Below are 63,698 nucleotides of genomic sequence, written 5' to 3'. Positions count from 1 at the left end.
CCAATGCTGAGCCGCTGCTGCCATTTGTGTCCCTATTAGGCCCCTTTCACACATCAGTTTTTTGCCATTGGTTGCAATCCGTCGACTTTTGAAAAAAAACGGATCCTTCAACTGATGCCACTAGATCCGTTTTTTTCTCATAGACTTGTATTAGCGACGGATGGCCTCACGTTTCATCCGTCGTTCGCCGATCCATCTAAAATTGTTTGTCCGGCGGCCGGAGACGACGGACATAGTAACGTTTTTTGTCTACGTCGAAAAAACGGACAGCGACGGATCCATTGCCGTCCTTCGTTTGCTAGAATGGAAGCCTATGGCACCAAATCCGTCAAAAGACGGAATCCGGCGACGGATTCTGTTTTTTTCTTAACTGAGCATGCTCTGATCCAATTAGCCAGATCCACTAGTCAGATCAGTCGAAAAACGAATCTGTCGCATCAGTTTTTCACAATCTGTGATGGATCCGTCAAGCTAACGTGACTGACGGCAAAAACCTGCTGTGTGATTCTCTGTGCCCTCTAAATCCTAAAGCAACTCTCCATAATATTGTAATGCCGGGTGCAAGTGCCCTAGAAAACAGTGCCCATACTTTGTCTCCTAAAAAGTAATATTGCCCTGTGTGCCTCTTTGATTGTCACAGTAACTTGAGTTCCCCTATAACAATAAGTGCCCACTTTACATTTAATAATGTCCCGAGTCTCCCCCATTCAAAGCTCCCCTCTACACAATATGATGCTCTCTTATACAGTCTAATGCCCCCTTACTACATATATATACACTGACCCCTTAGTATCCCCCAAACTGTTTTATAGCTCTAACACTAATCTCCACACTGTATGATGGCCCCCTAGATAGCCTAGATATAGTATAATGCACCAGACAATCCTCAATATACGTAGTATAATGCACTCCACATAGGCAGACTCTCTAGTATAATGCACTCCCCATAGGCAGACTCTATAGTATAATGCACTTCCCATAGGTGCCTCTATAGTGTAATTCAGCCCCTAATATAATGCACCCCCATAAGAAGCCTCTATAGTATAATTTAGCCCCTATTATAATGCACCTCCATAGGCAGCCTCTGTAGTGTAATGCACCCCCATAGGAAGCCTACGTAGTATAATGCACCCCCAGGGGCAGCCTGTATAGTATAATGCATCTCCATAGGCAGCCTGTATAGTATAATGCATCCCCATAGGCAGCCTGTATAGTATTTTGCACCCCCATAGGCAGCCTGTATGGTATAATGCACCCCCATAGGCAGCCTGTATAGTATAATGCACCCCCATTAGGCAGCCTGTATAGTATATTGCACCCCATATGCAACCTGTATAGTATATTGCTCCCCATAAGCAGCCTGTATAGTATAATGCACCCCCATTAGGCCACCTGTATAGTATAATGCACCCCCATATGCAGCCTGCATAGTATATTGCACCCCCATATGCAGCCTGTATACTACACTGCTCCAAAATATAAAGGGAACACTTAAACAACAGAATATAACTCCAAGTAAATCAAACTTCTGTGAAATCAAACTGTCCACTTAGGAAGCAACACTGTTTGACAAACAATTTCACATGCTATTGTGTACATGCTGTTGTACAAATGGAATAGACAACAGATGGAAATTATTGGCAATTATCAAGACACAATAAAGGAGTGGTTCTGCAGGTGGGGACCACAGACCACATCTCAGTACCAATGCTTTCTGGCTGATGTTTTGGTCACTTTTGAATGTTGGTTGTGCTTTCACACTCATGGTAGCATAAGACAGACTGTGCAACCCCCACAAGTGGCTCAGGTAGTGCAGCTCATCCAGGATGGCACATCAATGCGAGCTGTGGTAAGAAGGTTTGCTGTGTCTGTCAGCGTAGTGTCCAGAGGCTGGAGGCGCTAACAGGAGACAGGCCAGTACACCAAGAGACGTGGAGGGGGTCGTAGGAGGGCAACAACCCAGCAGCAGGACAGCTACATTAGCCTTTGTGCAAGGAGGAACAAGAGGAGCACTGGCAGAGCCCTGCAAAATGATCTCCAGCAGGCCACAAATGTGCATGTGTCTGCACAAACTGTTAGAAACCGACTCCATGAGGATGGTCTGAGTGCCCGACGTCCACAGATGGGGGTTGTACTCACAGCCCAACACCATGCAGGATGCTTGACATCTGTCACAGAACACCAGGATTGGCAAATTTGCCACTGGCGCCCTGTGCTCTTCTCCACCTGCTTAGGGGCCCATAGCGGCCAGGCGGCAGTGCAGGGAGATTGATTCTCCCTGCTCTGCCGGAGAAAGTAGCTGTATCGGCGTGCGCAGCTTGCAGTTACAGTAGCATAGCTCCGCGTGGGCCACATCTGAGCGCTGAGCCCAGGGCCACCGCACCCTCTACCCCCCGGTAGCTACGCTACTGACGCTATTAATAGTTATAGCTAATTAATGAATAGTGTTGCTTGGTTTGATAGGTTCCCTTTAATACTATTGTGAAGAGAAGTTTCACATCTCTGCTCACACTCCTTGGCTACATCTTTCAGTGGGAAGGTTTCTTTGTCAGTGACAATATTTAACCTTCATCTCTGTATTAATAAACCTAAAATCCAGAGTACACCATACAGGGCTGTAATGTAGTGATTTTTCGAGCGATCTCATTTTACATTTTTCTGGGTATTTAAGACATACTGCCATAATTCCGTATTTACCCAAAGAAGCTGGTTCTAACAGTAAAACACGTTGAGACTCTTCTTTCCCGTCCTTTTTGGTACTTTTACGCGTGATCCAGGATCTTGCTATACCTTTCTACACATCTTCACTCTGTTGTTAACCCCTTCATGACATATGACTAGAGATGGCCGAACCTGAGCAGTAAATTTTGGGGTCCGTACTGGACACCTATTACCCCACTTGCCAATGCACCAAGGCAAGTGGGAAGAGCCAAGGCTAATGGATGGGACATTTTTGAAACAGCTGAGTGCTGGTGTTTTTAGTCTGAGAGGAGGTCAATATCCATGGCCCTTTCCCAGCCTATTAATATGAGCCCAAAACTGTCTGTTTAGCCTTTGCTGGTTATTAAATATAGAGGGGAACCCATATCATTTTTTTGGTTGGTCCCCGTATTTTTATAATCAGTAAAGGTTATGCAGACAGCTGTGAGCTGATATGGATATTGGCCCCTTCCCAGATTAATAACACTAGCACCCAACTGTCTGCTTTCTCTCAGCTGGTTAGTAAAAACAAGGCGGACCCCAGTCCATTTTTTATTTATTGGTGAATACATGTACAGTAAGCTGCACATGCATTGCACTAATTATCTCACTGTTGCTGACATTACTAACTATGCACAGATGCTGACTGGTGAATGCTCTCATCAGCGTACACCTGCTCTCACTGCTATCAGCGACCAGCCGTACTCTGATGAGAGTAGTATTCATAAGCCGACACCGGAACGGCGGAAACCTTTTAACCGTCAGACACAGCTGCTAGCTCACATGCCATCATCTGTTTGGCAGCATGGAAACTGCAGCACTGTGACAGTGTCAATGTCAGTAAGGTTGCCACCGATCAGAGCTGGTGTTTCCCACTCTGTCACACAGATGACAGCGTGGGAACTTCCAGATGTTCAGGCCCCCATTTATTTGAATGGGGTTCAGGTTTGAGATCAAGTTTGGGTACCGTTCTGCTACCTGAACCAAACTTTTTTTTATTTATAGAGGCGATGGACCCGAACATCCATGGGTCCGTCAAACCCTACATATGACATGCATTTATAGAATATGTTGTGTCCCTGCCTTTGATGCGGGCTTGCATGCCGAGTCAGACGTCATCTGGAATACTGTGTCCAGTTGTGCCCACATTTAAAAAAAAAAAACATTGAAAAACTGGAGCAAGTTCACAGAGGAGCGACCAGGATGGTGCAAAGTATGTCCTACAAGGAACAGTTAAATGATATGGTTAAAGGATCTAGGAATGTTTAGCTTGCAAAAAAGAAGGCTAAGAGGAGACTGAATAGCTGTCTTCAAAAATCTGAAGGCATGTGACAGTGTAGAGGGATCATCCTTATTCTCATTTGCACAAGGAAATACAAGAAGCAATGGAATGAAACTGAAAGGGAGAAGATACAGATTAGATATTAGAAAACACTTTTTCAATGAGTGGAACCTGCTGCCATGAGGGGTGATGAGTTTTCCTTCAATTGAAGTCTTCAAACAGAGGCTGGTCATACATCTATCTGAGATGGTTTAGTGAATCCTGCATTGAGCGGGGACTTGGACACGATGACCCAGGAGGTCCCTTCCAACTCTAAGGCAACTTTCACACATCCGTTTTTTGCCCTCAGGCTCAATCCGGTGGCGCGACGGATGCGGCGTAAATTGTGAAAACCTGATGCGACTGATCCATTTTTACGCCGGATCCGGCAAAAAAACGGATCCATCGCATCAGTTCTTCATCCGTTTCGTCCTGTTTTTATCCTTTTTACAACGGATTACGATGGATCTGGTTTTTAAAACCGCCCCAGAGAGGCTCCCAAACGTGATTGGCTACTGAAAATCTATATACGCAGTGTTCCTACAGCCCATCTTTGACAGGTTGTAGAGGAGCACGTGGTGAAGATGCAAGGCGTGATGGCGAACATTCTGAAGATTTCTGTGAATTTTACTGTTGAGGCTAACCGTTTGAAAGTGACTGTTCTGGAGAAGGAGCGAGAGAGACATGGCATCATGCGTCTGCGCCGACGGTGTTTGTGGATACACCCAATCACAGCACCGAGAATGACGCGTGGGGTGTATTCAACTTTACACATGGAGCTACGAGGAAACCCCGAGAAGTTTTTCAGCTACGTGCGGATGAAAGCGGAGAACTTCGACTTGTTGGTGGAACGGATTGAACACCTAATCGCAAGAAGTGATACATATTGCCGCTTCTCAGTTTCACCGACAGAGCGTCTGATGGGGACTCTTAGGTAAGCCATTTTTATTGTATGTCCTTATAACTGTAATGTTGTTGCTGGTAGTTTTTACACATTATTTTTTATTGTATCTCCTACTGTTAAAGCTGACTTATAGCTGTAATGTTGTTGCTGGTATTTTGTACTAATTTATCCCTTGGGTTTTTTTTTATCACAGATTCCTTGCAACTGGAGAATCCCTTTCGTCACTCCATTTCCAGTTCAGACTTGGGATTTCCACCATCCGTGCATTGTGGGACTCTTTACATGGCGAATTTAAACCACATCCCGCAACGGAGAGTTTGTTGGTAATAGCTGAAAAATTCCAACAAATCTGTCAGTTTCCCAATTGCTTGGGTGCAGTCGATGGGAAACATATCTGCATTGTCAAACCTGCTGGATCTGGATCTGAATATTTTAACTATAAAAAAATATTTCTCCATTGTGCTGATGGCCATCGCAGACGCATAATACAAATTTATAGCGGTCGATATCGGGGCCTATGGCCGCTCCAATGATTCCCAAGTTTTTAAAGTGTCTGCAATGAGGCGTCATCTCTATGGAAACACCTTCAAATTTCCACCACCAAGAACGCTTCCTGAAACCTCTGGAGCACCAATGCCTTTTGTATGTGTTGGAGATGAAGCGTTCCAACTCTCTGAACACCTGCTGAAACCATACTCCAGTAGTGGATTGACAGCAACAAAAAGAATTTTTAATTACCGCCTAACACGAGCACGAAGAATGGTGGAGTGCGCTTTTGGCATTCTAACAGCCAAATGGCGAGTTCTGTTGACTGCTATCAACCTGAAGACTGACACTGTTGACGAGGTGGTGAAATCTTGTGTGGTCCTGCACAATTTTGTTATATGCAAGGAACACATTTCCATTGATGACCACTCTGAAGAAACCACCTTGCATGATTATCAGAACATTACTTTTAGAAGTTCTGTTCAGTTTCCAGAATGAGGGACAAATTTGCAGAGGGTCTGGCTCTGACTGGTTTGAGGGTCCGGCTCTGGCTGGTTTGAGGGTCCGGCTCTGGCTGGCTTGAGGGTCCGGCTCTGGCTGGCAGCAGGTTCAGCTCTGGCTGGCGGCAGATTCAGATCTGGCTGGCTGGAGGGTCCGGCTCTGGCTGGTGGCAGGTTCAGCTCTGGCTGGTGGCAGGTTCAGCTCTGGCTGGTGGCAGGTTCAGCTCTGAATGGCGGCAGGTTCAGCTCTGGCTGGCTGGAGGGTCCAGCTCTGGCTGGCGGCAGGTTCAGATCTGGTGGCAGGTGCTCTCTGTGTCTTGCTGGCTGGTAAATGGATGAGTGAAGTCCTACCTGGCAGGCTTTATACTGTTTCCTAATTGGGGGCTTGCCTATTGTATCGGAGCATGCTCAGTTTAAAAAAATGGAATCCGGCGCTGGAATCCATGATTTGCTGGATTCGGCGCTTTCAGGTGCCCATAGGCTTCCATTCTAGCAAAAAGACGGAAGCAACGGATCCAGTTCTCTCCGTTTTTTTCCTGCAGACAAAAAACGTTAATGTGTACGTTTTTTCCAGATGCCGGAAATTACATTTTTGCAAAAACCGGACAAAATGTAAGGACATCCGGCGCTAATACAAGTCTAGGAGAAAAAAACGGATCGGCTGCATCTTTCACTGGATCCAGTTTTTCCAAAATTTACCGGATTAAGCCTGACGGCAAAAAACGGATGTGTGAAAGTAGCCTAACATTCTATTATAAATTTCCATGATATTTTTATAATTACTTGACCAATTGAGGGTTCTCATTTGCGGCTTTATCACATACTGACATTGATTTGTTTACGCATTTTAAGTGGTTTCAGTTCTTAACTTGTCTTTCCTCATCCGTCTCCTCATGATGTTAATAAACTCAAGTATCGATGTCGCGCGAGACTTTCTGGTGAAAACTATTTACTTTTTTATCCTATATTTATTTTGTCAGCAGCTCTTGTGCCCTTTATTATTTGTATATTGCCCACCGTTCTCAATAATATCATTCACACAAACACATGGATCTGCTCTGCGCACCTCGTACATACACGGCTCTGCTCTGTACACCTTGCACACACGCGGCTCCTCTCCATACACCCCGTACACATGCGGCTCTGCTCCGTACACCTCATACACATGCGGCTCTGCTCCGTACACACGGCTCCGCTCTTTACACCTTGCACACACGCGGTTCCTCTCCATACACCCCGTACACACGCGGCTCCGCTCCGTACACCCAGTACACACGTGGCTCCACTCCATACACCTTGCACACACCTGACTCTGCTCCGTACACCTCGTACACACACGGCTCTGCTACATCCAGCACCATGACAACCAGCACAGCAGAGTCCTGCATACACTGAGGCCCCTGATCATGTGACCCCTGACTCCTCCCCTCCTGTGACCTCATCACAGGTCCTGTGCGCACAGAACAGCCATATATGTGGTGTGCGGCTCTGCAGGTGGAGGTAGGTGCTGGAGATTCCCCATTACTGGGCGGGGGCAGTAACCTCTTCAGCACTGAGACTATGTTTTTTGTGTTGACACTTTCTGACAGTTATAATCCATCACTTCCTACTAACTCCCGTAATCCCTACACCTAGTAATGGCTGGTCATCTCTCCCTCCATCTTCCCCATCCATCTCACCTCCTCCTCAGAATGGTTCCTCAGTAAAAAATTCATTTAAAGGGACACTGTCACCTGAATTTGGAGGGAAAAATCCTCAGCCATGGAGGCGGGGTTTTGGGGTTTTTGATTCACCCTTTCCTTACCCGCTGGCTGCATGCTGGCTGCAATATTGGATTGAAGTTCATTTTCTGTCCTCCATAGTACACGCCTGCGCAAGGCAAGATTGCCTTGTACAGGCATGTACTACGGAGGACAGAGAATGAACTTCAATCCAATATTGCAGCCAGCATGCAGCCAGCGGGTAAGGAAAGGGTGAATCAAAAACCCCGCCTCCATGGCTGAAGATTTTTCCCTCCAAATTCAGGTGACAGTGTCCCTTTAAAGGGAACCTGTCACCCCTTTTTTTTCGATTTGAGATTAAAATATGGTTCAATTGTGCCTTTCATATCCCCCAATTCCCCATCTTTGCTGAGAAAATACCTTAGTAATCTCTCCGTTTTCCTATGTAAATTACCACGGTCCGGTCTGATGGGTGGGGCCTATTCACTGTTTCTCCCCACCTCCTGCCTTGCTCTACGCATTAATTTTTTTTCTTTCCTGCGTTGGCTTTGTTTTCCTGCTCCTTTGCCATTTTACATTACGTTCTGTGCCCCGGAAGTCTTGCCATGCAAGGGGGCATAGAACGTAATGAAAAATGCGGGCACATGCGCAATAGTGATTTTATGCTTTGACCACAGTTGGGCAAAGCATACTGCGCAGGCGCTAGAGGCCAATTCAATGCGCATGCGCAAAAACTGTATGAGATCTGTGCTACTCACAGATCTCATTACGTCAAGCACGCCGAGGAGCGGGGGGAGAGACGGTGAATAGGCCCGGCCCATCGGACTGGGGTAATTTACATAGGAAAACAGAGAAATTATAAATCTATTTTCTCAGCAAAGGTTGGGATATAGGGGTAGCACGGTGGCTCAGTGGATAGCACAGCAGCCTTGCAGCGCTGGAGTCCTGGGTTCGAATCCCACCAAGGACAACATCTGCAAAGAGTTTGTATGTTCTCTCCGTGTTTGCGTGGGTTTCCTCAGGGCACTCCGGTTTCCTCCCACATTCCAAAGACATACTGATAGGGAATTTAGATTGTGAGCCCCATTGGGGACAGCGATGATAATGTCTGTAAAGTGATGGGGAACATGTTAGGGCTATATAAAAATAAAGAGAATGAAGAGATATAAAAGGTACTGATGTAAAGCAGAGCTCATGCACAATTGAACCATATTTTTACCTCAAATCGAAAAAAAGGGGTGACAGACTCCCTTCAAACACAGACAGCCCCCTCATGCCCTCTTCTGCTCCCACCTACTAACACCGTTCATCATTGCTGCCTCCTCACCACATCAACACAGTTACTTCCACCTCATATCCAAAATGTAAAGGAGTGGGCACCACCCAAATAATCTAAATTGGGATCAACCTAATGCATATAAGTACATTAAAAGGGAGAAGGAAAGAATATGCAAAAAATGGTGATCACAAGAGAGTATTATATTTATATACCCAAAAAATGTTTAATCTAACATAATGGACAACACATGGGAGAACAAACCGATTAAAAACATTTAAAAAGGAGAACCAGGTATGGCCTACCAAAACACAGACAAAAACAACCTGGAATGTGACTGTTATGATGGATTGTGGAGCATATGTAATGTATATGTGCAGCGCCCCAGAGACCTGATCGTTGCAGTGGTGTCGCTCTGCCACTAAGGGGAGTGATGGTACGTCTGATGGCACTAAAGGAGTTCATCTGACCAGGTATCACAAGCACACATTACCACATTACACTTCACACTCCGGCCACTAGGGGGAGCAAAAGGTTATATTTATTAGGCCACTCCTCACACTGGTAAAACTAGGGGTTGGATAGGAAGTTAGAGAGAAGCTGACTGGGTTTTGCCCAGGCAACATCCCGTGGCAGGGGGTGTTGCGGGGAGGATTCAGAGGGGTCCCTGTCAGGCGTGGGAACCTGGCAGTGACTTAGCGACAAGGACAGATCGTTACAGAGCCGCACCTGCACTACCTTGCGGCGGCATCTAAAGAAAGGACACGAAGCAAAGGATATTGTGGACAGTGAGAAACGAGATCAAGTACAAAGGAGAGTCTGTAGGAGTCGTGCCCCGAGAACGGCAACATCCTACTGAGGCGCGTAGCCGGTGACCGGAACACCGAGGAAGTAATTGACTTTATGCCTTACTTCAAATACCGCAGGACAGTTAATTATAGGTTGGCTGTCTACCATACATCACCTAAGCAGACATAGTGGGCAAGCGTGGAGAGGGGCGTCTCTAGGGTCCCAGAATAGCTCTGAGCCTTCCCGTCAAACGGGTGCATCCTATCCAGATAAACTTGGGGGACGGAGAGAGAAAGAGAAAGAACGAGAACAGAAACAGAAGTTGTGAGGACTATCCCGAATGCTCAGCAGGGCAGGACTACAACACACAGGCGCTAGTGGTAGGCACTGATTTCCACCTGCAAAGGGAACTCTGGATGTGCCTTCGGACCGGCCGGTCTCAGACAGCCCTGTTGACAGTGCTCTGGATTGAGGATCCCGAAGACTTCAGTAAAAGGTAAAGAGACTGCAACCCTGTGTCCTCGTTATTGACTGCACCTCACACCATCGCCACCTACACTACTGGGAAGCCCTGGGGATATACTTCACCTGTGGGAAGGTATACCATCTAGCTGCCATCACATCACCCCAGTGGACCCCGAGCAGCGTCGGTCGACCTGACCGAATACCACAGGTGGCGTCACGAAATCTTAGCCGACTTTCATCACCCCTTTTATTGGACGCCCCTTAGCATGGTCACGGACCGGGTCCAGCCACCGTGACAACCCCAGAACTGAGACAGAGAGGACCGGTACCGAGTAACCCGCGGCCCTGCGTCTGGGGGCGCTCCATATGTATCTGGGACATAACATATAAACATGGACAAAGGGTGCCATAGTGCTAAATAATGGCCTCCATAAGAAGATTCAGATAAAGCACAGAAAAGGTAAACAATTATAAGCTAAATAAAGCTCACACATAAACGCACATAGTAACTTGTAAGCCGTGTGAATACAAATATGTCTCCTTTCCCATAAGCACACCATGTTAAATGCGCAAAAACCACACGTCCATGCAAAAAAGCAGTTATCTATTCAAAGATTCATAAAGGCCGCCAGAGTGCAAAGTGAAGTTAGTGAGAAAAAAAAAGAACTTTTTTTGAATTTACCAAATGGCTGCAATGAAACAAAGAGTGAAAAACTGAAAGGGGTTTGAATACTTTCCAAACAGACCATATATACACTAATAGCTGGCAAAATAGCAAGTCAGAGAACAGCTATTTAGTAAACAATGCCCAGCACCAAGCGTAGTAAATGTCCCTATGCACACAAAGTGCAATCCATCATGGGTGTGGAATCCCCCCAAAAAAGGGACGTTTAAAGTGCTCCAATAGTGCAGGGTAACCATCACAACCAGGCACACAGAAGGTTAAGTAGACTTAGTATTTACCAGTAACTGTAACAGTTGACCACGCGCAGAGACCCCTTAACGTGCGTTTGGCCATAGCTTACCCTGCACTGTTAGAGCATCTTTAAATGCACTTTTGAATGTCACCTTTTTTTTTCAACAATAAATTTTTATTGAAAATTTGCGATTTACATATGGTGCATTAATAAAGTATCATTACAAAACTGTAAATATAACATATGCACAAATGCACGCAAACGAGTAGTAGACAATCCTATATATTTATATACTAACAACAATGGGGGGTAGGGGGAAGAGGGAGTAAGAAAAGAACGGGCGAAAAGAAAAAATTGGGGGGGGAGGAGAGGAAGGGGGAAAGGGGGGCCCAGGGGTAAAATCACTTTGTGCGTGATAATTGCGGAAAGTCATTCTGAGTCCGATGGTTCAGTGTTAGTTAAGTAAAATGTAGATACGGCAAAGGGAGTGTGATTAGTATATTCTGCCCAGGGAAGCCATACCTTCTCAAATTTACCCACTTTGTCCATAAGAATAGCTGACAGTTTTTCATTGACCATGTACCAGGAGAGGCGTGTTTTAACTGCTTGGAAGTCTATGGTTGTTTTTTTCCAAGCCAAAGCCATAGTTTGCTTGGTAGCTAAAAATATGAATGATATAAGAGCCTGGGTGTGTTTGGGAATGTTGGAGATACGTTTATTGAGTAGGGTTTCCCAAAGGTTTTTTGTGACAGAAAACACTAAATGGTAGATTCTGATCCATAGTCTCTGATAGTTGGGCATAGCCACCAGATATGGAACATGTCTCCAATAGAGTTACAACCTCTAAAGCAGTTTGGAGAGTAGTGGGCAACTGCCCTGTCCACTCTAGCTGGGGTCAGATACCAACGGGTCAGCACTTTATAGTTGGTTTCCAGCATGAGGGTATTTAGTATTCCTCCAGTGGAGGAGGACCAGATTTGGGACCACTCTGAGTCAGAGAGGGTAGACCCAATATCGGACTCCCAGCGAGAGGTGTATTTCAAGCAGTTTCTATGTGAGGGGGAGTTTAATTGTGAGTAAAGGAGAGATATAGTACCTGAGGCGTGGAGGCTTTGACAACACCTTTGTTCGAATGAGGTAAAGGAGTATGGAGGGGTAGAATTTTTCAATAAAGAGTTGACAAAGTTTTTTAGTTGTAAGTATCTAAATATCTCTCCAGGGGGGAAACCGTGTTTTTCTTGAAGGGCCGGAATGGGATAATCCCGTCCACATTGAAGAGATGGTGAACTCTAGTTATCCCCGCTTCAACCCACTTATGGAAGTATCTAAGGGATCTCATACCTGGGGGGAATAGGATGTTGTCCCATAGTGGAGCGAGGGTGAAATTAGCTTTGAAGAATATTTATGCGAGTCCCAGATTGCAAGAGAGTGTTTTATAATGGGGTTCGAGATATGTTTGCGTTGGGTTGGGAGAATCCATAAAATTGTATCTATGGTGTCGGGTTGTAGCTCGGAGGCCTCTAAGGATAGCCATAATGGAGGTTGAGTGTAGACGTGGTATAGGGTCAGTTGGCCCAACTGGGCGGCGCGATAATACTTAGAAAGGTTAGGAACACCCAGGCCCCCTTTCAGGCGGTGGCTGTAGAGGGTGGCTTTATTTACTCTGGGGAGACCTCTCCAGATGAAAGTATCTATTGATCTTTGGGACATTTTAAGGAAGTGTGAAGGGATAGGGATTGGCAGGAAACGGAATAGATAAAGTACCCTGGGGAGAATCGACATCTTCAAGGCACGCACTCGGCCTAGCCATGAGAGGTGCAGTTTCTCCCAAGATTGGAGCAGAAGGCGAAGTTTACAGAGCATAGGTGGATAATTGGCTGTGTAGAGGGAGTCTAAATTAGCCGTCAGTTTTACTCCTAAATAATCCAAATACTTAGTAACCCACTGGAACGGAAAATCTTTTTGGAGTTGTGTTATAGTTGATTGCGGGAGGGATACATTCATTGCGTAAGATTTACAGTATTTATTTGCAGACCGGATATAGATTCAAAATCTTGTAAGGTTTGGAGAAGAGCCGGTAAAGACGTCTGAGGGGACGATAGAAGGAGTAGAATATCATCTGCAAACATAAATAGCTTGTGTGAGACTGTTGCCACTTCTACGCCCTGTATTTTTGAGTTGAGACGCAGCTGGATAGCCAATGGTTCGAGCGCTAGGAGAAACAATAGGGGTGAGAGGGGACAACCCTGTCGGGTACCTCTGCTTATTGGGAAGAGTGTAGAGGAGAAGCCGCTGTAGCGCACGTAGGCGGAAGGGGAACTATAGAGAGCGTGGATCCAGGAGAGGAAGTGGTCCGGAAACTTCCATCTCTGCAGCACCGCAAACAGGTAAGGCCACGACACAGAGTCAAAGGATTTTTTGATGTCTAATGACAGTAACATGCTTGATATGTTGCGGTGCTTACAGAGATGCAGTAAGTGGGAGACCCTCCGTATGTTGTCTGAGGCCTGTCGGCGCGGGACGAAGCCTACCTGATCTTTGTGTATTAATGAACCTAAGCCTGAATTCAACCTTTTGAGATTTGAGGATTTTAGCCAGTATTTTAAGGTCTATGTTAACTAGAGATATTGGACCAAAATAAGTAGTCCGAATTGGGCTTAGGTATCATGGATATTGCAGCCTTTAATGAGGCTGTGCCTGGTTTATTACCATCTCTCAGGGAGTTGAAATAATTAGTGAGGTGTGGGGTCAGTTCCGGGGCATATTTTTTATAGTAAAGGGCCGTAAACCCGTCAGGGTCTGGTTTTTTGTCAATTTTCAAATTTTTAATGGCTATCTCAATTTCATTAGGGGTAATGACTTGGTCAAGAAGTTCGACCATATCAGAACTAAGGGCTGGGAGGGGGACAGAGTCTAAAAAGTTCTCCACGGTATCTATATTTGTGGTAGATGGGGCGTTATACAGTTGTTTTAGTTTTTGCTGGAAAACATGAATAATTTGCTGCGGGTTAGTTGTAACACCTGTGGATGTGCGCAAGCGTATGGGGGTCTAGGTAGAGGGTTGCATTTTAAGCGGCGAGCGAGGTTAGAATTATTTTTATTATTAAGGGCGTAGAAGCGTTGCTGTGACCAACGTATAGCACAGTCGGCGTTCTCGGAGAGGTGAAGGTCTAATTCTGTTCGAGCGTGGAGGAGATCTCGATATGTGGTGGGTGAAGGTGTGGTTTTCAAATGGGACTCCAAAGCTGACATCCTGCTCTCCAAATCAATTATTTTCGCATTTCTAACTTTTTTCTTGCAAGAGGCTTCTTGGATCCAGAGACCTCTAAGTACTGCTTTGTGTGCTTCCCATAAGGAAATTGGCAAAGAGGCTGATTGTTTGTTCAAAGAGAAATATTCATCGATATGATTTTTCAATTTTTGGGCGATTTCAGGATAGGAGAGCAGTGAATCATTAAGGGTCCAGTTGAATGAGCGGGGCCGCGGGTGGAGTGTTGAGCATGTGATTAGATTCGGGGAATGTTCCGACCAGGGCGTAGATTGGATTGAGATATTTGATACATTTGGGATAAAGGAAGGATGAACCAGAATATGATCAATTCTGGTGTATACTAGGTGACGTGCGGAAAAAAAGGTGAAGTCTCTTTCAGTGGGGTGAAGTTCCCTCCATAGGTCTATCCAGTGGTATTGGGAAAGGAGTTTGTTGAGGGTGGCTGAGTCTGCAGAAGGGTATGGTGGATGAGTGGGGGCTTAAGGATTTGTCTAGGCTAGCTTTAAGTACACAGTTGGAATCTCCGCATAAGATTGTAGTGCCTTGGGCATGCTCTGAAATCAATTCTAGTAGTTGAGAGAAGAAGGCGGCTTGGTGGGTATTAGGGGCATAGTAGGAAACAAAGGTCACCAGTTCGTCAGTTATTGTGCCCTTCACCATGATATAGCGACCCTCCTTATCAGCTACTGAAGATTTAAAAACGAACGGGACAGATTTCTTGAAACAGATGGCTACGCCTTTAGTTTTGTTTGGGGCGTTTGCTGTATAAAAAAGCGGGTAAGAAGCGGACAAAAATCTAGGGCAAGATTTAGTTGAGAAGTGCGTTTCTTGAAGACATACCACATCTGCCTGCTGGGATCTATAGTAGCGGAAGGCCTTGGTGCGTTTGTGTGGGGAGTTAAGTCCCCTCACATTCTGCGATATAATTTTGAGTGGCATTTTAGTAAGTTGTGTGATTTGCTTGTGGTTTTCGTTGATTGTGATTTATCAGTAGGAGTAGAGGAGGTATTGCAGAATGAACTGAGCAGGTAGTTTGGGTCCGGGTAAGTGGTTGGGTTGGGAAATAGGATAGATTGAAAGGTGTTTGTAGTTTGGGTAGGGTGAGAAAGCCTGTTGAGGGGGAAGGGGTGACTGTAGCGTTGGCTAAGCACTATGTGCTGAGCGGCAGTGTGTGAGGACACTGTGGGGTCATAAAGGTCTGCCAGGGGCAGCGCAAGAAAAAAAATACTTTATGTGATCGTAACGGAATACGGAAGCGTAGTCAAGTACGTGATAAAGTCAAACTGGGGGCCTGATTCAACTTTCAAGGGGGTGTTCAACGATGTTCTATCTTATCAGCCTATTGTAGTGGCTAATAACTAGAGGGCATAGGTCGGGTTACAAAAGATAACAACTACGCCCAATAGCATAACTAACTGGAGCCGTTATATAACTTTGTGTTGTATTTGAAACATTGTTGTAGAATAAAATGTATGAAACCTGTCACTAGAACTTAACAATCAATAGGCAAAAAAGAGGGAAAAAAACACTATATTAGCTTATGAGTTGAACATATTCACATGTTTGCAGTGAAGATCAAGTCGGGAGGTAGGTTCACTCCAGTCCAGGGTTTCAGTAGACGTAAAAGGCGCAGTAGTATCTGATGAGGGAATGTTAGAGTTGTGCAGTTCAGGAACTTCTGCGAAAATAAACTGAAAAACATATATACCCATGTCATCCTGGAACTGTAGGAGTGTCAGGCAGAGTTGCCTGTATGGTATCAGAGGCCCAGAATAAAGCCAGCGGTTGCATTGCTCATCACGAGGGATCAGGTGGAGCTTGTGGTCGAGATCGGCGACTCTCTGGCCGAGGCTGTGAGGAAACAAGCGGGGGGGTAAAGAGGGATCCATGAGTTGTAGTTTGGCCAAGCAACGGCTCGCTCCTTCGGGGGAGAGAATTGTGTGGGTCATATCAAGGTGGGAGAATATCAGTTTATAGGGGAATCCCCAGCGATATTTGATGTTATTAGATCGTAGAATCTCCAGGTATGGCTTCATAGCTCGTCGCTTGGCGATGGTGGTAGGGGCCAGGTCTGAGAACAGCTCATATGGGTGACCTTGGAATGATAGCGGTGCAGATTTTCTTGCCGCTTGTAGGAGCTGTTCCTTAGTTTTGTAAAAGTGCATTTTAAGGATGATGTCTCGCGGCGGACCATCTGCCTTTCGCCTACTCAAGGCTCTGTGGATGTGGTCCATTTCTAAGCGCTCGATGGAGATCCCCGGTAGTAGTTCTTGAAACAGAGCTGTCGCTGTGGACTGGAGGTCAGTGACCGTTTCTGGTATTCCCCTAATCCTAATATTGCTCCTACGGTCTCGGTTTTCAATGTCGTCTAGCTTGCTGTTTAGGGTGAGGATCTCGTCCTGTAACATTTCGATATCCTTTTCATGGGTTGCAAGATTTACAAGGGTCGAGTCCATTTTATCTTCAAGGTCGGAGGTACGGGAACCAAGTTCTCTGATCTCTTTGGTTAAGTCCTTAGTCAACTTGTCCGACATTTTGAGCAATTCAGAATGTAAGATAGATTGGAACTGTGACAGTAGAGCCGTTTGGTCCGGAGTAGGGGTGTTTGGGGTTTTGGTGGTAGAAGCCGGAATCATCTCAGGGTCTGCTCCGTCAGGCATGGAAGAGTTGGAGGACACCGACTGGGAAAATGGTCCACAAGACATGTCAGCGTCCAAGTCTGTTAATGCGGCAAACCTGTTACTAGGTTGTTTTGAATTGGCTCTATGCGCTTTAGGCATGAGGATGATTAGAATATGGATGGAAGTAGATCCCTGTGATGTATATTCCGTATTATAGAGAGTGAAGTCTAGGATGTGGCATATTGCGCTGTATCCCCTAGCAGTTGTATGAGGGGAAGGTTAGGGCATTGCAACAATTACGGGGTATTTTGTAAGCTGGGTCTTACTAGGCAGGTGTTGCATTAGAGCCAGTGGAGAAGGATTAGCAGACCGGGAGGCCAGTGGCGTGGGGTGCTCTCAGCGGGAGCCAGAGCACTGCAAGAATTCTAGACTCTCACGGGTCGTGTGCGCCTAGCCTGGGGGGATGACAGTTCCCCTGCCTCCAGATCCCACTCCCCTCACAGGTAGTTTAAGCAGGGGGGGGAGGGGGTATAGAAAATGTCTCTCACCTTTGCTAGTAGGTGCTGGCAGGCCTGCCGTCCACTGGGGGGTGCTGGGTCTTCTGTGGCAGAGCTGTTCAGGGCAGCAGCCCCAGGGATCCGGTGTGCTGCGCCCGCAAGTCTGCAGCTAGTGGCTGTGTGTCTCCTGGGGATCCGGCCTCCAGCGTGGGCCACCCGCCTACCAGCGGCAGTAGTGGTCACTGCAGAGCCCACACTTCAGAGGAGAGCGCGTGGGGGAGCGGGCGGCACAGTCCAGCAGGGGCTCCGGGACCGCCGGCGGCAGGTAAGCACCGCCTATGCTCCAGCGGCGCGAGCCGGGGATCCGCGACGTCACCCCCAAGGAGCGGGAGGAGGCCGAGCAGGGCACGGTCCTGCGGCGCCGCCGCGACTCACCGTGCGGCGGGCTCCGGCAGCGTCTAGGCCTCGGCGGCGGGGGTCCCTCCGCTCTGGGCGGCTGGGATGGGCTTCCCAGGGAGGCACAGTCCGAGCAGTTCCAAAGGGGCGGGGAGGCGCCAAAAGCCTCCCGGTCGGAGATGGGCTGCGCCGGCGTCTCTCAGGCCTCACAGGCTTCAGGCCCGGCAGTAGGCCCCAATCCGGCGCCGCAACTCCGGTCCGGTCTCTCACCACCACGGCCCGGTTTTGCTTCTGTGGCCTAGGGGCTGTGTGCTGCTGCTTTTTGCAGCTTGGATGGGCCTCTAAAGTGCCGAAAAAACGGCGGATTGTCACCGCTGCTCAGGGAGCTCAGAGAGGCACGTCCTGCTCCTGAATGTCACCTTTTTTGATGCACCTTAACTAAATCTGAGAGGTATATTTACTTGATTTGATATTTAATTTTGTAGTGCTCGGCACCATCCACAATACACATATTGGACTTTTTTTATCAGGCGTAGGTAGAAACTGCTCGATTATGTTCAAGTGGGATATTATTTGCTAACTTGCCACTAGATGTCAGATTAATAGTTATTTATGAATAATAGGAGCTTTTTCTGAGCAAAACCAAATTTTTGTATGAGTTCTATGTGTTGGGATGAATAAACTCCCCCTTGTCTTCGTCAATAAATAGTCCTTTTAAAATTCTGCACAAGCAGCTATATGACTCTATATAAAAAATAAAAAATATTTGTTATAGCAAAACTTTATTATAGCCTATGTGTAAAGATTTTCTGAAATGTTGTTCATATATTTGATTTGAAGACATAGTACTGTATATGACCTACAAAGTAAACTTACCTTCTATGTAATAAAATAAAACATCCTGTAGAGTATGAATTCATGCCATATCAGTACAAGAGTGTACCATGTGTTCTCTTATCATGTACTACCTTGCAACCCTTATGTTTTTTTTAAATGTTATTATATGTAATAAATAATTTTGGATTGTCGTTTTAAAAATAAGAGTTTTCCCGTTTTTGATAGGATGAGCTGGCTTTCAATATCATCTCTATGCTGATGACACACAGATCTGCCTCTCTGGACCCGATATCACCTCCTTACTAACCAGAATCCCACAATATCTGTCTGCTATTTCATCCTTCTTCTGCTCATTTTCTTAAACTTTAACATGGATAAAGCAGAATTCATCATCTTTCCCCCCTGTAACTCATCCTCCCAACGAACCTATCCATCAAAGTTAGTGACTGCTCACCCTCCCCAGTCCTGCAAGCTACATGTCTTAACTCTGCGCTCTCCTTCAAACACATATCCAAGCCCATTCCTCCTTTTGCCAACTCCAACTGAGAATTCTCCGGATCTGTACATTCCTTAACTAAGAATCTGCAAAAACAGTAGTTCATGCCCTTATCATATCACACCTTGACTATTGCAACATCCTGTTCTGTGGCCTAACTTCTAACACTCTCGCACCCCTCCAATCTATTCTAAACTATGCTGTCATATAATCCACCTGTCCCCCCCCCCCCCCCCGCTATTCCCCATCCTGTCCTCTCTGTTAATTCCTTCATTGGCTCCCCATTGCCCAGAGACTCCAGTTCAAAACTCTAACCTGGACATGCAAGGCCATCCACAGCCTGTCTTCTTACATTCGTGAACTAGTCTCACTGTATTTACCTGCACGCAACCTCCGATCCTCACAAGATCTCCTTCTCTACTCTTCTCTTTTCTCCTCGTCTCATACTTGCATAAAAGATTTCTCCTATGCAGCCCCTTACTCTGCAACTCTCTACCCCAAAATATCAGTCTCTTGCCTACTGCTTACTGTGGAAACCGTGAAAAGGAACCTGAAGACCTTCCTCTTCCGACCAGACTACAACCTGCAATAACCCTCGTTCTACTATACTACTGCTGCACGACCAGCTTTAACCTCACCTACTGTATTCTTACCTATCCTTTTTAGATGTTGAGCCCTTGCGGGTGACTTGTATTGTTCATGATTATTGTACTTGTTTTTTATTATGTATAGTAGTCTCATATGTAAAGCCTCATGGAATAAATGGCGCTATAATAATAATATTATGATGCATATTTCATGGTCCCCACACTGTTTAGTGCCACGACTGTGCCCTTTTACCAAGATATATGATGCACCCACACAAAGTATAATGTTGCCAAAGTACCAGCTTGCCACGATATTGCATCAGCTCCTCTTCTTCCGATTCAGGTCCCTACAATATTGGATCCTCTGAGTGAAGATTTATATAAGAGAATTTTCCTGATTTACCCATCTAGGATGGACAGGGACAAGATAGCGGAGAGGATATTACACCTCACCCTAGAGATCCTCTTCCGGCTTACTGGAGAGGTGAGAGATTCTGATGATGTCACATTACATCATTCTTATCTATTGGAATAACAGGTGGACAGAACTAAAGTAAGGACTCTGGAAATGTCTGTAGTGAGATTTATTAATGTGTCTCTCCATAACCAGGATTACACGGTAGTGAAGAAGATCTCTAGTGAGGGTTGTCAGGACCCGGTATCTGAGGGATGGGGAAGACCCCTGAGCCCAATCACAGGGCCTCCACCTTACCCTCTGATGCATGAGGACATCAATGACCAGAAGATCCTAGAACTCACCTTCAAGATGATTGAGCTGCTGACTGGAGAGGTGACACCGCTGGGACATTGTATAGTAACGCTATGTAGGGAAAAGGGGGATGACGGTATCATTGTATGTGTCAGGTTCCTATAAGGTGTCAGGATGTCGCCGTCTATTTCTCCTTGGAGGAGTGGGAGTATTTAGAAGGGCGCAAAAATCTGTACAAGGATGTCGTGATGGAGGTTCCCCAGCCCCTCACATCACCAGGTAATAGACAGGACTAAATACACACGGCCTATTATCTGTATGTAAAGAGTTAATTCAGTTCCTGTATGTGTTTCCTCCAGTTCTATCCAGTAAGAGGACAACACCAGAGAGATGTCCCTGTCCTCTTCTACCACAGGACTTCAAACAAGAAAATCTCAATGTTCCTCAGGATCACCAGGTAGATGGAGAGAAGGTGTCATGAGATCTCCCCTATGATGTGTAGATGTCTATGAAGGTCTTGTCATGTTTTATCTACTAGTATATGTTTTATGCTTGTGTAATGAGAACGGTGGAGATGGCAGGATTAGAGCTGATCATAGATGGGACTTCTCCATCTGTCTGTGACTTTTACAATATTTGTTTCAGGGTGAAGATCTGACCCATATTAATACTACAGAGACATATGTGAGGGGTGATGAGCGGTGTAAAGAGGAGATTCCTACAGATAACCGCCCAGGTAAATCGTAGCCACTAAATGTAGAGAAGCCACAGAGTCTTCTCAGTCACTGGCTGTGGCTATTTTATTGGTAGTGATGTCCTACCATATCACCATGAAGTGTTCACCATACTGCCACTAGACCACTGCATATTCCTCCACACAAAACAGTCATTATTACTTTGGACACTACTCAGGTTTCATTGTTAACGATCTAACTTGTTGAGGTTGTTTTACTATGTCTCCAATTTCTACAAGTTCGCTATGTACAATATGTTTGAGTGTTGTGTGATTGGCCTGCCTTCCCTAATTGAGACTGAAAACCCAGTGGTCTTTACAGAGGGACTCAAATGTTTTTTCCAAAATGGCAGAGACCCAAATTAGCACACCTTAGCATGGACGTAACAATCGCAGTTGCAAAGGGTGAGACCTGGCCGGTGCGTGAGGTGGGCCTGATGATGCCAGCTTCTATTTCAGCTGGATGTGCGTCTGAGGAGGCACATTTAGTCGAAGTGTATTGCGGCACAGAGGTCCTCCAACTCACTTTATTGCAATACATGCCCCCAGTCAATAAAAGGCTGGAAGCTGACGTTGGCACGCCCATCTTGAGTGTCACATAACAATAACATGTGCTGCCCATCACTCGCACGCCAAAGTCAGCTGCAGACTATAGAAGTGGATGCTGCACGTCATGGGAGCTGAGGGAGGTAAGAATCATTTATTTTCTTTTTAATGTGTTGCAAAAGAGCAGCAGATGGGACATTATACCAGACTAGATGGTAGCCCGATTCTAACGCATCGGGTATTCTAGAATATGTATGTAGTTTATTTATGAAGATTTTAGAATAATACATTGAATACACAGGATTCGGCCGGCACCGACCAATTAGCGAAGTAGTAGCGACGTAGTATATAACAGCCCATGTAGTATATAGCACAGCCATGTAGTATATAGCACAGCCACGTAGTATATAGCACAGCCACGTAGTATATAGCACAGCTACGTAGTGTATAGCACAGCCACGTATTATATAGCACAGCCCACAGAGTATATAGCACAGCCCACGGAGTATATAGCACAGCCCACGGAGTGTATAGCAGCCCACATAGCATATAACACAGCCACGTAGTATATAACAGCCCACGCACGCACTATATAACTCAGGCCACGTAGTGTATAACACAGCCCACGTATTGTATAACAGCCCACGTAGTGTATAGCACAGCCCACGTAGTGTATTGCACAGCCCACGCAATATATTGCACAGCCCACGCAGTATATTGCACAGCCCACGTAGTATATTGCACAGCCCACGTAGTATATTGCACAGCCCACGTAGTATATTGCACAGCCCACGTAGCATATTGCCCAGCCCACATAGTATATTGCACAGCCCACATAGTGTATAGCACACCCCACGTAGTATATTGCACAGCCCACGTAGTGTATAGCACAGCCCACATAGTGTAAAGCACAGCCCACGTAGTGTATAGCACAGCCCACGTAGTGTATAGCACAGCCCACGTAGTGTATAGCACAGCCCACGTAGTGTATAGCACAGCCCACGTAGTATATTGCACAGCCCACGTAGTATATAGCAATGTGGGCATCATATCCCTGTTAAAAAAAAGAATTAAAATAAAAAATAGTTATATACTCACCTTACGTTGGCCCCCGGATCGAAGCGGTTACCGATGCTCCTCGCGCGCTCCGGTGTGAAGAGTGCATTGCAGTCTCGCGAGATGATGACATAGCGGTCTCGCGAGACCGCTATGTCATCATCTCGCGAAATCGCAATGCATGGAGCGGTTACCGGAGCGTTGCGAGGAGCGGGAAAGGCGTGTTCTGGATCCGAGGGGCCGACGGACGGTGAGTATATAACGATTTTTTATTTTTTTAAATTATTTTTAACATTAGATTTTTTAGTAAAAAGTTGGCCACACAAGGTTAATAGCTGCGTTAATGGAGTGTGTTACACCGCGGTCCATTAACGCTGGCATTAACCCTGTGTGAGGGCTGACTGGAGGGGAGTATGGAGCGGGCACTGACTGCGGGGAGGAATGTGTCCGTCGCTGATTGGTCGTGGCAATGGTCGTGGGCGTTTTGCCACGACCAATCAGCGACTTGGATTTCCATGACAGACAGAGGTCGCGACTAATGAATATCTGTGACAGACAGAAAAACGGAAGTGACCCTTAGACAATTATATAGTAGATAGGGGCCAAGGATGGGGGGACATTATACAATGAAGGGGCCCAGCATGGGGTGCATTATACCAGGAAGGGACCCAGGATGGTGAGGCATTAAGGTACCTTCACACATAACGATTTCGTTAACGATATCGTTGCTTTTTGTGACGTAGTAACGATATCGTTAACAAAATCGTTATGCGTGACAGCGACCAATGATCGGGCCCCTGCTGGGAGATCGTTGGTCGCTGGGAATGATCAGGACCATTTTTTGGTCACTGATCACCCGCTGTCATCGCTGAATCGGCGTGTGTGACGCCGATCCAGCGATGTCTTCACTGGTAACCAGGGTAAACATGGGGTTACTAAGCGCAGGGCCGCGCTTAGTAACCCGATATTTACCCTGGTTACCATTGTAAAAGTAAAAAAAAAACAGTACATACTTACATTCCGATGTCTGTCACGTCCCCCGGCGTCAGCTTCCCGCACTGACTGTGTCAGCTCCGGCCGGCCGTAAAGCAGAGCACAGCGGTGACGTCACCGCTCTGCTTTACGGCCGGCGCTTACACAGTGTAGGGAAGCTGACGGCGGGGGACGTGACAGACATCGGAATGTAAGTATGTAGTGTTTTGTTTTTTTTACTTTTACAATGGTAACCAGGGTAAATATCGGGTTACTAAGCGCGGCCCTGCACTTAATAATAATAATAATAATCTTTATTTATATAGCGCCAACATATTCCGCAGCGCTTTACAGTTTAACAGTTTCAAACACAAAAGTCATAAGTAACAACGTTAACAATACAATAATTAAAGCAAAATAAGACGACCCTGCTCTTGAGAGCTTACAATCTACAATGAGGTGGGGGAGATGCAAAGTACAGGTGTGTATTTACAATGATGTATTTACAATCATGGTCCAGCCATCTTCAGGGGTTGGGGAATAGATGGGGATAGTGAATGGGCTACACACACACACAAACATAAAATGACTTTGATTAGTGAACGTGATAGGCCACTCTGAACAAATGTGTTTTGAGCGAGCGCCTAAAACTATGCAAATTATGGATGGTCCTAATATCTTGGGGTAGAGCATTCCAGAGGATTGGCGCAGCACGGGAGAAGTCTTGGAGTCGGGAGTGGGAGGTATGGATTAGTGCAGAGGTTAATTGAAAGTCATTTGCAGAGCGCAGTGGTCTGTTAGGCTGATAGACAGAAATGAGGGAGGAGATGTAAGGGGGTGCCGCACTGTGGAGAGCTTTGTGGGTGAGAACAAGTACTTTGAATTGTATCCTGTAATGAATGGGTAGCCAGTGTAACGACTGGCGAAGAGCGGACGCGTCCGAGTAACGATTAGCCAGATGGACGACCCTGGCTGCTGCATTAAGGATGGACTGGAGAGGGGAAAGTCGAGTGAGGGGGAGGCCAATTAATAGAGCGTTACAGTAGTCCAGGCGGGAGTGGATCAGGGCGACAGTGAGGGTTTTAGCTGTCTCCATGGTGAGAAAAGGGCGGATTCTAGAGATGTTCTTTAGGTGTAAACGGCACGAGCGGGCAAGAGATTGTATATGGGAGGTGAAGGAGAGATCGGAGTCAAACATAACACCCAGACAGCGCGCCGCCTGCTGCCGGGGTGTTATTATGGTGCCACCCACGGAGAGGGAAATGTCAGATTTAGGGAGGTTAGTAGATGGTGGAAGCAGAAGAAGTTCAGTTTTGGAGAGGTTTAGTTTCAGATAGAGAGCGGACATGATGTTGGAGACTGCGGACAGACAGTCAGTGGCGTTCTGTAGTACAGCGGGGGTAAGGTCGGGATGACGTACATGGGCGGACATACCGCCGGTTCAACCTGTGCAACTGCACCGGGGCACAGAGCGGGAGGGGGGCCCCGACGGACATACACAGCAATGAGGTGAATGACAGCCGGCGGCAGGATTCCTGCTAACAGGAGAAGCAGGGGGCCCGCTCTGCTGCACACGTGATATGACGGTCAAAAGGGGCCCCCTGCCTGACCTCTCCTGTTAGCATATACATTACGCTGCTGTCCGGCTGTCACTGCTGCAGTGTGGTGAGGGGCGGCAGACGCTGGAAGAGAGGAGTGAGGGAGTCACTGAAGCTGCGTCTCTGCTTGTGGCTCCCTGCAGAGCCCCAGTGATCGGCAGGACTGGGATACACGTGAAAATAGGGGGAGGGGAGGAGGAATTACTACTCTAGGTAGGAGATAGGAGAAGGCCTGGCCCGCCGGGAGTCTGCAGGTGCAGGGATGAGAGCTGACAGTCTAGACCGGCTCCATGTCTCCCCTGCTCATTTCCTGTGTTCTGGGCCTGACCAGCTCCCTGCAACTGCACTCTCTGTAGGTACTGTACATATTCCATGTGATGGATGTTGATCTGTCTAGTGTGTGTGTTTACTACTGTGTGTATATATTGCTAGTGTGTGTGTACTGCTGTGTGTATATATTGCTAGTGTGTGTGTACTGCTGTGTGTATATATATTGCTAGTGTGTGTGTACTGCTGTGTGTATATATTGCTAGTGTGTGTGTACTGCTGTGTGTATATATATTGCTAGTGTGTGTGTACTGCTGTGTGTATATATAGCTAGTGTTTGTGTGTACTGCTGTGTGTATATATAGCTAGTTTTTGTGTGTACTGCTGTGTGTATATATAGCTAGTGTGTGTGTGTGTACTGCTGTGTGTATATATAGCTAGTGTGTGTGTGTACTGCTGTGTGCATATATAGCTAGTGTGTGTGTGTGTACTGCTGTGTGTATATATAGCTAGTGTGTGTATATACTTCTGTGTGTATGTATAGCTAATGTGTGTGTATACTGATGTGTGTATATATTGCTAGTGTGTGTGTACTGCTGTGTGTATATATATATTGATAGTGTGTGTATACTGCTGTGTGTGTGTATATATTACTAGTGTGTGTGTGTGTATATATATATATAGCTAGTGTGTGTCTATACTGCTCTGTGTATATACGGCTAGTGTGTATACTGCTGTGTGTGTATATAGGGCTAGTATGTGTGTATGCTGCTGTGTGTGTATACTGCTGTGTGTGTATACTGCTGTGTGTGTATAGGGCTAGTATGTGTGTATACTGCTGTGTGTGTGTATATAGGGCTAGTATGTGTGTATACTGCTGTGTGTGTATACTGCTTTGTGTGTATACTGATATGTGTGTATAGGGCTAGTATGTGTGTATACTGCTGTGTGTGTGTATATAAGGCTAGTGTGTGTATACTGCTGTGTGTGTATATAGGGCTAGTATGTATCTATACTGCTGTGTGTGTGTATAGGGCTAGTATGTGTGTATACTGCTGTGTGTGTGTATATAAGGCTAGTGTGTGTATACTGCTGTGTGTGTATATAGGGCTAGTATGTATGTATACTGCTGTGTGTGTATATAGGGCTGCTGTGTGTATATATTGCTAGTGTGTGTATATGTGTGTGTGTGTGTATATATATATATATATATATATATATATATATATTGCTAGTGTGTGTCTATACTGCTCTGTGTATGTACGGCTAATGTGTATACTGCTGTTTTTGTGTGTGTGTGTATATAGGGCTAGTATGTGTGTATACTGCTGTGTGTATATAGGGATAGTATGTGTGTATACTGCTGTGTGTGTGTATACTGCTGTGTGTGTATATAGGGCTAGTATGTGTATATACTGCTGTGTGTGTATACTGCTGTGTGTGTGTATACTGCTGTGTGTGTATAGGGCTAGTATGAGTGTGTATACTGCTATGCATACACATATGTTATTATAGGTATTTTATATACAGTGTACATGCATGAGGGGGGCCCCGAATGTATTTCCTGCACAGGGGCCCATTGCTGCTTGTGTCCGCCCCTGATGACGTATATAGTTGTGTGAACAAAACGAAGAGCTAGCACTCAACAATACATAGAGTTTCTTGATGGTGCTAGTGAACGGGATCAAAAGACCCCCAGTAACTGAAGAAAAAACAAAACACTGCACTCATCCAGTTCAAATATGCTAAAGTGAAAAAGTTTATTGAAGACGTGAGGGCAAAAACAGTAAGGCAACAAGTTTAACGTTTCGGCCACTCAGTGGCCTTGTTCACAAATGGTGCCTTAGGAACTGTTTGTGATACGTCATGTAAGTACAGGGATAGAGTAATATGCAGCCAGGTGAGGGTAGTCCGGCTATGGCCCTGATGACGGATTGAATTGTCTTATTATGCAATGGTCAGAAGTTGTAGTATAGTCCAGCGATAAATTTGAGACATCTGTCAAAGGTCAGGTTGGCTGGATAGTAACGTTGGCTCTTATATGGCCCTGCAGACCTGAGGGTTCCAGCAGAGGGAATGGGATGAGGCAGGGAATGCTAAAGTTCCTTCATGCCGTGTCTGTCACCTTAGTAAGGACCTATATGCAGTCATTGGTGATGCAGTGGAGGCGCGGTCCGGGGTTGTAAAATCCGCAGCTGGAGGTACCGTGGGAAGCGCCGACACAGACAGTGTCTAGGCGGTGGGAGCGGCTCCCACCGCCTAGACACTGTCTGTGTCGGCGCTGGAACCCTCAGGTCTGCAGGGCCATATAAGAGCCAACGTTACTATCCAGCCAACCTGACCTTTGACAGATGTCTCAAATTTATCGCTGGACTATACTACAACTTCTGACCATTGCATAATAAGACAATTCAATCCGTCATCAGGGCCATAGCCGGACTACCCTCACCTGGCTGCATATTACTCTATCCCTGTACTTACATGACGTATCACAAACAGTTCCTAAGGCACCATTTGTGAACAAGGCCACTGAGTGGCCGAAACGTTAAACTTGTTGCCTTACTGTTTTTGCCCTCACGTCTTCAATAAACTTTTTCACTTTAGCATATTTGAACTGGATGAGTGCACTGTTTTGTTTTTTCTTCAGTATATAGTTGTGTGTCGTCGGCATAAAGATGGTACTGAAAGCCAAATCTGCTGATGGTCTGTCCAATTGGGGCCGTGTAGAGAGAGAACAGAAGGGGGCCAAGGACTGAGCCCTGAGGTACCCCGACAGCGAGAGGAAGAGGAGATGAAGTGGAGCCAGAGAACAGAACACTGAAGGAGCGGTCAGAAAGGTAGGAGGAGAACCAGGAGAGAGCAGTGTCCTTAATGCCTAGTGACTGGAGCCTAGAGAGAAGGAGAGGGTGGTCAACAGTGTCAAAAGCTGCAGAAAGGTCGAGAAGAATGAGCAGAGAGTGGTCACCATTACGTTTTGCTGTCAGAAGGTCATTGGTCACTTTGATGAGTGCAGTTTCTGTCGAATGTAGGGGGCGGAAACCGGACTGTGAAGGGTCTAGGAGGGAGTGAGTGGAGAGGTAACGGGTAAGGCGGGAGTATATCAGGCGCTCTAAGAGTTTAGAGATGAAAGGGAGATTGGAGACCGGTCTGTAGTTGTTTGTGCAGGATGGGTCGAGGGTGGGTTTCTTTAGTAATGGAGTAATGATAGAGTATTTGAAGGAGGAGGGGAAAATGCCAGAGGAGAGGGAGAGATTAAAGATTGTAGTTAGGTGACTTGTGACAACTGGAGAGAGAGACTGGAGGAGATGTGAGGGAATGGGGTCGGTAGTGCATGTAGTCGGACGAGAAGAGGAGAGGAGCTTGGAGACTTCTTCTTCTGTGATGGGATCGAATGTGGAGAGTGAGCCAGGGGCAATGAGGGGAGGGATGGAAGTCACTGAACTTAGTTGTTGGGAGCGGATTTCCTGACGGATGTTGTCTACTTTTCTCTATAAAGTGGGAGGCCAGGTCACCAGCACAAATATCTGTGATAGGGGCTTGTGCTTTTGGCCTGAGGAGGGAGTGAAAGGTGTCAAAAAGTTTCTTGGGGGTTGTTGGATAGTGAGGAGATCAGAGTGGTAAAGTAGGTCTGTTTAGCGAAGTGAAGGGCAAAGTTATAGGTCCTTAACATAAATTTGAAGTGTATGAAGTCTTCTGGTGTGCGTGTTTTCCTCCATAAGCGTTCAGCACACCTAGAGCATCGCTGGAGAAATCGGGTTTGCGATGTGAGCCAGGGCTGTTTTATTCTGTGTTTGGAGGTTCTGAGGGTGAGGGGAGCTACTTGGTCAAGGGTGCTTCTAAGAGTGTCATTGAAGTGATGTACAGCCAGATCAGGACAGGAAAAGGAAGAGATTGGGGACAATGATGAGCGTAGGGAGTCTGAAAGTGTAAGAGGGTTAATGGCTTGTAGATTTCTGACTCAATGGTATGTAGGAGGGTGCTGGGGTGAGCGAGGATATGTGAGTGTGAAGGAGAGAATGTTGTGGTCAGAGAGGGGAAGCGGTGAGTTATCTAGGTAGGAGATTGAGCAGAGCCGGGCAAAAACCAGGTCCAGGGTGTTACCGTCTTTGTGTGTTTCAGAGGTTGAGAGCTGTGAGAGGCCGAGAGAAGTGGTTAGTGACAGAAGCTGGGATGCAGATGTGGAAGTGGGGCTGTTAATGGGGATGTTGAAGTCTCCCAGGATAAGGGTTGGTAGTTCTGAGGACATGAAATGCGGCAGCCAGGCAGAGAAATGGTCCAGGAAGTGGGTGGGTGAGCCTGGGGGCCGGTATATGACCGCTACTCTGAGGGAGAGGGGACGAAAGAGCCTGATTGTGTGGACCTCAAAAGAAGGGAATGAGAGTGATGGAACTGAGGGGATGACCTGGAAAGTGCATTGTGGGGACAGGAGTATGCCAACTCCACCACCAGGTCTGTTTGTTGGTCTCGGGGAATGGGGGAATTGTAAGCCACCATGGGTAATGGCAGCAGGAGAGACAGTGTCAGAATCCTGAATCCAGGTTTCCGTGAGGGCCAGCAGATTCAGAGAGTTTTTCAGAAAGTAATTGTGTAGGAAAGGAAGCTTGTTACATACAGACCGTAACCCGATGTTTACCCTGGTTACCCGAGGACTTCGGCATCGTTGAAGACAGTTTCAACAATGCCGAAGTTGTTCCCCGGATCGTTGGTCGCTGGAGAGAGCTGTCTGTGTGACAGCTGCCCACAACGATTGACCAACGATCACGGCCAGGTCGTATCGCTGGTCGTGATCGTTGGTAAATCGTTTAGTGTAACAGTACCTTTACACCAGGATGGGGGTCATTTAACCAGGACAGGGCTCAGGATTAAGGACATTACACCACGAAGAGTCTCAGGATGGGGGTCATTATACCAGGAAGTGTGGGTGACATTATGCCATGAGGGGGCCTATGATGGAGGACATTGTTATAGAATGTAGAACATTATACCAGGAAGATGATAATAATAATAATAATTTTATTTATATAGCGCCAACATATTCTGCAGTGCTTTACAAATTATAGAGGGGATTTGTACAGACAATAGACATTACAGCATAACAAAAATCACAGTTCAAAATAGATACCAAGAGGAGTGAGGGCCCTGCTCGCAAGCTTACAATCTATAGGAAAAAGGGAGACACGAGAGGTGGATGGTAACAATTGCTTTCGGTGTTCGGACCAGCCATAGTGTAAGGATCGGGTGTTCATGTAACGCTGCATGAACCAGTTAACAGCCTAAGTATGTAACAGTACAGACACAGAGGGCTATTAACTGCATAAAGTGTATGAGAACATGATGCGAGGAACCTGATTAAGGTTTAAGGTTTTTTTTTTTAATGGGCCACACAGGGATAGTTAGGTTAATGGTTGAGGCGGTAGGCCAGTCTGAACAAATGCGTTTTTAGGGCACGCTTAAAACTGTGGGGATTGGGGATTAATCTTATTAACCTGGGTAGTGCATTCCAAAGAATTGGCAAAGCACGTGAAAAGTCATGGAGACGGGAGTGGGAGGCTCTGATTATCGAAGATGCTAACCTCAGGTCATTAGTAGAACGGAGAGCACGAGTAGGGTGGTAGGCTGAGACCAGAGAGGAGATGTAGGGTGGTGCTGCGCCATGGAGCGCTTTGTGAATGAGGGTTATAGTTTTGTACTGGATTCTTGAGTGGATGGGTAACCAGTGTAATAACTGGCACAGGGTAGAGGCATCAATGTAACGGTTGGTGAGGAATATGATCCTGGCTGCAGCATTCAGGACAGATTGGAGAGGGGAAAGTTTGGTAAGAGGGAGGCCAATTAAGAGAGAGTTACAATAGTCCAAACGAGAATGAATGAGTGAAACAGTGAGAGTTTTTGCAGTGTCGAAAGTAAGAAAAGGGTGAATTCTAGAAATGTTTTTGAGATGCAGATAAGAGCGAGCCAGTCATCGGATGTGGGGGGTGAATGAAAGCTCGGGAATCAAGTATGACCCCAAGACAGCAGGCATGTTGCTTGGGAGTAATGGAACCACACACGGAGATGGCAATGTCAGGCAAAGGTAGGTTAGTAGAGGGAGAGAACACGAGAAGTTCAGTTTTTGACAGGTTCAGTTTCAGATAGAGGGAGGACATGATGTTAGAGACAGCGGTAAGACAATCACTGGTGTTTTCTAAGAAGGCAGGTGTCATATCAGGAGAAGAAGTGTATAATTGGGTGTCATCAGCATAGAGATGGTACTGGAAACCAAATATACTGATTGTTTGTCCAATAGGGGCAGTATACAAAGAGAAGAGGAGGGGGCCTGTTGTGAATTCCGCTCTTGGGCTGCCTCCGGTGGTTGTAAGTGGCACTTTTGTGAGTTCTGCTCTTGGGCTCCCTCTTGTGGTTTCTAGTGGTATGGCTGCTCCTTGGAATTAGCTGTCATCAGCTGCATCCACTTATTGTCCGCTATTTAAGTCTGGCTCTTTCTTCAGCCTGTGCCACTTGTCAATGTTCCTGGCTGGATTCACATCTCTGCTTGGATTCTCCTGGTTTCCAGTTTTGCAAATATATGTTCTGGCTTTGCTCATTTCAGTCCACATGTTGTGGACTGATTGTTCTGTGCATTCTATATTTGTCCAGCTTGTCAGTATGGATTTTTTCTGTTAGCTGGAATCTCTGGGAAGCAGATTTACCCTCCACACCTTTAGTCAGGTGTGGAGATTTTGTAAACTCTGTGTGGATTGTTTTGTAGTTTTTATACTGACCGCACAGTATCCTTTCCTGTCCTATCTATCAAGCTAGACTGGCCTCCTATGCTAAAATCTGATTTCATTTCTGCGTATGTTATTTTCCCCTCCTCTCACCGTCAATATTTGTGGGGGGCTATCTTTCCTTTGGGGATTTTCTCTGAGGCAAGATAGGTTTCCTGTTTCCATCTTTAGGGGAAGTTAGATCTTAGGCTGTGCCGAGGGGTCTAGGGAGCGTCAGGTACCCCCCACGGCTATTTTTAGTTGCGCTGCTAGGTTCAGGGTTTGCGGTCAGTACAGATACCACCTCCTTCAGAGCTTGTCTCATGTTGTTCCTAAACCACCAGATCATAACAGGGGCCTAGGACTGATCCTTGAAGAACCCCAACAGTAAGGGGAAGGTGAGAGGAGGAGGAACCAGCAAAAGATACAGTGAAGGAGCGTTCAGAGAGATAGGAGGATAACCAGGAGAGAACGGTGTCCTTGAGGCCGATGGAGCGGAGCATAGTGAGGAGGAGCTGATGATCCACAGTATCAAATGCTGCGGAGAGATCCAAGAGAATTAGCATGGGGTATTGACCATTAGATTTAGCTGTTATTAGATCATTAGAGACTTTAGAGAGGGCAGTTTCAGTAGAGTGTAAAGAGCGGAAACCAGATTGAAGAGGGTCAAGAAGAGAGTTGTCTGAGAGATAGCGGATAAGACGGGAGTGGACCAGGAGTTCGAGGAGTTTAGAGATGAAGGGAAGATTACAGACAGGTCTTTAATTAGCGGCACAGTTTTGATCGATGGATGGTTTTTTAAGTAATGGGTGTATGATGGCATGCTTAAATGAGGAGGGAAAGACACCGGAAGAGAGAGAAAGGTTGAATATTTTTGTTAGGTGAGAGGTGACTGGAGGAGATGTGACGGAATGGGGTCACTGGTGCAAGTGGTCGGGCGAGAAGATGCAAGGAGCCTGATTACTTCTTCTGTAACTGGTTCAAAGTCAGAGAGTGAACTAGATGCAATGAGGGAGTGAGGACAGTGCATGGTATGAAGGGATTGGGAGATAATTTCCTGTCGAATGTGGTCAATTTTTTCTTTGAAGTAATTGGCCAGATCGTCAGCGTGGAGATCCGTGGTTGGGGCCTGCACTCTTGGGTTGAGTAGGGACTGGAAAGTGTCAAAGAGACGTTTAGGGTTATTGGACAGGGAGGTGATGAGGGTGTTAAAATAGGTTTGTTTGGAGAGGTGAAGGGCAGAGTTGTATGTTTTAAGCATAATCTTATAATGGTTGAAATCTTTGGGTAGATTACATTTTCCCCACAAACGTTCGGCGCACCTGGAGCACTGCTGCAGGATACGTATTTGCAGCGTGTGCCACGGTTGTCGCCGTCTGTGCAGAGTTGTTCTATGTATAGGGGGTGCAGTTTCATGCAGGGCACTTTGCAGGGTTTCATTGGAATGCTTCAGTGCAGAATCAGGGCATGAGTTGGATTAGATAGGGGCCAATGATGACTGCAAGTTCTGCTTAAGTTTCTGGGTGTTAATGGCCTGTATGTTTCTATAAGTGTGGAAAGTGGGGGTGACCTGAGCAGGATGGCAGTTCTTGATAGAGAATTAAAAAAGGTTGTGGTCAGAAAGCGGGAGAAGGGAGTTTGTGAAATCGTCCACTGGACAAAGCCGGGAGAAGACCAAGTCAAGGGAGCTTCCGTCTTCATGCATTGGAGAGTTAGTATGCTGCGAGAAGCTGAAAGAGATAAAGGTGAGAAGCAGATGGGAAAAGCAATGGGGATGTTGAAATCACCCATGATGAAGGTGTCACAGAAGAGAAAGTGTGGAAGCCAGGTGGCAAAGTGATCCAGGAACTGATGAGAGAGGCCGGGAGGACGATACACCATTGCCACTCGCATGGAGAATGGGGATGTAGAGTCTGACAGCGTGGACCTCAAAAGAAGGGAAGACAAGTGAGGGTACTTGGGGGATAACTTGGAAGGTACATTTGGGTGATAGGAGCAGACCAACACCTCCACCTGCTCTGTTGTCTGATCTTGGGGTATGGGAAAAGTGTAGTCCATCATATGAAAGAGCAGCAGCAGCAATGGTGTCTGACTGCTGAATCCAGGTTTCAGTAAGAGCCAGGAGAATTAGAAAGAAAGAAGTCATGGATGAAGGGGAGTTTATTACACACAGAGCGAGAATTCCAAAGGGCACAATTGAAAGAGGCAGAAGGCATGCATGGAATATTAATAAGGTAAGAGGGGTTTCTGAGTGTAGCAGTTGAGAGGTTTGACTTGCTATAACATGGGGGCCGGGGTTGGGAGAGCTGTCTCCAGCAACTAGGAGAAGGAGGATAGAAAGAGTGAGCAGATGGTTAAGAGATTTGTGAGAGTGTCTCTTGTGTTGGATGGTGGGACTGAATGGATCTGCGCTGTTAAGCAATGTGAACAGAGCATGAGTGCTATATATAGGAGAGGGAAGGAGAGAGGGGCCGATATGAATGGAGTGTAAAGAGTTTATGCAAGGGCGGTGAATGTGAGTGAATGCAGCAGCCAGGATATAGAATATACAAATACATATGGTGAATATTTGTTCTGTTCCAAATGAACAGGGAGTAGAAAGATTAAAGTGTCTTACCTGTCTCCTGCCCTGTCTAACTGCCATGGTTTAACTGCCAGTACGTAAAAAACTGTACTTCAAATAACTGTACACGAATAATAGTGCACAAATGCATCCCGAAATTATGTCTAAATTTATAGGAAACTAGCTCTTAGATCTCACTTTTTTCTCTCTCTCTCTTGTTAGCAATCAATCTAACTCAGTTGAGACAGCAGGACACAATAAATGTAGTGAACAGATAAACAAATGTCCAGCCCTACATGGATCATAAACCGCTTTGAAAACAGTTATGTGATCTCTTTGCATAAGGACAAGCAGAAGTGAGGTCAACATCTATATACAAAAAAACAAATGCTTACTAAGATGGCTAACAAATCTAGATACATGCAGGGTTCAATGCTTAAGCTGGAAAGATATGATTTACCATTCAGGCTGGTTGCTGACAATGAATGGAGGAAAAAGACATGCAAGATTCAGTTCAGAGCTCGACGTTATACCAGGATTGGGGACATTGTTACATGAAGGGGCCAGGATGAGCAACATTATTACAGGAAAGTGCCCATGACAGATGGGGACAAAATTACTGGAAGGGACTCTGGATGGTGGACATTATACCAGGAAGGGGCTCGGGATGATATAACAGAAAGGGACCAACATGAATGACATTATTACAGAAAGAGGCCCAGGATGGGGGACATTATTACAAGAAGAGCCAGGACAGAGGACATTATTACAGCAAGGGGCCAGGATGGGGACATTATTACATGAAATGAAAGGTGAACTAGTTTGTCTTTATAGGATCTAAAATGCACCAAAGTCCACATCTGACCTACATTGAGGTGAAGGCCTAGATCCAAATTTTGCATCTACCCATTTAATAACGTCACTGCATCTTAACACTGGACTATGTAAAAAAGTGCTCTTTAACCCCTTAATGACCATTGATATGCATTAAAATGGGCCTTATTCCCTCATTGCCGTTTTAAAACGACGAAGAGGAACAAGAGTATATATGACAGCGGATACCCTGCAGTATCAGACCCGGCCTGTTTTGGGACATATCGGGGCCGATTAACCCCTTAAATATAGCTGTCAATCGCAACAGCAGTATTTAAGTTGTTGCAAGGGGGGTCACAAGACCCCCTTAGTAACCATTGGACACCCACAATGAGAATCGCGGGTCCCAATGGTTACCATAGTACCTGAGGTCATGCGATGAACCCAGGGTACAGTGGCCTGTGAGATCCACAAAAGCTGGGTCTCACAGGCTGTATCAGTGATACACTGACAGTCTCATGAACTGTAGTACATGAGTACTGAAGAGTGTGAGACCAGTGATCAAACGGAAAATTATACATGTCCCACAGTGGGACTAAGTAAAAAAAAAAAGTAAAATAAAATGTCAAGGAAAAAAAAAAAAAAAGCTCACAAATCACAAAAATCCGTTTCACCACTCAAAACGCTGCGTTTACGATAAATCAAAATTAAACAAAAAAGTAAATATAATTGGTACCTTCGCGTCCGGAACGACCCACTCTATAACACTGGCATGTTTATTCCTTTTGGCGAACGCTGTAAAAAAATAATTAAAAAAAATGCCAAAAATGTCACTTTTTCATCATACTGAGCCTTAAAAACAGTGAAAAGTGATCAAAGAGTCATATGTAAAAAAAAAAAGATGGTATAACTGAAGTTGCCAAACCGTCCCCCCAAAAAAAATCCCTAATATGACTTATTTGGCAAAAAAGTTTATTCAACAAAAAACAAAAAAGTTACAGCTCTTAGAATATGGCCACAAAAAACCTATATAAATCTGGTATTGCTGTAATCGCACCAAACCTAAAGAAAAAATTAGTCTTATCACTTATACCGCAAGCTTAACCATGCAAAAATAAAAGTAAGAACTATTCTTGTACTGCTGTCTATTTGTTCATTCTACATCCTAAAAGTCGGAATTAGGCTGGGTTCACACTGCGTCAATGGTGTCCGTTAGACGGACTACGTTACACCGCGTTTAAACGCGGTGTAACGTAGTCCGTTACGGCCGCCATTGACTGCAATGTCGGACGCATCGCTAGCGCACGCCCACAATAGGCGTGCTCTAAGGATGTGCCGTCATTGAGTGACGGACCCGGAGACGCGGGCTGCAGCGTTTCCGGGTCCGTCACTGCTAGCGCAGATAGAACCACTTCCATATGAGGTAGATGAAGTCACTTTGGACTGGTCTATGTTCTGGCGGTGTCACATAATTTTAGGCGTATTTTTAGATAACAAGTGTGGGCGACCACAGATCTGTGCACGCCTAAAAAGATGGATACCACCAAAGCAGATGAAAAACCGAGTACGAAGTCATAGAATCATAGAATGTTAGAGTTGGAAGGGACCTCCTGGGTCATCTGGTCCAACCCCCTGCTCAAAGCAGGATTCTCTAAATCATCACAGATGTCTGTCCAGCCTCTGTTTGAAGACTTCCATTGAAGGAGAACTCACCACCTCTTGTGGCAGCCTGTTCCACTCATTGATCACCCTCATTGTCAAAAAGTTTTTTCTAATATCTAATCTGTGTCTCCTCCCATTCAGTTTTATCCCATTGCTTCTAGTCTTTCCTTGTGCAAATGAGAATAAAGATGATCCTTCAACAATGTGACAGCCCTTGTGGTATTTGTAGACAGCTATTGAGTCTCCTCTCAGTCTTGCTAGCTAAACATTCCCAAATCCTGTAACCGTTCCTCATAGGACATGGTTTGCAGACCGGTCACCATTCCGGTCTCTCTTCTCTGAACTTGCTCCAGTTTGTTGATGTCTTTTTTAACCCCTTTCTGCCAGCTGAAGGGATAGTACGTCAGCTGACAGCATCCCCCGCTTTGAGATGGGCTCTGGCAGTGAACCCACTTTTCAACAGCTGATATGTGCCCGCAATGGGCAGGAGCGGAATCGCGATCCACCTGCGCCCATTAACTAGTTAAATGCCGCTGTCAAACACTGACAGCGGCATTTAACAAGCTCTGCTGATGTATGCGCACGGCTGACCCCCGTCACGTGATCGGGGGTCAGCGGTGCGTTGCCATCACAACCAGAGGTCTCCTGAAGACCTCCATGGTTGTTGATGGCAGATTGCTATGAGCGCCACCCTGTGGTCGGTGCTCATAGCAAGCCTGTAATTTTGCTGCATAGAGGTGATCTGCGCATCACCTCTATGTAGCAGAGGCGATCGATTAGTGCATGCTTCTAGCCTCCCATGGAGGCTATTGAAGCATGCCAAAATTAAAAAAAAAAAAAGTGTTTAAAAATATAAAAAAATAAAAAAAATATAAAAGTTAAAATCACCCCCCTTAAAATAAAACAATAAAAAAATTAAAACCTACACATATTTGGTATTCCCACGTTCCGAATCGTCCGATCTATCAATAAAAAAAGGATTAACCTGATCGCTAAATGGCGTAGTGAGAAAAAAAAATCAAAACAACAAAACTACGTTTTTTTTGTTGCCGCAACATTGCATTAAAATACAATAACGGGTGATCAAAAGATCGTATCTGCACAAAAGTGGTATAATTAAAAATGTCAGCTCGTCCCACAAAAAATAAGCCCTCACATGGCTATGTTGATGGAAAAATAAAAAAGTTATGGCTCTGGGAACGAGGGGAGCAAAAAACGAAAATGAAAAAAACGAAAAAAGCAACGGGGTTAAGGCTATGTGCACACGTTGCGGATTTATTTGCGGAGTTTTCTGCTCAGTTTTTGAAAAATCTTCAGGTAAGACGCACTGCCTTTTACCTGCGGATTTACCACGGATTTCCAGCAAATTTTGTGCGCATTCCACCTGCGTTTTACCACCTGTGGATTCCTATTATGGAGCAGGTGTAAAACGCTGCGGAATCCACAGAAAGAATTGACATGCTGCAGAAAATACAACGCAGCGTTTCCATGCGGTATTTTCCGCAGCATGTGCACTGCGGATTTTGTTTTCCATAGGTTTACATGGTACTGTAAACCGGATGGAAAACTGCTGCGAATCCGCAGCGTCCAATCTGCTGCGGATCCGCAGGCAAATCTGCAATGTGTGCACATAGCCTAAGGGGTTAAAATGTTGTGCCAAAAGCTGGACACGGTATTCCAGATGAGGTTTGACCAAAGAGGAGTAGAGGGCAATAATTACTTTGCGTGTTCTAGACTCAATGGTTCTATTAATACATCCCAGAATTGTATTCGCCTTTTTTGCTGCTGCATCACACTGTTGACTCATGTTCAGTCCGTGATCTATTAGTATACCCAAGTCTTTTTCATTTTTATTGCCCTATTCCTCCCATTCTGTATATGCTTTTTTCATTTGTATTGCCCTGATGTAGTACTTTGCATTTTTCCCTGTTAAAAAACATTTTGTTAGTTGCTGCTGAAGTGTCTCCATCTGCCTCATGGTGGGTGGTTCTGTTGGGGGTTTTATCTGAATCGCATTTTTGTGGGATGTACACAGAAACCCTCACGTAAATGCTCAGTATAGAACACAAGAATGTTATCCCAGCCTTATACTGGAAGTGATTGAAAAATATTATATACTCCAAAATTTTACAAACAAAACTCCTAATTTATCCCACACAAAATCAGACCCCAATCAGGTCCGTCATCTGTCACTGGAAATACTAGCGTTCCCATGTTACTGGTAGCACTTAGATCGGGGTCACACTAGAGAGAAATACGGACGTATAAGAGGCGCAAAAACAACACATTGCACACGGACCAATGTTTCACTATGGCGCAGCTCCTATCTGCTGTATATTTCTCGGCCGTATTTTACAGGCATAGAAAATCGCAGCATGCTGCGTTTGTCAGCGTATTGCACAAACAAATCTGCCAAAGAAAGTCTATGGGGGCAACAAAAATACGGATTACACACGGACCAGCAGTGTGACTTGCGAGAAATACGCACCGGTGTTCTATAGAAAAGCCGGCAATTCAGTGTGGTGTACAGTAAAATCACACTGACAGGTTGGAACAGAATAGGTGGAATAAATGTCTACACATAGTATAGGTATATCATTGACAAACACACATATAGATTTATATTTAATACAGAGCTAGATAGCAGAAAAGCTGGTAATTCAATTGCCGGCTTTTGCTATCTCCTTATCAAACCCAACAGGATATGAGACATGGTTTACATACAGTAAACCATTTCATATCCCTTATTTTTTACATATTGCTCACCAATAATGTTAGAAGTGTCTGTGTGTAAAATTTGGTGGCTGTAGCTATTAAAATAAAGGGTTAAATCACGGAAAAAACTGGCGTGGGCTCCGATACAATTTCTCCGCCAGAGTGGGAAAGCCAGTGCTGAGGGCAGATATTAATAGCCTAGAGAGGGTCCACGGTTATTGCCCTTCCCCCCCCCCCCCCCCCCGGCTAAAAACATCTGTCCCCAGCCACCCCAGAAAAGGCGCATTTGTAAGAGGTGCCTATTCTGGCACTTAGCCTCTCTCTTCCCACTCCCGAGTAGCGGCGGGGTTACTGCCACCTTGCTATTGTAATAAATGAATAAAGTATTTTTATGAAATAAATACACAGGGTGTTTTAATATCTTTATTATACGCTTAATCCTGTTTACTGTATGTAAACCATGTCTCATATATCCTGTCGGGTTTGATAAGGAGATAGCAAAAGCCGGCAATCGAATTACCGGCTCTTCTGCTATCTAGCGCTGTATTAAATATAAATATATATACTAGATGGTGGCCCGATTTTAACGCGTCGGGTATTCTAGAATATGTACTGTATGTACAGTTAGGGCCAGAAATATTTGGACAGTGACACAAGTTTTGTTATTTTAGCTGATTACAAAAACATGTTCAGAAATACAATTATATATATAATATGGGCTGAAAGTGCACACTCCCAGCTGCAATATGATAGTTTCCACATCCAAATCGGAGAAAGGGTTTAGGAATCATAGCTCTGTAATGCATAGCGTCCTCTTTTTCAAGGGACCAAAAGTAATTGGACAATGGACTCTAAGGGCTGCAATTAACTCTGAAGGCGTCTCCCTCATTAACCTGTAATCAATGAAGTAGTTAAAAGGTCAGGGGTGGATTCCAGGTGTGTGGTTTTGCATTTGGAAGCTGTTGCTGTGAGCAGACAACATGCGGTCAAAGGAACTCTCAATTGAGGTGAAGCAGAACATCCTGAGGCTGAAAAAAAGAAAAAATCCATCAGAGAGATAGCAGACATGCTTGGAGTAGCAAAATCAACAGTTGGGTACATTCTGAGGAAAAAGGAATTGACTGGTGAGCTTGGGAACTCAAAAAGGCCTGGGCGTCCACGGATGACAACAGTGGTGGATGATCGCCGCATACTTAATTTGGTGAAGAAGAACCCGTTCACAACATCAACTGAAGTCCAGAACACTCTCAGTGAAGTAGGTGTATCTGTCTCTAAATGTACCGTCACACTAGACGATATCGCTAGCGATCCGTGACGTTTCAGCGTCCTCGCTAGCGATATCGTCCAGTGTGACAGGCAGCAGCGATCAGGCCCCTGCTGTGCTGTCGCTGGTCGGGGAAGAAAGTCCAGAACTTTATTTCGTCGCTGGACTCCCCGCAGACATCGCTGAATCAGCGTGTGTGACACCGATTCAGCGATGTCTTCGCTGGTAACCAGGGTAAACATCGGGTAACTAAGCGCAGGGCCGCGCTTAGTAACCCGATGTTTACCCTGGTTACCATCCTAAAAGTAAAAAAACAAACGCTACATACTTACCTACCGCTGTCTGTCCTCGGCGCTCTGCTTCTCTGCTCTGGCTGTGAGCACAGCGGCCGGAAAGCAGAGCGGTGACGTCACCGCTCTGCTTTCCGGCTGCCCGGCGCTCACAGCCAGACCAGAGAAGCAGAGCGCCGAGGACAGACAGCGGTAGGTAAGTATGTAGCGTTTTTTTACTTTTAGGATGGTAACCAGGGTAAACATCGGGTTACTAAGCGCGGCCCTGCGCTTAGTTACCCGATGTTTATCCTGGTTACCGGCATCGTTGGTCGCTGGAGAGCGGTCTGTGTGACAGCTCTCCAGCGACCAAACAGCGACGCTGCAGCGATCCGGATCGTCGGTATCGCTGCAGCGTCGCTAAGTGTGACGGTACCTTTAGTCAACAGTAAAGAGAAGACTCCATGACAGTAAATACAAAGGGTTCACATCTAGATGCAAACCATTCATCAATACCAAAAATAGACAGGCCAGAGTTAAATTTGCAGAAAAACACCTCAAGAAGCCAGCTCAGTTCTGGAAAAGTATTCTATGGACAGATGAGACAAAGATCAACCTGTACCAGAATGATGGGAAGAAAAAAGTTTGGAGAAGAAAGGGAACGGCACATGATCCAAGGCACACCACATCCTCTGTAAAACATGGTGGAGGCAACGTGATGGCATGGGCATGCATGGCTTTCAATGGCACTGGGTCACTTTTGTTTATTGATGACATAAGAGCAGACAAGAGTAGCCGGATGAATTCTGAAGTGTACCGGGATATACTTTCAGCCCAGATTCAGCCAAATGCTGCAAAGTTGATTGGACGGCGCTTCATAGTACAGATGGACAATGACCCCAAGCATACAGCCAAAGCTACCCAGGAGTTCATGAGTGCCAAAAAGTGGAACATTCTGCAAAGGCCAAGTCAATCTCCAGATCTAAACCCAATTGAGCATGCATTTCACTTGCTCAAATCCAGACTTAAGATGCAAAGACCCACAAACAAGCAAGACCTGAAGGCTGCGGCTGGAAAGGCCTGGCAAAGCATTAAGAAGGAGGAAACCCAGCGTTTGGTGATGTCCATGGGTTCCAGACTTAAGGCAGTGATTGCCTCCAAAGGATTTGCAACAAAATATTGAAAATAAAAATATTTTGTTTGGGTTATGTTTATTTGTCCAATTACTTTTGACCTCCTAAAATGTGGAGTGTTTGTAAAGAAATGTGTACAATTCCTACATTTTCTATCAGATAATTTTTGTTCAACCCTTCAAATTAAACGTTACAATCTGCACTTGAATTCTGTTGTAGAGGTTTCATTTCAAATCCAATGTGGTGGCATGCAGAGCCCAACTCGCGAAAATTGTGTCACTGTCCAAATATTTCTGGCCCTAACTGTATGTATGTATGTATGTACATAGCAGCCACATAGTATATAGCACAGGCCACGTACCAAACAGTATATAACACAGCCCACACAGTATATAACATTGCCCACATAGTATATAGCAGCCACGCAGTATATAACACAGCCCACGCAGTATATAACACAGGCCACGCAGTATATAACATGCCCACGTAATATATAGCACAGCCCACGCAATATATATCACAGCCACCTAATTTATAGCACAGCCCACGCACTATATAAAATTGCCCACATAGTATGTAACACAGCCCACGCAGTATCTAACACTGGCCACGTAGTATATAGCAGCCACGTAATATATAACACTGCCCACGTAGTATATAGCAGCCACGTAATATATAACACTGCCCACGTAGTATATAGCACTGTGGGCACCAAAACCCTGTTAAAAAAAAAAAAAATTAAAAGAAAAAATAGTTCTATACTCACCCGCCGGCGTCCAGCAAAGCTGTGTCGATTAACGCGCGGCTGCCGCCAGCTTCCGTTCCCAGCGATGCATTGCGAAATTACCCAGATGACTTAGCAGTTTCCCGAGACCGCTAAGTCTTCTGGGTAATTTCGCAATGCATCTCTGGGAACGGAAGCTGGCGGCAGCCGCGCGCACCTCAGCGGACGACGGAAGGTGAGAATAGCAGGTTTTTTGTTTTTTTTATTATTTTTAACATTAGATCTTTTTACTATTGATGCTGCGTAGGCAGCATCAATAGTAAATAGTTGGTCACACAGGGTTAATAGCAGCGATAACGGAGTGCGTTACCTGCGGCATAACGCGGTCTGTTAACTCTGTCATTAACCCTGTGTGAGTGCTGAGTGGAGGGGAGTATGGAGCGGGCGCCGGGTACTGACTGCAGGGGAGTAGGGAGGGACTAATTCTCGGCCGGACTGTGCCTGTCGCTGATTGGTCGCGGCAGCCAGGACAGGCAGCTGGTGAGACCAATCAGCGACTCGGGATTTCCGTGACGGAAGTTGCAGACAGACAGACGGAAGTACCCCTTAGACAATTATATATATAGATGTGTGTCTCACTGACATATATGTTTTATAGATAGATAGATAGATAGATAGATAGATAGAGAGTATATATTGTCATGCACGTGCCCAGACTGGTTGGCGCGGGCATACGGGGGTGTGGCCCCACTGGACCACAGACCAAACTTCCCTGGAAGGGGCGTGACTAAGTAGCTTCCTAGGTGTTCGCTGGAGCCTCTGATGGTGAGGTCAGACTTGTGCAATAGGAAGCTACCAGGTGCCACTCCAGGGTGATGTCTGGCTGTGGCTGCTGATCCCACTAAGGAACGGAGCGGGCACGGCTGGCACTCTGGCTGACAGGCGGGCATGGCTGGGACACAGGCAGGCAGACGGGTACAACAGAGACACTAGCGGGCAGGCGGACACGGCTGGCTCTCTGGTAGGCAGGCGGGTACGGCTGGAACATAGGAAGAACCGGTAGGGACCGGTCTGCAGGCAGGTATGTGAAACAGGTAGAGAAAGACCGCAAGAGCGGATGCAGAGCGAAAGCACAAGAGCTAGAACCAAGAACAGAAACGCAGGAGGCTGAGTACGAGTAGAAGGTGGAACTAAGAGAAGAGAAGGAGAAGGCAGAGCCAAGGGCGGAGCCGCAAGAGGCGGAGCCAAGGGCAGAGACGCTGGAGGCGGAGCCAAGAGCGGAGACGCTGGAGGCGGAGCCAAGAGCGGAGACGCTGGAGGCGGAGCCAAGAGCGGAGACGCTGAAGGCGGAGCCAAGAGCGGAGATGCTGGAGGCGGAGCCAAGAGCGGAGATGCTGGAGGCGGAGCCAAGAGCAGAGACACGGAGACGCTGGAGGCGGAGCCAAGAGCGGAGACGCTGGAGGAGGAGCCAAGAGCGGAGACGCTGGAGGCGGAGTGGAGACGCTGGAGGCGGAGCCAAGAGCGGAGACACTGGAGGCGGAGCCAAAAGCGGAGACGCTGGAGGTAACGCCAAGAGCGGAGACGCTGGAGGTAACGCCAAGAGCAGAGACGGAGCCAAGTGCAGAAACACAGGAGGCGGAGCCAGATATTACCGCAAAGAGCGGAGCCACAGAGCAAAGCCAGAGAGTGCGAAGCAAGGTCTGAGTGCAGAGCCGCAAGAGTGCGGAGTGTAAGCAGACAGAAAACACAAGGAAAGAAAGCAGGGAAGGAAGCCACAGACAAGGAGACCGAGAAAAGACAAAGTACAGACAATGCAATAGAACAAGACACAGGGACAAAGACACAGGGACCAGGATATTCTGCCTCCTGGAGGGCGGACTACAAGAACAAGGCAATAGCACAGAGAAAAGCCTCCAGAGAGGGAGTAACTCAGAGCAAGGCCAGGCAAACTCAGCAGCTAAACACTAACTGAGCTAACACATTGCACAGGCCCAGAGCACAGGGTGGAGCTGCACTATATACAGGAGGCCTCTTGGTAATTGGTCAGGAACTGATTGGACAGATGCACCTGATTCCTATAAGAACCAGAGAGTTCAGGCGCCGGCCCCCTATACACATAGCCATGAAGCATGCACAGAGCAGAGACACAGAACATGGAGCTGGCATTAAACAAAAACCACATCATGGCCTGGAGCAGTGGGTAAGATTGTGTGAGAGATGTGAGGCCATGCTGTGATGCCAGCAGAGTTGTTACATATATATGTGTTCACGAATATTTGAGCCCATGGATCCATTATAAGTCCATTTTGCAAGCCGACGAGAAAATCTTGCCGTACGGATGCCATAAGGAGGTTTACATGCGCAAAATACGCAGCCACACCTTGCCTACAGATGACATACGGATCACTGTTCAGGGAACATTTCTGTCTATTTGGTCCGTAAAAAACGGACCGTATTTTTATACGGTGTGTGTGACTCCTGCCAAAGACTCTGAAAAAGTGACATGGCTCTTGCCCCTTTAAATAAAATCCAGGGAATTCTGGGCTCCCAAATCCAAATGCATTCCTCCTGAGCCCCACTATGCCGAAACCACAGTAATTGGCCACATTTTCCATTATTATAAGACTGCTTTCACACATCAGTTTTTTGCCGTCAGGCTAAATCCTGCAAAAGTTGCCGGTGGATCCGTTTGTTTCTCATAGACTTGTATTAGCGACGGATGGCCTCACGTTTCATCCGTTTTTTACCGGATCCGTCGAAAATTTGTTTTCCGGCGGCTGGAGAAAACGGACATCGTAACATTTTTTGTGTCCGTCGATAAAAACGGACAGCAACAGGTCCGGCGGTGTACGGCGTTTGCTATAATGAAAGCCTATGGCGCCGGATCCATAAAATGACTGAATCTGGCTCCTTCCGTTTTTTTTAAACTGAGCATGTTTTAAGCATCTCTTTCTCTCTCACGTTTTTTGTGTCCGTCATCTACAGTAGTTATCGTCCAATGTTCTCTGATTTAACCCCTTCCCGTGGGAGACAGGTTTGTGTTCCTAACCAAGCCTTATTTTTCAATCTGAAAAAGTCACTTTCTCTGGTTATAACTTTGGATGCTTCTTGTTATCCCAATGATTCTGAGATCGTTTTTATTTTCCTTGACACGTTTGTACTGTTGGTTTGTGTTTATTTATGAAAATATCTGAAATTTGCAGCAAATTTTGATGAGTTAGCAATTAGGAAGCTTTGCTTTTTTTATGCCCTTAAAGCTAGTACAGAAACAGTACAAAATAGTTAATAAACAACATTAACCACACTTTTCCGTTATTTCAGCAGCATTTTTTCGAACACTTTTCTTTTTTATGAATGTTAGAAAACTTAAAGGTTTATCAGTAATTCTTCAGATGTTGTAGGAATATTTAAACAATCTTTTTCTTGGGGACCAAATCCATTTTAATACCAGTCAAAAGTTTGGAAACACATGTTCGTAAAACAATTTTCTTTGATCTTATTTCAAGATTCACAATGTTAGCAGCAAAACCATAAAGGAACACAAATGGAAACCAGGAGCAAAGAAACACGTGTGACATGAACCAGAATATGTGTTAAACCTTAGAAGACTCTCCCCCCGTATTTTACATTAACAACAGCTTAACATCCCCTTGTAATTTTCACAAGCAGCTTCATCAGGGTTGAGATGGCTTTACAAGCATCTTGAAGGAGTTCCCAGAGATGCAGAGGACTTGTTGAATGTTTTACCTTCACTCTGCGTCAAATTCATCCCAAACCAACTCAGTAGGGTTGAAGATGGGTAATTGTGGAGGTTGTGTTATCTTGAGCAGCCTCCATTCCTCTCTTGTTCACATAGCTCTTAGAAAGCCTGCAGAGTTTTAGGTCATTGTCCTTTTGCAACACAAATGATGTTCCCACTAGTTGCAAACTTATTTGGATGGCGGTCGCTGCAGAATGCTGTGGTCGTCATACTAAGTGTGCCTTCAATTTTTAAATCAATCAACAACAATGCCACTGGCACATCACCTGCATGCTTCACAGTGGGAACCACATATTAAAGAAACTAACTACTCGCAATTTGTCTCACAAAAACATGACCGTTGGAACCAAAAGAATTCAGATTTTGACTCCACAAATCACATTAGAGATTTCCATTGATACAATGTCCAGTCCTTGTGTTGTTGGACCAAACAAGTTTCTTCTTCTTGTTTGTGGTCCTTTGTAGAGACCTTTTTGCAGCTATTCACTCTTATACAACCCAGCCTCCTCTGGATAGTTGATATTGAAATGTGTCTGCTACTTGTTGCCTGTACATCAATTATGAGGGCTATTATCTGTGTTGCTGTCAGATTGTATTTTTGAAGCTGCTAGTTCTTGGTCTTCCTTTACATAGACCTGTCTCACAACAGAGTTTAATCACAGATAGCCGTTGGTTTGGTAAAGACACTTGATACCTTCAAGGTTCTAGCAATTTTACAGATTTTCAACTCTTACATCATGGGTGGTGAACCTCCTGCCACATTTACATTGCCCTGCTGAGTCTGAGCAGATTCCTGGGGACTGTAGTTCTTGGGCTACCCACCCTGATTTGCAGGCACGTTAATTCCTTCTTAGGCTATCGAAGGCAGCAGTTCCAGTGTCTTTGTGTTGTATATACACCAGTCACACCTTGTGATGTATATACAGCAGTCCTGGTGTTTCCTATTTGATTTATACATAGTAGTCTCAGTGTCTTCTGTGCGATTACGTACATCAGTCCCAGTGTATACTATGTATTGTATATACAGCAGTCTCTGTGTCTTCCAAGTGATCTGTATGGAGCAGTCTCAGTGTATCCTACGCAATGTATTTACCCAGAAGGGGCACGACGGGAGCCTTGGTGGTGAGTACGCTGATGTCTCTGCAGGGAGAGAGGGACTGCAGGCAGAAATGCGGGCGCTACAGTTTAATTCCATACTTGATCCACTTACGCTACTTTCACACTAGCGTTGTGTGACGTACGTCGCAATGCGTCGTTTTGGAGAAAAAGCGCATCCTACAAAGTTTCCCGCAGGATGCGGTTTTTTTCCATAGACTTGCATTAGCTGACGCATTGCTACGAATGGCCACACGTCGCATCCGTCGTGCGACGGATGCGTCATGTTTTGGCAGACCGTTGGCACAAAAAAAGTTGCGTGTAACTTTTTTTGTGCATCTTGTCTGCCATTTCCGACCACGCATGCGCGGCCGGAACTCCGCCCCCTCCTCCCCGGACCTTACAATGGGGCAGCGGGTGCGTTGTAAAACTGCATCCGCTGCCCCCGTTGTTCATTTTTTTCACAGTTTGCGTCGGTACGTCATGGCTTGTTGCTGAAGTGATTAATGACCTGACTGGCAGAACTTTGGAAAATTTGTCAAAGTTGGGATCACCTTGTGGAGGACACCATACATTGTTGTTGTTATTAATAAACAAGCACGTATTGGACACAGCAATAGATGCGTATCACTAATAATGAAGATATAGTCAAAAAGTGATATACATCCACTGTATTAGAAGGAATGGCAGACCATTCGGAAATAGTGTAAACCCAAAAGGAGGAAAACACCAAACAGGGGTCAACAAATAATAGGACAAGAAAAAGAAATATTAAGGCTAAAATACCTTTATTAGTGGGGATAAAATGTAACACTACAAAAAAGAATAAGGTGCCTACACGGGTGAGAAATTGACACAGAAAAGTATAAAAAATGTAAATTAATTAATTTTAATAACTGAAGAATAAAAAAAATGATCGGTGTTAAAATACAATACCCCAGTATTATCTACCAAAGAATAATATTGCACATAATGGGTGACAAAAAAAGCACATGAGGACCAATCATATACTGTCAGTGTGACAAGAAGAAATAAATAATGGTGAAAAAGCTATATATAAAAATATATATAAGAGTGTGTAGTGGGCACATACACAATCAAATGAATAATAGTAAATAATTTTGTGACATATAATGCAGTGCAACAGAGAAAATCAACAGTGATGTTTCAGTGAAAGCTTCATGTATTAGAAAAAAAACTAAATAGAAAATAATAAAACAACACTTGAACTGTCTCAAATAAAGTGCATGTGCAAAAGTGGAAAATGAGAGAAAAGTAAGAAGAGGAGAAAAAAGTGGGGAGGGAAGGGAAAATGGGGAATTATAGACTAGTCACTGATATTAGTCACAATATGTGCAAAAAGATGATTGAACAAAAGGATGCTGTAAATCACATGAATATATGATATTAAAGAAGAAGATGATGAAGGCTATTTATAAAACTGAGATACAGCATCAAATGGTCAAAAGCAAGAAAGTAAGCCAATATATAGGCAGAAAGGCAAAGGATTACCTGGGAGTATGGAGACACCATATGTGACACGCCCCGACGCGCATTTCGGAACCTTTCCTTCATCAGGGGGTGTCAACTGGTGTGTACTGGAGGTTTTTATAGCGTTTATTAAGGGCCACTGATATGAGAGGATGCGGGAATGGTCGGCACATGCGTGTCGGCGGAAACCAGAAGCCGCCGGGACCCGCGTCATGTGACCAATGACACCGAGTCACATGATCGCGACTCGGCATCATTGGAGTCATAGAGACACAGGAAGCAGGAGACCGCCGGAATACAGACAATGCATACGCACATCATGGACCTGTATCCCATAAGTATAAATAATGGATGGTCAATTGCACACATGCAGAACCTTATTATATAAGTCTTGATAATTGATAATCAAATGAAACAGCAGGGAATAAATAATAGGCTATGAAACAGCTAAAGCGGAGATAAGTTTTGCTATAGTAGAGTATAATGAGACATAATGGGAATAAATGATGATGAGAATAATGAATGTAAATCAAATACTTAAAAAGGAAAAATAATAAAAATGAAAATTCACAAAAAATAAAAATAAAGACGGAAAAAATAATTTGGTGATATTAAACCAAGAATGATCACCCTAATAAAAGTATAAGGGGAAAGTGTTGTGTCCTTTAACCTGCTAAAAATGAAAATTGTGAAAAAGTAATGAAATGAGAAAGTAATGATGAAAGACAGACTGCAAGAATAAGAAAATATACCGTATATACTCGAGTATAAGCCGACCCGAGTATAAGCTGAGACCCCTAATTTTGCCACAAAAAACTGGGAAAACGAATTGACTCAAGTATAAGCCTAGGGTGGGAAATGCAGCAGCTACTGGTAAATTTCAAAAATAAAAATAGATACCAATAAAAGTAAAATTGAGACAACAGTGGGTTAAATATTTTGAATATCCATATTGAATCAGGAGCCCCATATAATGCTTCATACAGTTCATGATGGGCCCCATAAGATGCTCCATACAAAATATGCCCCATATAATGCTCCATAAAGTTCATGATGGGCCCCATAAGATGCTCCATACAAAAAATATGCCCTATATAATGCTGCTTAAAAGGTTAATAATGGCCCCATAAGATGCTCCATAGAATATTATGCCCCATATAATGCTCCATAAAGGTTGATGGCCCCATAAGATGCTCCATAGAATATTAAACCCCACATGCTGCTCCATAAAGGTTGATGGCCCCATAAGATGCTCTATATTAAAATATGCCCCCTATACTGCTGGATAAAAGGTAAATGATGGCCCCATAATATGCTACATAGAATATTATGCCCCATATAATTCTCCATAAAAGTTAATGGCCCCATAAGTTGCTCCATAGAATAATATGCCCCACTTGCTGCTGCGATAAAAAAAAAATGACATACTCACCTCTCATCACTGGGGGCCAGGTGGTGCCGGTGTCCTGAGCAGTCGGGGACATCGGCGCGCTATGGGGGCCAGGTGCCGTAGTCGCCACTGGCTCAGGCCCCCAGGACACTTGCAATATTCACATGTCCCCGTTCCACCGCTACACGCCTCTGTGTCTTTCTCATCCTCTGGCTTTGACTGTTCAGGCAGAGTGAGCGCACTAAACATGTCACCGTGCGCTCTGACCTGAACATCACAACCAGAGGATGCGGAAGACAGAGTTCGGCGGTGGAACGGGAACTGGTCAGTATAGCATGGCACACCCTCCCCCATCATACTCACCCTCCTGGTGCGGTCTCTGCAAGTCCCTGCTTCTCTGATGGCACCTTGTTCCTGTGCTCAGCGGTCACATGGTACCGCTCATTAAAGTAATGAATATGCGCTCCACGCCTATGGGAGTGGAGTCGCGTCCATATTCATTACTTTAATGAGCGGTACCACATGACCGCTGAACACAGGAAGAGCTGCAAGCATCGGAGACCATCTGAGAAACAGGGACATGCAGAGAACGCGCCAGGAGGGGGTGAGTATGATGTGACAGCCGCCACTCCTGCCGCTCCCCCTCCACCGACGACCCCCTGGGACAATAACTCGAGTATAAGCCGAGAGGGGCACTTTCAGCCTAAAAAAATGGGCTGAAATCTCGGCTTATACTGGAGTATATACGGTATATACATTTTTGATGTTTGGATATTTTTTGTATATACCATGTTTTTCGGATTATAACACACTTTTTTCCCACCAACTTCGGGAGGAAAATGGGGGTGCATCTTTTGATCCAAAGTGAGCTGACACGGGGGTGGAGCATGGTCACAGGAGGCATGGTCGCTTTTCACGAGGCCGGCGGCAGGAGCGGGGCAATGCTGCGGGCCCTGGGCTCTCAGATGTCGATGAGCAGAGTCCATTTTCACACTAATTTCCCTATGGTGGGCCTCAGGATAATGGCTGCCAGAGCTGGAGCATGCGCACATCACAGTCTCGGGAGACAAGTTCTCCAGTCATGCAAATCATCAATGAAGAGGGTAATTCCTGCTACAAAAATGCTAAACATGTGGACACTAACTGTGGCAGGGCATAATGCAAGGCTCAAAAACAAAGGGACATGAGGCTTTCGGAGCCTTTTTAAGAGTCTTTTGAAGAGCGTTTAAGCTACTAGTAATGTGGACACCCTGTATTTTTGTATTGACAGATGAGGTTTAATGGAGGCTTATTTTTTCTGGGATGAGTAAAAGTTTTTATTGATCTAATTTTGAGATATTTGCTTTTTAATTACTTATTATTTCAATATTTGGGAAGAATAATTAATACAATAACTCAAGCATGCTCTACTTGTCCTTGCTCTGAGCTGAGGACTACAGTTATACTGTGATCTTTTTTTTTCTTATGGAATGATTGAATTATGCTACATAACTTGCAATTTCTATGGACATTTTATATAGAAATGTAAAAATATAGTTTTTAAGGATAGTTTATTCAAAATAAATCATTTTTATTCTTGGCAGATGACTGTACAAGGGGAACAGAGTGTCAGCAGACATCTTATGTTTTTAACTCAGATGACCTTAATCTTACACAAGACAAAACTGAAGTGAATGTCATTACTCCAGATTCACCATCATCCCTTCACTGCAAAGATCTATCATCTGATCCTTTTACTCAGGTCCTATCTTCTGATTCATCACAGACTATTACGAAAAATAAAAGTCGCAAAGAGGTAGAGTGTGGAAAATATAGTAACCAGAAATCAGATCTTGATAAACATGAGACAATTCACACAGGGACAAAGTCATTTCGTTCAGAATCTGGAAACTGGTTTGAAAAAGAATCAAATAATATGAAACACCAGAGCATTCCTATAGGAGAGAAGCTATTTTTATGTTCAGAATGTGGTAAATGTTTTGCAAACAAATCAAATCTTGTTAGACACTATAAACTTCACACAGGGGAGAAGCCTTTTTCATGTTCAGAATGTGGGAAATGTTTTGTTGATAAATCACATTTTGTTACACATAAGAGAAGTCACACAGGGGAGAAGCCATATAAATGTTCTGAATGTGGTAAATGTTTTAGGGACAAATCAGATGTCGTTAGACATCAGAAAATTCACAGAGAGGAGAGACCATATTCATGTTCAGAATGTGGGAAATGTTTTGCAGAAAAGTCAAATCTTGTTAATCACCACAGAATTCACCAGAGTATTCATACAGGGGTGAACCAATTTTCATGTTCAGAATGTGGTAAATGTTTTGTAAAGAAATCAAATCTTGTTAGACACTATAAACTTCACACAGCGGAGAAGTTTTTTTCATGTTGAGAATATGGGAAATGTTTTGCAACTGAATTACATCTTGTAATCATATTTTATTAAGCATCAGAAATTCATTCAGAGTAGAAGTCATTTTCATGTTCAGAATGTGGGAAATGTTTTACAGACAATCATATTTTCTTACCGTATATACTCGAGTATTAGCCCACCCGACCCACGGAAAACTAGGTAAGCTTATTGACTCAAGTATACGCTGGGTATGCATTGTCCCCTCATCCCTGTCCTGCTCTGTGTGGCTCCCCCGTCCTGTCCTGCTCTGTGTGGCTCCCCCCATCCTGTCCTGCTCTGTGTGGCTCTCCCGATCCCCCTCTCGTTGTATGCATGGCTCCCCCAGTCCCCTCTCGTATGCATGGCTCCCCCAGTCCCCTCTCGTATGCATGGTTTCCCCGCTCCCCTCTCGTATGCGTGGCTCCCCCATCGTCCACAGTCATACTCACACCTTTTCAGCACAAAAAAAATGTGCTGAAAATCTCCGCTTATACACGAGCATATACTGTAAGCATTAGAAAATTCACACAGGGAGAAGCCATTTTCATGTTCAGAATGTGGAAAATGTTTTATAGATAACCCAAGGCTTGTTAAACACCTGAGAGGTCACTCAGGGGAGAAGCCATATTTATACTCCTAATGTGGAAAATGTTTTACTCACAAATGGAGTCTTCTCAAACATCAAAAATCTCACATGGCATAAGCGATTATCATACAAAGAAAGTGAGAGGTTTTAATCTAACATCATACTATGTTGACCATCAAAAAATACTGACATGGGCAGAAGCAATATTTTTAAATTACAAAGTCTACAAAAAATCATGCAACAGACAAAGTTAAGATATAGACAAGTAAATGATAAAGTGAAAGTAATTTAGAACTTATATGAAAATTGAAAAATATATGTAGTGAAAGGCTGCAGCCAAGTTCTGGATGCTGTGTTTGTGTCACCAAGGTGCCTAGCCTCTGTGAAGTGAATCCCAGAAAGCAGACTCCAGCGGATATAGTGCAGAGAGTTTTTTTTTAAGGGGTCTGGGGTTTATGAGCAGCTGAAAGAACTGTGTTGAGTTGGCATTTCCCATACCTACAGTACCAGGTCTTGAAAAGGCCTATTTAAGGCAGGTCAGCTGCCTCAGATGTGCTCTGGAAGTATAGGTGGAAAGACCTCTATTATGCTTGGTCAGACTGCCAGAACCTTATTAAGAGTGTAGATCTTCTATAGGTATCATTTTGTTACACTTCTCATGCCAAAGAAAGGGCTGATTTCTGTTAATTTGCTGAAGGTTTATGGCTTGAAATAAACCTTCCTTTTTAGAAAAGAACTTTGTATTTGTGTGAACGTTACCCAGCTGCCTGAAAAAAAGGGAAGGGGGCTTGTCAACAAAAGCGGCACACAAAGAAGATTATATGTGTGATAGCTATACCATAGTATATACCGTATTTTTCGGACTATAAAACGCACTTTTTTCCTCCAAAAATGTGGAGGAAAATGGGAGGGGGGGATTGCATCTCATAGTCCAGATGTACGGTGTATAGATGGATGTGTTGGGGAGGTGGGGGAACGGCATCAGCGGAGCAGCAGGTCACAGGAGGCTGGAGCCATCGGCTTTATGCTTGGAAGCAGCGCATGGCAGGGATGTCATGCACTGCTCACAAGCAGAGCACAGCTGCCGGAACAATTCGCCGGGACTGCCTGTGGGCAGGTCTTTCCTTGGTTTCTCTGGCTGAGAGCAGGAAGATAAGACTCTTCCTACAGTCCCACCCTGGAGCCCGGGCATCTCATTGAGAACTTCTAACACTGATTACACAAGAACCACAAGACAGATTTCTTCACCCCATGGATCATTTTATTCAGTTTAACACTGCCAACCTAGCAATGCCTGTAGTTTACTTAGCAAAATCCTGCTGACACGTTCACTTTAAGACAATGTAGATAAATGGTGATAGTAATCCAATGACATTCATGAATAATACATGGAAACATTAAATTAAATACCCATAAACTATGTGAACAAAGAAACCTAAATATTGTTAAATACTGTGCTCATAATACTAGTAAAATATGGACCACTGTGCACATAAGTGGATAAGTAAAAATAATGAACAAATAAAAATATAAAAACGCAGCTGACTGAATGCAAGTGAATCCTTACATTAGTTATTAGCAGACAACTGTTATCCAAAAAGCAAATAAATAAAAAGCAATATTCCATGTGTACTGAATATTTTACTTTGTTATATTTATATATTGTAAGGATTCATGCTCTCAGGTAGACAGTAGGTAGCGATCACTGGATTCGTATATCAAAACAATGTGAGGTTTATTTTTCACTAGTTGCACAGTACCAAACAAAAGCATAAATGCAAATCACTAGCCTTGTCCAGGCACTAACTTACCAGCACAGACCTTGGCCACTCAAATATGGCTGAGCTAGTCACAGATCGGGCAAACTAAACTGCTATTGTCCATAACAACCACTGATACTTGCAGTTTGGTGCACATAGCCTGTGCGGTCTCATCTCAGGGAGAGATTCTGGCCTATCTCATCAGCTTCAACACAAATCCACTCTGGTCAGCTTCCCCCCAGCTGACTGACTAAAGTGAACACCTAGCCTAGTGATATGCAGAGTTAGCCAGGTGCAAATCATCAGAGCCTGTAGAACTCGGATTTAACCCGAGCCTACCTGGCTTTGCTACAATATATACCGTATATGCCCCACACTTTTGGTCTTGTAAACTGGGGTGTCTGTTCACATGGAATGCATTTAGATAGATAGTGGTGGGCAGCCCATCTGATCGAATAGTATGGGCATCACTAATAGGCTGTAAACCAAATACTGTGCATTACCTGTATGTGAACAGTGCCCTATACAAGCCTCTTTTGTGCAATCATATACTAAGCAGTCACCCCCTCCATGAATTGGTAGGTTGTGAGTAGTTGTCTCATCAGTATTTTGCACCTGTGCCAAGACTTCTCTCGTGCTGCACCAGCTCTCTGATGCACTTCCCCAGACGATCAGGCTGATACCTAGCCCCGACCTACTCAAGCGCGCTTTAAAAACCCATCTCTTCAAACAAGCCTACCACATCAACTACTCAGTAAACTAACTTTGCCCTGTTCCCTCCTTCCAAATATTATTCTGAATCTGCACCCTACTATTCATCTGTCTCCACACTCTCCATGCACATAATTGCACTTGATACTTGACTATTGCATTTAAACACACGGGCTGATGACCGGATCATGCAGCTTTATATGACAATCCCTATTTATTATAATTGCCAGACCTGAAATAACAAGCACTTTTCACCTATTGTGTCCCCCCCATTTCCTTGTAGATTGTAAGCTTGCGAGCAGGAACCTCACTTCTAATTTCACTGTTTAAATTGTTTAAACTTGTATTGAAATTATTGTCTGTACATGTCCCTGCTTAATTGTAAAGCGCTGCAGAATATGTTGGCACTATATAAATAAAAATTATTATTACCTGTGTTGCCTCCATCTTTGCTACATAGGTTTGTTGCATCCTGATAGTGCATTTGTTCGGAAACCTGGGCAGGTAAGCACTACTGCCCCTTTTCTGCTATAGTAATGTATACCGTATAAGGACAAAAGTCTTGCAAAACCCTCCATAAAAAAAAAAACAACATATCCTCATATTCCTAATTTCTAACTTCCAGTCTCAGCCATTTGTCATTCGTTACTGTTTTTTTCAATCCGCAATCTCCATACAGTTGTGCTCAAAAGTTTACATACCCCAGCAGAATTTTTGCTTTCTTGGCCTTTTTTCAGAGAATATGAATGATAACACCAACACTATTTCTCATCTCATGGTTAGTGGTTGGGTGAAGCCATTTATTGTCAAACTACTGGGTTTTCACTTTTTAAATCTTAATGACAACCCAAAATATCAAAACGACCCTGATCAAAAGTTTACATACCCCATTTCTTAATACCATGTATTCCCCCTCTAACATCAATGCCAGCTTGTAGTCTTTTGTTGTAGTTGTGCACGATGTTCTTCATTTTCTCAGATGGTAAAGCTGCCCACTCTTCTTGGCAAAAAGACTCCAGTTCCTGTAAATTTGTGGGCTGTCTAGCATGAATTGCGCACTTGAGATCTCCCCAGAGTGGCTCAACGATATTGAGGTCAGAAGAATGAGATGGCCACTCCAGAACCTTTACTTTGTTCTGCTGTATCCAATGACACCCACGCTGTGTTGCTGGCCAAAAGTATAGTTGAAAGTGTGTCGTGGACCAAATATACTCGGGAGATCTGCTTGGTGTCACAGGCCAAATATGCTCACCCTGTGGGCCAGAGTTTGACATAAGTGATATAGAGCAACAAGAAACAAACTTATTAAATTACTACTTAAATTTACATTTTATATCTGAAAAAATACAGTGCTTACAAAACCAATTAAAAAAATTAAATAAATAAGAGATATACACACAAGGTAAAAACAGTATAAAACAAATAAGGATAAATAAAGAAAGCCCTTACAGTTTATATTGATAATTGGGCTATTTTACTTCTACCCTTGTACATGTACACATAACATCCCAATGAAAATCCCAGTGCCTATTGCACATGATAATTTAATAATAAAGGAGAAATTACAGCTTTGCACCGAGGGAGAGAAGACCTTAAAACTTTTTTTCGTGACATGCAATAGCATGGATATAATGGATATTCTTATTCTGTATAGAGGATTTACAATTTGTCTGAAAAATAAACTAGATTGATTTGGACAAAGCAGACAATATCATATCTTGAGACAGGGAGATCTCTGTGGGGCCTCCAAGTGTTTAAGCTGGTTTCTCAATATTATGATGTCATGATTAGTGTTGAGCGATACCTTCCGATATCAAGAAGTATCGATATCGGATTGGATTGGCCGATATCCAAAAACTATCGGATATCGCCGATACCCGATACCAATGCAAGTCAATGGGACACAAATATCGGAATGTAAATAAGCCCTTTCTGTCCTTCTACATCCTGTTCCAGAGGGGGGAAGAGTGTGGGCAGACACTGTGCGTGTCTGTGTGTGGGCAGGGTCTGTGCAGGCCTGCCGGGGATCTGTACGGGCGTTTTGGGGCTCCGCGTGCCTGCTGGGGCTCTGTGCAGCCTGCCGGGGCTCTGTGCATGCCAGCCGAGGCTCTGTGTGGGCTTGCCGGGGCTCTGCGGGATTGCTGGGGCTCTGAGCGTGCCTGTCGGGGCTTTGTGCCTGCCAGAGGGGCTCTGTGCGTGCCTGCCGGGGCTCTGTGCAGGCTTGCCGGGGATCTGTATGTACCTGCCGGGGTTCTGTGTGGCCTGCCGGGGCTCTCTGCGGCCTGCCGGGGCTCTGTGCGTACCTGCCGGGGTTCTGTGCGGCCTGCCGGGGCTCTCTTCGGCCTGCCGGGGCTCTGTGCGTACCTGCCGGGGCTCTGTGCATGCCAGCCGGGGCTCTGTGCGGCATGCGTGGCTCTTTGCGGGCTTCCTGGGGCTCTGTGCGTGCTTGCCGGGGCTCTGTGCGGGCTTGCCGGGGCTCTGCGGGCTTGCCGGGGCTCTGTGCGGGCTTGCTGGGGCTCTGTGCGTGCTTGCCGGGGCTCTGTGCGGGCTTGCCGGGGCTCTGTGCAGGCTTGCCGGGGCTCTGTGCGGTCTGCCGGAGGTCTGTGCAGCCATCGTCCGATGGGACTACTGTTATGATACGGTGGTCTAGGAGCAACATGGAACGAGCTCTGAAGGAAGTGGTAACTACTGACCGCAGTCCCTAAGCTCAACACAACACTAGAAGTAGCCGTGGAATGCTCCTAACTCTCCCTAGGCATCTTGTCACAGCCTAAGAGCTAACTACCCCTAAAAATAGAAGCAGGAAAGCTATCTTGCCTCAGAGAAAATCCCCAAAGGATAGATTAGCCCCCACAAATAATGACTGTGAGTGGAGAGGGAAAAGACATACACAGAATGAAACCAGGATGAGCACAGGAGGCCAGTCTAGCTAAATAGATAGGACTACAAAAATCCACGCAGAGTTTACAAAAAATCTCCACACCTGACTAAAGGTGTGGAGGGTAAATCTGCTTCCCAGAGCTTCCAGCAAGACAGAATTAATTCATACTGATAAGCTGGACAAACATAGAAAGCACAGAATGGATAAGTCCACAACCTATGGACAGAAAAGAGCAAGCAAAAACTTAGCTTTGCTGAACTGGTCAGGATAACAGGGAAATCCAAAGAGATGTGAATCCAACCAGGAACCATTTACAGGTGGCACTGGCTGAAGAAAAAGCCAAACCTAAATAGCCGAGCAGAAGAGACGATAAGTGGAGGCAGCTGATGACAGCTAACTCCAAGGAGCAGCCATACCACTAGAAACCACAAGAGGGAGCCCAAGAGCAGAACTCACAAAAGTGCCACTTACAACCACCGGAGGGAGCCCAAGAGCGGAATTCACAACAGTACCCCCCCCCCCCTTGAGGAGGGGTCACCGAACCCTCACCAGAGCCCCCAGGCCGATCAGGACGAGCCAAGTGAAAAGCACGAACCAAATCGGTGGCATGGACATCGGAGGCAACAACCCAAGAATTATCCTCCTGGCCATAACCCTTCCACTTGACAAGATACTGAAGCCTCCGCCTCGAAAAACGAGAATCCAAAATCTTCTCAACCTCATATTCCAACTCTCCCTCAACCAACACCGGGGCAGGAGGGTCAACCGAGGGAACAACGGGCACCACATATCTCTGCAACAAAGATCTATGGAAAACATTATGAATGGCAAAAGAGGCTGGAAGAGCCAAACGAAAAGACACCGGATTAATAATTTCAGAAATTTTATAAGGACCAATAAACCGAGGCTTAAACTTAGGAGAAGAAACCTTCATAGGAACATGACGAGAAGACAACCAAACCAAATCCCCCACACGAAGCCGGGGACCAACACACCGACGGCGGTTAGCGAAACGTTGAGCCCTTTCCTGAGACAACGTCAAATTGTCCACCACATGAGTCCAAATCTGCTGCAGCCTGTCCACCACAGAATCAACACCAGGACAATCAGAAGGCTCAACCTGCCCAGAAGAAAAACGAGGATGAAAACCAAAATTACAAAAGAAAGGTGAAACCAAAGTAGCCGAACTAGCCCGATTATTAAGGGCAAACTCGGCCAACGGCAAGAAAGACACCCAATCATCCTGATCAGCAGACACAAAGCATCTCAAATAGGTCTCCAAGGTCTGATTAGTTCGCTCAGTTTGGCCATTAATCTGAGGATGAAACGCCGAAGAAAAAGACAAATCAATGCCCATCCTAGCACAAAAGGCCCGCCAAAATCTAGAGACAAACTGAGAACCTCTGTCAGACACAATATTCTCCGGAATGCCATGCAAACGAACCACATGCTGAAAAAACAATGGAACCAGATCTGAGGAGGAAGGCAACTTAGGCAAAGGTACCAGATGGACCATTTTAGAGAACCGGTCACAAACAACCCAGATAGCAGACATCTTCTGGGAAACAGGAAGATCCGAAATAAAATCCATGGAAATATGCGTCCAGGGCCTCTCAGGGACCGGCAAAGGCAAAAGCAACCCACTAGCGTGGGAACAGCAAGGCTTGGCCCGGGCGCAAGTCCCACAGGACTGCACAAAAGCACACACATCGCGCGACAAGGAAGGCCACCAAAAGGACCTAGCAACCAAATCTCTGGTACCAAAAATCACAGGATGACCAGCCAACACTGAACAATGAACCTCAGAAATTACCTTACTTGTCCATCTATCAGGAACAAACAGCTTCCCCACTGGACAGCGGTCAGGCCTATCAGCCTGAAATTCCTGAAGCACCCGCCACAAATCAGGGGAGATAGCAGAAAGAATCACCCCCTCCTTAAGAATGCCAACCGGCTCAAGGACTCCAGGAGAATCAGGCGAAAAACCCCTAGAGAGGGCATCAGCCTTAACATTCTTAGATCCCGGAAGATACGAGACCACAAAATCAAAACGGGAGAAAAACAGGGACCATCGAGCCTGTCTAGGATTCAGCCGCTTGGCCGACTCGAGGTAAATCAGATTCTTATGATCGGTCAGGACCACAACGCGGTGTTTAGCTCCCTCAATCCAATGTCGCCACTCCTCAAACGCCCACTTCATAGCCAACAACTCCCGATTGCCGACATCATAATTGCGTTCCGCAGGCGAAAACTTTCTGGAAAAAAAAGCACACGGTTTCATCAAAGAACCATCAGAATTCCTCTGAGACAAAACGGCCCCTGCCCCAATCTCAGAAGCGTCGACCTCAACCTGAAAAGGAAGAGAAACATCCAGCTGACACAACACAGGGGCAGAAGTAAATCAGCGTTTAAGCTCCTGAAAAACCTCAACAGCCTCAGAGGACCAATTCGTCACATCAGCGCCTTTCTTCGTCAAATCAGTAAGGGGCTTAACCACACTGGAAAAGTTGGCAATGAAACGGCGATAGAAATTAGCAAAGCCCAAAAATTTTTGAAGACCCTTCACAGATGTGGGTTGGATCCAGTCATGAATAGCTTGGACCTTAACAGGATCCATTTCTATAGACAAGGGAGAAAAAATAAAACCCAAAAAAGAGACCTTCTGAACTCCGAATAGGCACTTAGACCCCTTCACAAACAAAGCATTATCACGAAGGATCTGGAACACCATCCTGACCTGCTTCACATGAGACTCCCAATCATCGGAAAAAATCAAAATATCATCCAAATATACGACCATGAATTTATCAAGATAATTGCGGAAAATATCATGCATGAAAGACTGGAACACAAATGGAGCATTAGAGAGCCCAAATGGCATCACAAAGTATTCAAAATGGCCTTCGGGCGTATTAAATGCAGTTTTCCATTCGTCACCCTGTTTAATACGAACAAGAATATATGCCCCTCGGAGGTCAATCTTAGTAAACCAACTAGCCCCCTTAATCTGAGCAAACAAATCAGTAAGCAAAGGCAAGGGGTATTGGAATTTGACCGTGATCTTATTAAGAAGACGATAATCAATACAGGGTCTCAAGGAGCCATCCTTCTTAGCAACAAAAAAGAAACCCACTCCCAATGGTGACGAAGAGGGCCGAATATGCCCCTTCTCCAAAGACTCCTTTACATAACTCCGCATGGCGGCATGCTCTGGCACAGACAGATTGAAAAGTCGGCCCTTAGCGAACTTGCAACCAGGAATCAAGTTAATAGCACAATCACAGTCCCTGTGCGGAGGAAGGGAACTGGACTTGGGCTCATCAAATACATCCTGGAAATCCGACAAAAACTCAGGGACCTCAGAAGAGGGGGAAGAGGAAATTGACATCAAAGGAACGTCACTATGTACCCCTTGACAACCCCAACTAGTCACAGACATAGTTTTCCAATCCAGCACCGGATTATGTTCCTGTAACCATGGAAAACCCAGTACAACATCATCATGCAGGTTATGCAACACCAGAAAACGGCAATCTTCCTGATGTGCACAAGCCATGTACATAGTCATCTGTGTCCAGTACTGAGGCTTATCCTTGGCCAGGGGTGTAGCATCAATACCCCTCAAAGGAATAGGGTTCTGCAAAGGCTGCAAGGAAAAACCACAGCGCCTGGCGATTTCCAAGTCCATTAAGTTCAGGGCAGCGCCTGAATCCACAAATGCCATGACAGAAAAGGACGACAATGAGCAAATCAGGGTTACAGATAAGAGAAATTTAGGCTGTATAGTACTAATGGTAACAGACCTAGCGACTCTCTTAGTACGCTTAGGGCAATCAGAGATAACATGAGCCGAATCACCACAGTAAAAACACAGCCTATTCTGACGTCTGAATTCCTGCCGTTCTGTTCTAGTCAAAATCCTATCACATTGCATAGGTTCAGGACTCTGCTCAGAGGATACTGCCATATGGTGCACAGCTTTGCGCTCGCGCAGACGCCGATCAATCTGAATGGCTAGAGACATAGATTCGCTCAAACCGGCAGGCGTAGGAAAGCCCACGATAACATCTTTAAG

The 63,698-nt window shown here is 45.2% G+C and overlaps 1 protein-coding gene across 1 annotated transcript; it reads left to right on the top strand.

Moving 5' to 3' along the window:
- Positions 1-20,120: 20,120 nt before the first annotated feature.
- Positions 20,121-57,175, top strand: LOC138663893 (oocyte zinc finger protein XlCOF8.4-like). Its single transcript, XM_069750262.1, has 6 exons — positions 20,121-20,268; positions 20,395-20,574; positions 20,649-20,772; positions 20,853-20,950; positions 21,139-21,229; positions 52,874-57,175. Exons 1-6 carry the CDS (start codon positions 20,197-20,199, stop codon positions 53,683-53,685), a joined length of 1,377 nt encoding a protein of 458 aa, XP_069606363.1. The 5' UTR covers positions 20,121-20,196; the 3' UTR covers positions 53,686-57,175.
- The last annotated feature ends 6,523 nt before the right edge of the window (positions 57,176-63,698 follow it).

The sequence above is a fragment of the Ranitomeya imitator genome, chromosome 2 (genome assembly GCF_032444005.1).
Source record: "Ranitomeya imitator isolate aRanImi1 chromosome 2, aRanImi1.pri, whole genome shotgun sequence".
In the NCBI taxonomy this organism is placed as follows: domain Eukaryota; kingdom Metazoa; phylum Chordata; class Amphibia; order Anura; family Dendrobatidae; genus Ranitomeya; species Ranitomeya imitator.
The sequence above is the reverse complement of the archived record's forward strand: the minus strand, read 5'-3'. Positions and strand labels throughout refer to the sequence as shown.

What these genes read in the sequence shown, in the direction of transcription:
- LOC138663893 (XM_069750262.1), top strand. Translation starts at nt 20,197, where the DNA reads ATGGACAGGGACAAGATAGCGGAGAGGATATTACACCTCACCCTAGAG. An exon ending in TCTTCCGGCTTACTGGAGAG is followed by an intron (nt 20,269 to 20,394) that starts GTGAGAGATTCT and finishes CTCCATAACCAG; the next exon opens with GATTACACGGTAGTGAAGAA. An exon ending in ATGTTCCTCAGGATCACCAG is followed by an intron (nt 20,951 to 21,138) that starts GTAGATGGAGAG and finishes TATTTGTTTCAG; the next exon opens with GGTGAAGATCTGACCCATAT.